General features: G+C 43.9%; 1 protein-coding gene across 1 annotated transcript; it reads left to right on the forward strand.

The window, feature by feature from the left end:
- The first annotated feature begins 11649 nt into the window (after positions 1–11649).
- On the forward strand, positions 11650–19134 carry SOX9 (SRY-box transcription factor 9). The gene is made up of 3 exons (XM_061615665.1): positions 11650–13008; positions 14903–15156; positions 15952–19134. Exons 1-3 carry the CDS (start codon positions 12578–12580, stop codon positions 16758–16760), a joined length of 1494 nt encoding a protein of 497 aa, XP_061471649.1. The 5' UTR covers positions 11650–12577; the 3' UTR covers positions 16761–19134.
- Positions 19135–72089: the final 52955 nt, after the last annotated feature.

Here is a 72089-nt window from a genome sequence, read left to right on the forward strand (position 1 = left end):
AAGATAGCAGGAGAGGCAGATATGAGCAAATACGAGCATGCACTCATTTGCTTTCCATTCACACACACTCATGTGCAAACACATTATGCACCTACTTCTACTAGATATATATATCTCTGTGGATAAGGACATCTGCAACAGTAATTTCAAACACTGCCAGAGTGGGAAGAAGGTTAGAAAATGCCATGATTCAGACTTAAATCATGCTTGGTTGTAGATTAGAATATTTCCAAGGGGTACTTTTCCCAACTTTCTGATCAGTGGCATGTGTTTGTCTTTGTGTCTTCTTGTAAAATATTGAGGGTACAATCTATGATTTTAGGAAGGGTCATATAGAGCATCTGCTTTGCATGCAAAAGGTCCAAGGTTCAATCCCTGGCAGGTAGGGCTGGGAATGTCTCCAGTCTGAAATCCTGAAGAGTCAGTGTAGACAATACTGAGCTAGATAGACAGGTTCTTACGTCCTCGTGTTCTCCTGTGGGCACAGCCTACAACACGGGGGCTCCCCCTTCTCTTATCAGCTTGTGTGGATGGGTGTGTCTACAAGTACCACACCAGTCCGTTATGGGGAATGAGAGACATATGGACACCTCCCATATTGCCACAACAGCTTAGTGCACTTAGTGACTATTTGCATGCACAGGCTGCTGTTATGCCCTTTAGGGATCCCCCTGTACACATGGATGCTGCACACATAGCAGGACTGGACAGAGCCTGGAATTTCACAGAATACACACAAACAAATATATTTCTCACTAGTAAGCAAATATTAGTACTTGTATTTTACAAGCATAGATAGGTTTCTGATTGCCACTGGGAATTCTATGCCCCTAATCCAAGAATTATCAGTGTTGTCCTGTAGTTAGGGTGTCAAACTAAGATCGAGGTGGCCCAAGTTTGAATCATTGCTCAGCCACAAAGCTCAGCATGTGACCCTGGGTCATTCTTAAGCTACTCCACAGGTTTGTTGTTAGAATACAATGAGCAGGGAAGGGAAACCATTCATGCTACCCTGAACTCCTTGGAGAAAGGGTGGGATTAAGATGTAATATATAAATAATTGTTGAAATGTGCAAACAGAAGCCCCGCTCCTATACATTCTATCAGACTGTGAACTGGCTTGATGTCTGCTGGACTGCAGTATGTTGTTATTGATGGTAGTGATGATGGTGGTGGTGATTTTTGCACAAAGACCTCTAAGAATCCCATTTTAGACCCCTCTAATAATCAGTGTCTTAGACCACATGGGTGCTGCTGATTTCACTTGACTGCTATAATTTTGATACCCCAATAAGTCATTCATTCATTCATTCAGCGAAGCCAATCGTCTTCACTTGTGTGTGCAAAAGCACACAAAATATCCTAATATGTATGTAGTGCAGGAGGTAAACCAATAGGAACGTAGACAGTTATTGCATAGAATTAAATGTGTGGAGCACGTGCACCTAAGCACAGATCCTTGTCTGTGTATGTGTGTGTATGCACATATATAGCCTCATACTTGAGAATCCTTGTCTATTATGCAGTAGAGCAAAATTGAGATTTTTAAAATAAATGTCCCCAGTGTAAATAAACTCCCCACCTTGAGCAAACTTCAAGCAATCACCAAGCAGATTTCTATATTTTTCAAATAAATCATTGCTCCAAATGAGCATGGACCTGGCAGTTAGAATTTCCAAATGATTCAATATTTGGGGCAGTGTTGGAAACAACTCAAACAAACAATTTTACAAGTTCCAGAAGTGAATACTTCCCTGCTCCCCCTTCCCCCCCTTTTTTAATTTGAAGAGCTGGAAGGGGAGGGGAAAGGGGGCTGTGCTCTTTGGCCCATAGGAAATCAATGACCCAGGGACATCTGCAAACTATTAGGACACAGACTTCAGGTAGCTCATAGGAACACGTACTGTCCACATTACACCCTGCAAGTATATTTCCACAACTTTACTTCTCCAAATAAACAGTCTGGCTTGTCCTGCATTAGCAAGGAGCTACACAAACAGGTAGAGAGAATGGCTGTTCTATTCTCTCCTCCAATTCTGATGGATTTCTTGTAAGCCGTAGCTGCCCATGTAATTTGAACTATTCCTTGGCAGTAATTTAAAACTAGCCTGGTTCCCAAACAGAATATGGCTAGTTTTCACTTACTGTCATTTATTTATCTGTATGAAACATCATGTATAATTTTCACAGCATGTTAGCTTTGACATACATGTCATAATTTAAAAGCTGCTTGCAAAAATATGGATTTTTTAATTTAAAAAACCACCAGAAGCAGCAGCAATAATAAAAAATGTAATAAATAATAATGATTATGAAGAAGAAGATAAGTAAAATCAAACGGTTTACACAATTCTGACCATTCTGTTTTGTATAAAATTCCTTGCATTGAGAGACCCAAATAACCGTATGTACCTTTTCATGCATTAATTGCCACTGAAAAATACTGCAGTACAATATATTCACAATGGAACAAATGCTAAAAGCCAATAAAAGGGCTTCTCTTAAATTCACTATCAAGTGAGTTGGACTAGTTAAAAAAAGTTAATGCAACAGAAAACTTAAAAATTAGCAAACAGAAATTATAGCTTCACTTTTACCATTACATCCTTGCTGTATGTGACTCATTTACTAATAATACTAATGACTTTTTACTGGCTGAAAGTATTAATGGTTTAGACTGCAATCCTGCATACAGTTAGAATGATTAACTATCCCTGAAGTCAATGAGCCCAAACCACAGAAAGTTAGTGGTACCTACATCACATTGAAATCCGTGGCATTTAAGAAAGTTACAGCTAGCTTGCTCCCACTGACTTCAACAGAACTGAAGGCATGATTAACTTCCTTGGGATGGATCAGGGCCAAAAAGATTTCAATAGCCTAACTGTGCAGCTTTAGACTATACAGAATGAAATAAACATTCGTTTTTGGTGGACTGTGTCTCTGGGAGGAGGCATTCCTATTGATAACTTAGCTGTCAGTAGTCCATATCTTTTGATTCAAAGAGGGACACAGTCCTCTGGGATTTTATCCTATGAGGGCCCATTGAAATGAAAGGGACTGGGAAAAGAACCTAAAAGCAAAAGTGCTCAAGTGCTCCCCATGTTCTCAAACCAGAATGTGTCAGTTCCTCCAGAGAACTCAGAAAGCTCCCATGGAAACAAGATTCATCTTTTGCAGCGGTAGAGAGGGCAGTTCTGTGCTCCTTGTGAATAAGGAAGCCCTTGTACATTTAGGATCCCTGTGTGTGCATATGATCTCCTATGCACACAAAAACCAGTATAACTGACAAATTATCAGATCATTGCTACTAATACTGTAAGTAAATAACAATCACAATTGAGCTACAGCTAAGGACCTTTATATACTACAGACTTCATTAAAATAAATGGAAACAAAACCTATTTACTATTGGTTGGATCATGCCAATTAAGAATAACAATAACATTTTTGTTTAGTCAAGAGAATCTGCTATCTTGTTACCTATCTTCTTGATTGTGATGAATCCATGAACTATCATCAGAATCATTGATATATCAGGCATATTTAGACATGTTGATGGTTACCTTCACGGTTGCATAATTAAAAGAACGTTTATATTTTAAACTGGTATTATTATGTCTTACGTCCCACCCTTCCTCTTGTGACAGTCCAGGACAGCTAACAACAGAAGTACAGCAAAAGAGCAAAGTAAAAGCCCAGTACAACGTATAGCAGACTAGTCAGCATTAAATTATACAAACAAATACAAATGATGTCACTCTTAGAAAGGCAGATTGATGCTCTTTAGTAAGTGATTCCAGCCCATTATTTCCTCTCAAGCAAAACTCTGCTACCGCAAGAGAAACAATGTGAGCAAAAAGTATTAGATCAGTGCCTTTTCAAAATCCCTTTATGGATTCATTGTTCACTGCAGCAAGCAGTGTCAGGATGTTTGGGGGGTGTTTAGGGGGGCTTGGATTTTAAATCTTGAATTACTTGTCAAAATATCCTCTGGGGGTTGCAGGAGGAGAGATGCAACTGTCCACATCAGCAAGATAAGGAACTAGCCAAGAATGGGATTTGAAGGCATGGAGAAGGACAAACAGTTAAGCAGTTTTTGAAGGAGGTGGGAGGGGGAGGACACTTTGGGGGAGAATTTTACATAAGTTCTTATTAGGGGAAACACTCCAGTTTGGCTATGTAAACTTTTATTCAGTAACTCTTAAAATATGAATGTTGTTGGGTGGGGGATGATTAATTATAGGTGACAGGAATCTGTTATGATCAACAATGTAACTTTTATTGGTTCAAGAACAATGGATGCAATAGTCCTGCAAAAACTCAGTAACAACTACATTCCATGGAAATTAGTCTAATTTAACTATACACTTTGGTTTCAATGGTCCAACTTGACTAATTTTTGCTAGTGTCCACCCTATTTATCAAAGACCCAATTGTATCTATTCCATTTAGCCATTTAAGTGTTTTATGACAAAAGTTTAGCTAGCCCACCCTGCGAAAGCAATTGCATTTACTCCCCCTCACAAAAACCCAGTTTTTTTAAAACACACACACACACACACACACAAATTGTAATTGACAGGCTTTTTGTTTGTAAGCATGAAAAAAGCAGGAAACCAGATAAACCAATAGTCAGAGGTATGGACATAAATGCACGAGACACTTCTTAATTAGTCAAAATTATTTGATTCAGTGTGTGTCTCTCTACCACATGTACAAACAAAGAAAGCCCTATGAATAACACATCCTTATCCAAACTTCTGATTATTTTGCTGTTTTAGATATCCCCTAAGCCATTCAGATAACTGAAACCTCTTCTAGAGTTTGATAGTAAAGCATAAGAACTATTCCAAAGCTCTACATTTGGAATTCCTTGTGGAAATAAATGATACAATACAATTAATCTGATGTTATGACTTCGAGTTAACATCTTGGTGTTGTGGGATTTCTGATTTACCTTGAAGCAGTGAATGAAAAATCCCGCACTAGAACAGGTATACCTCTAGATTACCTCTCCAATTACAAAGAAAGAGCATGATTTATAATACAAGCCTATATATGTCTACTCAGACATAAGTCCCAGTTGACTTCAATGCGGCTTGTACCAGGGAGTAAGCCCCATTCCAGCCTTACCTTCTTTTACAATGTGCTGCTTTGAATGCAATAGTTTATCCTTCTTATTATTAACTGTGCGGTTATTTTTATATAAAAATGAGCTTTCTTATATTTTCTTCTTAAAATATATGAACACAATCCTTTTCCAGAAGCAAAAATGAAGCCCATGCAAAAAATTTTATCCAACTGAAACCAGCAAAATGCAAAAAGCCCTTCATTTCAGCTGGATCAGGTCATACATGTCAGGGGCAATTTAGACCAATGGAGTTTTTAAAAAATTCTTTTGAAAAATAGTATTGATTGGAGAATGACTTGATTCAGGAGGACCCTTCTCTTTTCAGGGCCCTAAATTACTTTATTTACTTATTTCATATTTATATCTTGCCTCTTTAGGGAACTTTCAAGGCAACTTTTAGATAGGATTTTAAATTTTTTTTAACAAAAATAAAAACCAAATATAGGATCATATCCTTCCCCACCTCAGCACAAAAATGTAAATTACTCTTGTTCCACCACCTCCCACTGACGTGTATTGTTGATGTGTATTGTTGGGTGGGTGAAGTGATAAGGAGACTTTCAAGCACTTGCAAAACAAATAGCTATACCGGGCAGAAAAAAGAGAGGATCCAAATTCGAGGTGCTCAAAGCTGCAATCCAGAAGCCATCATTTTCAACCAGGGTGTTAAGATTTAGAAGTACTGAGTGGGCTGAGGTTTCTGACATAACTGGTTTGCTCACCTTGCCCAAGGACTATCAGTCTTTCATAAGGAAAAACACTTCTAAAGCAGATATTTTCTGCAGCTGCAAAACAACGTTTAGCTACCAACCTGCCACGCTATAACAACACTTTAATATTATAGTCTCCTTCCACTGGACAGCCATATTGATCTTCTTGACCATATCTACAATTCCTGGTTTCCTAGTTAGATCCATGTCAGCCCTTACAGGTTTAAACGTGACTTCTCAGTTTCAAAGCGGGTTCTGCTTGCCACTGTCCACCTTTAAGAGAAAATGGCCAGATGAACATCTGTCACTTTCTATTTATATTAATTTGTTAAGAGGGGGAGGGGGTAAGTGTATTAGGAAGGTAGAGCATCCTGCAGCTCTGCTATTGATCTGAATTAGCACAATCAAAAGAAACTGTTAGAAATATTACCTCCTCCATGAAAACATTTTTTTAAAAAAGTCTTCATTTGAGCAAACCTAAATCAAGGCCTTTTGGATTTGTATCTAGTTTTTTTTCTAGATGAGGGAGGGGAAAATAAATAAAACATACAGAGATATGAGATGAGTAATATCACCTTAGTTAAAAAGCAACTGAAAACATTTGAGAGAGAGAGAAGGATCCTCATAATATATTTTATTTAAAATTGGACATTTGTGTGACTAGGAAATACAGGGACGGGATAATATGGCACAGAATCTTATCTGTGATCTTTGCTTTTGTGGAATGCATTAGTTAGGAGAGATTTGCATAAAGCAGCATTCAGGGTCCTTTTCCTATTAGTTTCTGGCTCCCTGTGTGCATGTGTTTAAAAACGGCTTGTAGTGTGCCTCTGAAATACATATATGGGGGATGTGTTGGCACACCAACTCGAGCTCTGTTGCATTTTATTCCTCCCAAAAAGGGGGCATTGGGCAGTTAGAAAAGGGGGAAAGGGTTCGTACCCGCTGTAGCGTGGACATCTCCATCATCGCTGTTATCCTTCCTCCCTCCCCCTGCCCCATACTGAACAGCCAGCATCTTCCCCAAATCGGCTTTCTCTCCCCACCCACCCACTTTCTTTTGATTAAAGCTCTCTAAAGCTTCCGTCACCAGCATCTTGAGAATGACATCACACTTTGCAAACTTCAGCTCCGGTGCCTGAAATGTCAGCGGCTTGACTGAATGATCACACAGGCTGAGGGAAGGAAAAGGAGGATACGTTGCCAAGGGGCTCGAGAAATCACTAAACTTTGCAGGGGAGGAAAATGGAAGAGAGGAGGAAAAAAAGAGGAGAGGAGATCTTTGCGTGTATTTAAATGGCTCTATTATACTTTTCATATAGAGATGCCCCAAGCGCAACAGCCTCTGAAAGAGATCCTTCGGAGGAGAACCGTGCAACAGTTGCAGTTGCTTCGCGAGACGGCCATCTCTCTGGGATTCATTTGCCTGCTCAGTGGTTTGCAAAACTGAGAGATCCTCTCTCTCTCTCCATCCCCCCCCCACTACCACACCCCCCCGAATCCCTCACCGACCTAAATTAGCACAACAGGGAAGCCCTCGAAATTAACGCTATAAACGCTGTCAGGGCCCCCTTTTGGATGAAAAAGCACGCTCTTGTGGAAAATGAAACGGCTCTTAAAGCGCCTCTCATTAGGACATCTTTTCAAGGTTTGGTCGGGTGTTCTCGTTTTTCAGGTTTTGGGGTTTTAAAAAGAGGGAACTTCTAACATTCATTGAGGAAGTTGGCGGACACACTCTCTGCGTGTGTTAATGAATAAAAAGGACCTCGTGAAGAATTGGTGATGAGCACGCTGGAGGCTAGACTATTGTTTATGGATCATGGATTATCATTGATTTGTATCATTATTATCATGACGATTATTTTATCCTGTACAGTCTTCTTGAAAGATTTTTCCTTTCTTGTAAAAAAATGTTTGAGGAATGAATTTCGAACAGGTTATATTTTTGAGCGAAACCTTGTTTAAATGGCCAGTCTCTTTCATGGGGTTTTTTTAATCCAACAAAACGATTGTTGTTTGTTTGTGTCTGCCAGTCGCCCACAAAGCACGAGATCGACTTACTCTCTACTCATATATCTACTCAGTTTTCAACAAAGTCGAGCGATTTCTTTTCGGGCAAAGTGGGAGGGGGGGAATAGCAATTTTTTGCTATGGCATGAAAGAACAGTCTGCCTGAGTTTAACACAGAAAACCCGACCAAAGCAACAAAACAAAACATCGCTTTTTCCAAAGTCGTTTGCAGAGAGAGAGAGAGAGAGATTTGCCTTTCCATTTACTGCTCAAAATTTGAATCTAGATTTTTTTAAAAAGACAAAAACTCATGGTGCATATTGTGCAAAGCAAGTCATTTCTTTCTCTCTAAGTGAAACGTACTGTTAGAATTGCAAAGGATAAGATTACATTATCTTCTATAACACGTTAGTTTCCCCCTTCAAGTTATTTTTGTCAAAGGTCAACCCCCCGCAACCCTCTTTTTAAAGACTCACCCATTTATCTTTCAACTCTTCCAGTGCTACCTACTTCTAAAGATTGAGAGGACTCTTTTATTGGGATGACAGCCAAAGGGAAACGGATCTCACAAAGATATATCCTAGACCTCGTCCCTAATTGTATTTTTATTTCTTGCATGTACAATTCCTAATGCAATGTGAAAGTTAGGCATTCCTTTACAAGATAAAGACGCAGATTCTCACAGGCTAGGAGAGTCCTGTGAGAATAGCTTAGCAGCGGCGCGAGGAGTGGGCGAGGTGGCGGGGGAAAGCCAGAGACAAGGGTCTCGACCAGCAGATCGACGATTCCCAATAGTGGGGGTGGCAGCGTGTGGTTTCATCGTCACCATCAAGAAGGCATGGATGGCTGCCTCTGGGATGGAAGGAGCGAGGACTGGCGTCCCTTTCTGGGATTCAGAGGCTGGGGTAACCCAGTGACTGGATTCTCGGAGCATTTTACCCGTCCCTGTCTCTGACACAGGAGACACGTCAAAACGCAGCCGAGGTAACAACATGCGGTTGCGTGTTTTTGTGGGCTTTTATAAAATGATTTCTGCTTCCTTCTCCTCCTATTCCTCCTGAAGATCTGGGACAGACGCTTCCTTCTCTCTGTCTGCGCTGAGCCGACCTGCTGAGGTGTCGTGGCCGGCGAGCGATTTCGGGCCGTCTTCGCCTGTTCAAGGACCAGGCTGCCCATCCAGGAAACCTCCCGTGCAAAGCCCCTTAAACAAGCTCTGCCGAGGTCGGTTGGGAGAATCTTCAGCTCTCTCGCTCTTGCTGAGTGAACCCTAAATGCAAACACATGCTCCTGCCTTGCCTACAGGCAGCAATGCAATAGCCTCGATCAAGTCCTAGAGAGATTCTTGGGGAAATGCACGTATATATATATCCCTTTCACCCCGGACCTCAAAACACATGTGGAGCCCGATCCTATCCATGTATAGTGGGAGGCTGTGGCGGCACCAAGGGGAAAAATACACTGGGGGGGGGACATGTGAAAAATACCCTTCCTTTAAGTAATCACTGGGATCCAATAACAAGGAGGGGCAGCAATGGAGGGGTTGCTCTCCTCTCCCGGCACCACTTATGCTTGGAGGTAAGACCCACTGAGATCAATGGAGTTTACTTCCAAGTAAGGATTGCAGCCTTACTTGAACATTCCATGTGTGTCTGAATGGCAGCAGCGCCCAGCAAATTCTTAGGCATGTTTGTCTAGACTAGGTCCCGTTAAATGCAATGGGGTTTATTGCACTTTGCACAATGGGGTTTACTGTGCGGAGCGTGCGCAACTGGGAGTTGCTGATAGAGTGGCACCTATAAACTCCGTCCCGGTATGACTTCGTTTTGCTAGGGGGGGCACTGGACAGGGAAGGTCTGTTTAGGGATTTTTGATGGCGACATGTCTTTTTAAACGTGTACGTGGGATGAGGAATAAATACAACAGGCAAAGAAAGGGATTGGTACGCAGACGATACGAGAGGGGAATTCTGGAAAGGGAGTGAAGGACAGATGCTTTGAAACAGCTGTATCGCAAGAGGAAGATTTGCCCCTTTCCCCAATTGACATTTTTTTAAAAAATGAACCATCTCTGAACTCTTTGATATCTTCATGAGTTTCATTGACTACAACATTACTTCATCTGGAGGCTGACTACACTTTTACTGTTGGATCGTGTACGGGTGAGAAGGAGGAGCCATATGATATATCAAATCGCCAGGGACTAATCTATGTGTGAGTGTGCCTGTGCTTTAGAAGATGGGGGGGGGAGTGTGTGAGTACGCGTGCGTGCTTATATGTTAACCACCTTGAAACGTCTAAGAGTCTTGAAATCTTCGGGGTTAGTTTCTGAGGCTATGGTGCCCCCTCTGGACGGAAATGAGAATTACATTTTATCTGCGGTAAAGGTGATTTGTTTATATAGCAGTAACTGTAAAAGTTCCAAGAAAAGACGGAGAGTGGAAAAAACGTACGGAAAGCCAAGCCAAGCCATGGAAAGGCGTCTGTCCTAGGCAAGACAACATGACAGCTCATGATTTAAAGCGTTTACAATGCGGGAAGCGCCCACAGCTAACGGGCTCCCTAATTGCTCAGAGAGACGGTGCGTCTGTGCGATGCACATGATGTCTCTATAGATGAAGGGCTGCTTCTCCAAAAGCGAATCAAGCACAAGATCTGCCGTTTGTGTTGCACAGCCAAGTTGTTCAGCTCCACCCTGTTGTGCATCCTTTGCAACTCCCGTTATCTTCGTCGAAAAACTTTTCCTTCCGCTGTCTCACCTACTTTTAGGGAAAGGTTGTGGAAACATTGCCCAGCCAATATATTAAAAAAAGACCTGAAATGAGTAGGTATAACATTTGATATAAAACTAAAATAAATCAAATACATCTTACCCCTCACAACAGCCATCTCTGAAACTAGACCTATATATATATGAAGAAGAAAAATTATTATTCTCTCTCTTGAGATGGTTAGGGAGGGGGTTGGAGTGAAGGGATACATTTCGATGCATCTCCTTGCATCTGGTTTGCGTCTGGCCTTGCAAGAGTATGCAGTGAACCTAACAAGTAAATTCAAGTCTTGTCTTTATGATAAAGGATCAAGCTTAAAGAAAAACCCTTTGCCCCGTGTCGTTTAGAATTATAAGGATTTTGAATATGCTAAAAAAAAAAAGGCCCATACATACACACTCAAGCCATGTAACCGACTATCATTCTTATGGGTACCCTTTTTAAATGACGTACAGCCCCAGCCCTGTGTTGGTTTACTGGGGATTAAGTCCCCACTGGGTTCTGTGGAGCAGAATTTTAGCTTATACCTGCTTACTTTTATTGTGGAAAGTCAGAAGAGAAGCCTGGTCATATTTTGCTCCTATAACAGAACACTCTCAATGTGATATTTTGCTGTCATACGTATCTATCTATCTATCTATCTATCTATCTATCTATCTATCTATCTATCTATCTATCTATCTATCTATCTATCTATCTATAAAACCACTAACCTTATTTTGCACAGTATGGAATCCGAAGGAGAGATTAAACAATAACCAATTTGAAAATGGAGTTGTCCTAAGTATATACCCAAGGCTGGGGGGGGGGATACTTAAAATAAACCGGGGCATTCTCTGGATCCGATTTCCTCCCCCCCCCCTCCGTGAATCGCAATACAGCACTGAAAAGTCGACGTTCCCTTCCTCCTGAAAGTTTTAAGCATGGATAAAGCATTAGGACGAGCAGAATCAAAACAAAACCCTCCCATAGGAGAGGTGAGTCAGAAAAATCACTGACTTCAAAGCTGGGGGTGGAGGAGAGGGAGAGAGACAGAGGAGCACTAAGCTCTTTCCGAGCGAGAGAGGAGAGCGTTTGTCGTGTAGTTTTACCCGAGAGATGACGTATCTACTAGAGAAGATTTCATGCCCTTTCTTCACTCTGAAAGCAGCAACAGAAATCTGCCTAGATCGACAGGTAGAAAAAGAAAGGAGAAATTTACTCGGAGGAATATCTCTCAAGAGTTGTGAAGTACAAAGGCTCAACTCCAGCGCGCGACAAACTTTCTCTTTCCCCCCTCCCTCCTTTTCTCTGAGATCTGCGCTCATTTCTCCCCTCCCTTCAGAGGGGGGGGGAGAGAGGGAAAACTTTTCAGCCAATCAGCTGCGTGCCAGCCCTCCAGGGGCAGGCCTGCCATTGGCTGAAAGTTTCTAAGGTGAAATAGCAGAGGAGAGTATTTATTAAAGAGTCCCAGAGAGAGAGTGAGGAGAGCTGAGCTCGAAATCGACGAGGTGATTTGGGGAGCCTTAATTTTTTTCTCTCTCTGTACCCTCCAGACTCCGAGGAACCTTTTCTCCTTCTTTTGAAAGGGGGAATTTACCCCCATTCAACTGCTTTTTTTTTTGCCGTGCCACCAGTCCCTCTTTGACTATCCACGAACTGATCAGCTGGCCACATGTCCGTTTCTTGAGAGCCAATCTCTGCAGCAGCAGCAGGAGCAGCGACTTTGCGACGCGCCCGCGAGCCGAGTTCTTTCTCTCCTCTTACGTTTCTGCAAACCAGATAAAACAATTTTTAAAAAACATTTACAACTCTTTTTTTGCCGCCTCCCTTGTCTCTTTTCATGCCTTTTGCAGAGCCCCCCGCTCCTTTCGATTTTTAACCCCTCCCCATTCTCCTCCTCCTCCCCACCCCCTTTTCCCACCCCCTCTCCTCTATTCTCATTTGCCTACTATTTTTGCTTTGCCGCTTTCTCGCATGAATCTCCTCGACCCCTTCCTGAAGATGACAGAAGAGCAGAAGAAATGTCTGTCCGGCGCTCCCAGCCCAACCATGTCGGACGACTCCGCAGGCTCTCCTTGCCCTTCGGGTTCCGGATCGGACACCGAGAACACCAGACCCCAAGAGAACACATTCCCCAAAAACGACCAGGACCTGAAGAAAGAAAGCGACGAGGACAAGTTCCCCGTCTGCATCCGAGAAGCCGTCAGCCAGGTCCTGAAGGGTTACGACTGGACTCTGGTGCCCATGCCTGTCCGGGTGAACGGATCCAGTAAAAACAAGCCCCACGTCAAGCGGCCCATGAACGCCTTCATGGTGTGGGCTCAAGCGGCGCGGAGGAAGCTAGCGGACCAGTATCCCCATCTGCACAACGCGGAGCTGAGCAAGACGCTGGGGAAACTCTGGAGGTAAGGGCCGCCGGCGGGAGGGTGGGAGCAAAAAGGCGTGTGAAGTCGATAGCTGGCGGAGATTGGCTCGGAAGTCAGTCTCGCTGCCTTCGGTGGGGCAGAGGATCGCAGGCCTAAAGGGAGCAGAAGGGAGGAGGAGGAGGACCTCGCGGGTTCGCGTGCTTGCTTGCTAGCAAGTTTTGCACAAAGTGGCGTGCATAGCCCACTTTCCAGCGCCCCGGGGGCGTGTGCGGGTCTGCAGGAGTAGGAACAGACAAGAGAAACCGCGCGCACGGGTAGAGGGTGGACAGGGACCGCATTTCCCGTTGGCGGGGGTGGGATGATGGAAGAGAATCTGGCCGGAAGAGTCCAAACTTGAGTTCCTCCTTCTCCCGGCAGGAGCCTGGAAAGAGGCTAGCTAAATCCCGGCTCATGTTAGAGCGCGTGCATTTGGAACTCCGCGTTCAGGCGGCAAACCTGTGCGCCTATGTAGACGGAACTCAGGCTGGAAGAGAAGGTCTGGGTCAAAACGTTGTTTGCACATATGCCCATATTTTCGGTCCTCGTTTAGCCTAGGGGAGGAAGGACTCTGCTGTGGGCCTCCAGCATGACAGCGTTCGATTAGAAGCCAAGACTAGAAAATATGACGGCAATCCTAGGCATACTTACTTCCCAATGAATGCAAAGGGGGGTTCATCAGAGAAGGCCTGCACAGGAATGTGCTGTTAAGACCCAAGAAAAGATGATGCCGCTTCTGAGGAGGCGCAGTGCTAAATCTCTTGTTTTTTAAGTGGTATTGAGATCAAGCCTACTAGGGGAGCCCACGCCATCTGCTTTTTTGTTTTTTAATGGTGTGATTACTCTGAAAGGCACTCTGTACATGCCCAGGGATAATTTCTCTTTACTTCATGCACCCCAGGACTTGGCCCAACCATTAAAAACAAACAAAGAGGCTGAGCTCTGGTAGAAATCAAGCCTTGATCTGGGACAAAACATGAATGGCACACATAGGGTGTGATGATGACTGTTGGCAAAAATTGGCAAGCATGGTCCAATAGGAGGTTGGGTCGGAAGGATGACTTGCAACAGAAGGGGGGAGAGGGAGTGGGTTAAGAAAAAGTGAGTCACCTGACTGAAATATAAGCTTGTGACTGCAACAAGACAGGAGGAAAAAGATAAACCACCTTTGCAGAAGAAGAAGTTTTTTTACTGAGTTTAGCTGTCAAACTATGGACAGTTTGTGTGGGTGCTTGGGGGCATCCAAGGTATTAGCTAGCTAGCTACTCTGCTGCTGAATCTGTATTCCTGTATGTGTGGCCTGGGTGAGTGGGCGGGGTGATAGGATGAGAGTCACCTCTCCAACCAAATTCCGAGCAAGGGGTGAAAGCAGAGTCCCTGTCCTGGCTCAATTTTTGTTATGTCTTTTTGAAAGTAGCCAAAACAATCTGCTACTATCTTGGTGGAGGAGTGGAGGTCCAGAAAGGGGCGCTAAACTGATGTAGAAAAGGGAGGGGAGGAGGGGTATTAGGGGGTATGGATTACCAAGTCCTTCCTCCCCGCCCCCCCCCCGCATACAATGCCTGGAGGTCCTCCTAGAACTTTCTAGTCTGCTTCTAACATCAGATAACAAGATGTCTAAAGACTGAGTTGCCTGCCAACTTTGTTATGCTTCTTTGACATTTTGGCATAATGTTATATATGCACATATGTCTGGATCCTGAGCTTTGTGTGACCAGAAGCTCATTTTGCACAAGTTTGCAGCCTTCAACAGCTGCTTGGGACAGTGGTGCTTGCAGACAGCCTGGCTTTTCTTTTTGAAGGAAAAACTGATCTCATAAGTGCTCTGTTCTGGAAATCTCAGCTTTAAGTATAACACCAGCGTAAGTAACCACAAGGCCCTTTCTTTCTTGCTCAGGTTATTGAACGAGAGTGAGAAACGCCCATTCGTGGAAGAGGCTGAACGGCTGAGGGTGCAGCATAAAAAAGACCATCCAGACTACAAGTACCAGCCACGAAGGAGAAAGTCAGTCAAGAACGGGCAGGCTGAGCAAGAGGAAGGATCTGAGCAAACCCACATCTCTCCTAATGCCATCTTCAAAGCCCTGCAGGCAGATTCTCCCCAGTCTTCATCCAGCATGAGTGAAGTGCATTCCCCCGGAGAACATTCTGGTAAGTGTGCCATACTCCATAGTTCTACTTTGCAGAAGAAAACCAGGATGCTTCCGTGCAGATAAACAGATAAAGAGCTATATAGTAAAGCGCAATTAGTGATCTTTTAGCTGACCCATACTATGCATCTGGAAGTGTCTCTAGTACAGAAAAAGGATAACAAATGAGATAGGTGCAAAGCATGTGCAGATGTGTGTGTCCATATACGACATGTCACCAAAAGGCATTGTCCATCACTGCCATGAAGTATCTCTCGTGGGAATTAGATAGGGTCAGACAATTGCACATAGTATCATTTACACACAGAGCATTCAAAAGGTCTTTCTCTTTATATAAGGCTATTTCCTCTACCAACACTTCAAAATCTGTTTCTCTGCTTTGCAAGCCAATTGTATAAGCAACATTGCTCTTTATCCCCTTTTTCAGTGGAGCACAATCTCCTGTAGGTCACACAGACACACATCACTTTGGCTGTACAAAACAACTGATCTAGGAGACATGCAACTATCTTCAGTGGCAATTCATTTTTATTGGTCAGCCCACCATTTTCTCCTTTCACTCACCTCCAGCCAGAGTTAACCATTAACTGAATTATCACTGTAATACAACACCTCTGGCTTATTAAAAATGGCCGCTGTTAGCTTTCCAGAGCTTTATGGCATTCTGTCTGGGCTCATATCAGTTGGAAGATAGGCCCAGGTGTGGTTTGCCTGCAAGTTTAACATCAAAGGCCAAAAAACAAAAAAAGCAGCACGCTTCCTATAACAGGTGCTCTTTCTTTCGTGTTTCCTGCAGGACAGTCACAGGGGCCACCTACCCCTCCTACGACCCCTAAAACAGATGTGCAGCCTGGTAAGCAGGACCTGAAGCGTGAAGGGCGCCCACTGCAAGAAGGAGGAAGGCAGCCACCCCACATTGACTTCCGAGACGTGGACATTGGCGAGCTCAGCAGTGATGTCATCTCCAACATCGAGACCTTCGATGTCAATGAGTTTGATCAGTATCTTCCACCCAATGGTCACCCCGGCGTTCCAGCCACCCATGGCCAGCCTGGGCAGGTCACCTATACCGGCAGCTATGGGATCAGCAGCACAGCAGCTACTCCAGCTGGCTCTGGGCATGTCTGGATGTCCAAGCAGCAGCCGCAGCAGCCACCATCGCAGCAACCACCCTCCCAAGCACCGCCGCAACCGCCACAGCAACCGCAGCATACACTGACCACCCTGAGTAGTGAACCAGGGCAGCCCCAGCAGAGGACACACATCAAGACCGAGCAGCTCAGTCCCAGCCATTACAGTGAGCAACAACAGCACTCCCCTCAACAAATCAGCTACAGCTCCTTCAACCTCCAGCACTACAGTTCCTCCTACCCAACCATCACTCGTTCCCAGTATGACTACACAGACCACCAGAGCTCCAACTCCTACTACAGCCACGCCGCCAGCCAGAGCTCCAGCCTCTATTCCACCTTCACTTACATGAACCCCACCCAGAGGCCAATGTACACACCCATTGCAGACACTACAGGGGTGCCTTCCATTCCTCAGACCCACAGCCCACAACACTGGGAACAGCCTGTCTACACACAGCTCACCAGGCCGTAAGGTTTTGACTGACATCAAACTTCCTCAGACTGTAATCAAAGTTTTTTCTTACAAAAAAAATAAAAAGCTAAAAGTGAATGAATAAGAGAGAGAAATTCCAGAATGCCTTATGTGCTACAGCATCCTTCTGAAAACAGAGCATTCTGCTGGGTAAACAGACATTCCATGATGGACTTAGAACCTTGTTTTGAAGGCGATTTTTATTTTCTTCTTCAAACAGCCAACTTAGTTTGCCTAGGTATGGATTTTTTAACAATAACTAAAAATGAAAAATGATTACAAAAATTACAAAACTCAAAAAGTATTCCTCTGTGAGGAATATTCTCTATTTTAAGTATTTTTTAGTATGTACTGTGTATGATTCATTACCAATTTGAGGGGATTTTATATGTAATTTTACTTCTTGTTTTTAGAGAAACCTTTTTTTTTAAAAACAGTGCTTCTTATTTTGACAGTTAAACAACACTTAGCAAAATGGTATGCCTTAGCATTTTTCCTTACTGTCAGAGGTATTTTTGTATAATTTGTCTTTCGCTTATAGAAAGCAAAAATGTGGGCATAAAGTCAAAGCAAAAAACCCCACACAAAACCCAAGGGGTGGGGAGAAGCTCTTCACTAATCAGGGGTCAGTTGCTCAACGTGATGATGGGGATTTGGAAAGAGACTTTATTTTTCTAGCTTGGAAGTAAAAGATTTATTTGGGGGGGTTAAAGAAAAAAACACCTTGAGCCTTAAAGTAACACAAATGAAAAGCCTTAATATCAACCATGTGATATCTTCCAAGAGAGCTTGCACAATTCTTTCTTTGCCAATGAGCAATATGAGGCTTAAGTGGAAGTCAACTCAGTTTTTTTTGCTATCTGAAGCTGCTTTATTTTTTTTTATTGCAACCAGCAGCACCAGATTATAAATCCACAATCAACATTCCCTACCATGACTCCCCTTCTTCAGCTTCTGACACCGGACCCCCATGTGTGATACAGGTGCTGACTGCCCAAAAACCACCTCCCCTGCAAATTCCACTAGGAACAGGATTCTATATTCCACGAAGCCAATTTGCAGTGGAAGGGGAGTGGCAGTGGGGAAGGGGATATCAACTTTAACAAGGAACAACTTTTGCATTGGTGTTTTTCTTTTTTAAAAAAAATTATATATATTTATTTTTTGGGGGGGAAAGAGTTTTTTAATCAAGAGATTTCTTCCATTTCCCCCCTTCCGCATTAGAAGTAATGTAAACAAATGCCAGAGTCTTACTCAGAGGGTATATGGTGCCTAATCGTTAAATTATGGTCTAAATCAATAACCCCTTATTTTATTTATCTTTCTCGTTCCTTTTCTTGTGTGTATTTTTTATTATTATTATTCCTTCAGAGTGTGTCTTCGGTTTGTACAAATACATCTACTTCCTCTTGTTTTTCTTTCTCCTCTTATTTTTCCCCTCCTGTTTAAAGATAACCTGGAAAAAACAAAACCTTTTTTCACTGTACAAACAAAAGATTGCAAATGTAGTGTATCACTGTGTGTATTTTCCGCCTCACCTATTCTGGACTCACATACTGGGCCTGGGAGTACACAAGCAGCAGAGTAAGGTAGTATAGTAGACTGTCCCACTTGCGCCTTAAGGCTACAGGCAAGAGTGCCATTTTTAATGCTTCCCTAAGTTTTTTTAAAAATATATTAAAAACCTCCTTTGTTGTTGTTTTTAACTGCAGGGAGTTCTTTTATACAGGGAGGAAGCATTTAAAAAAATGATATCCCTGCTGTGCAAACCAAAGTGGTACGATCCACACTACTATCTCAAGATTCCACCACTTGCTATGGGTGTAGGCCAAGTCTTGGTCTGTTCAAAAGAAGCAAAGCAACAATGGGTGCAGCCACCAATACTTGCTGCTGTGCAAGCCCTCTTCTTTCCCATGGGGTTTGCACGTTTCCATAGGGCTTGTGTTTGTCCCTTGAAAGCTCAATAGAAATGAATGGAAGCTGCAGAGCAGCAGTACTTAATGGATAGCTTCCAACGGTGTGCTGCTAACTTTCCACCTCTTCATTACTATGTGATTTGGGAGGAAGGTTACAGGGAAACTGACATTGGTGAAGCTCTGGGTACACAGTTAAGGTTTGCCTTTTTAAAAAAGATAGCCAACTTTTTTATTTTTAAAAAAAGTTATATTTGTTAACATTTTGTAGGGAATACAGTAGAAGAAAATCTTAAAGCACTCTTATAATATGGTATCTTTTCTACTTCTATATTAAAAAACACAGATCTTTTAAAAGTATTTCTGTAACTTAAAAAAACCTGTCCTTTAAAAAAATCAGTTTTAGGTAAGGTTGTTTTGTTTTGTTTTTTGGTCATTTTGTTTGCAAATCCCTTTTGGTTCTCTGTAAAACTTACCTTTTTGTATATTATTGTTTGCAATAAATACACATTGTATTAAAATTTACATGAAATGGAGCTTGTTTAACTGCCGTATCCATAACTGAAGCCATGTTACCTCAATTTTTTGGTAAAAGGATTATCAATTAATTTTATCTTTGATCCAGACCCAGAACATCTGCTCTCCTCACTTCCCAAATTATATCCAGTTCTGACAAGAGCCTTGTGACCCACTCAGAATGCTCTTAAAGCTGATAGATTAATCCCTGTCGCTCACATGGATAATTATGGCATAGATACAGCCTCTTACAGAAGAGAGGGACCATTTCAGGGTTACTGAACCACCCAGAACATTTTGTGTCTGTATGTTTCCAGAGCTAATCTCCACTGACACTTGGACTGCTCCAGAGAGTACTCTAGTGGAAGAGTTGCCAGATCCTGAAATGGGCACAGGATTTACAAACCATAGGAATAACAGGTCATCTCTTCCTTTTACTCCCTATATCAAACCAACTGATGGCTGAGATAGATAACTACTGGACATCAGAGCACTAGGAGGAAAAAATACTACAGGTTTTGTTTTGTGTGTACAGCATTCCATCCACCCCACTTCTCCCACACACAATCATACCCTCTCGTACCACTTTATAATTTCAGACATAGTTGTACCATTTGTAGATAGCATGTGACAGAGAATGTGCACCCTACAAACGTGCCCTTAGGGAAAAGGCACTTTGGAGAGTGGGCAGCTTGAATTAGGAAAGCGGCAGTCAAGGAAGAAGTTTATGTTATTTTATTTAGGATATTTTCTAGCTAGTCCTTCATCACAACAGACCCCAACACACTGGGATACAAAGAAACAAATGCAATGTATTCCATTCCTTCCCTGCCATGTCTCCTTCCGTCCTTTTGCTCTCTCATATTTCTGTCCTGCCCTTTCTCCCAAAGAAGCACAGCAAACAACAAAGCAGCACAACAAAAACATTAAAATAAAACAAAAAAACATTTTAAAACATTAAGAACATCTAAAAACATTTTTTCCTAAAACTAGGGACATTTTTACACACATTAGCATTTCATTCTGAGGTAGTATGAAAAATGTGACATAATCTTGTGCTACCACAGATTAAAAGTTAGAACCATCAGCTGTTTGCCTTCCAGAAAAGGAAAGGGGGACAACACCCCCAAGGTTATAATCAAAATGCAAGTAATATAATAAAAATATAGAGCCAGACATGACGACATGTACCACAGTGGTCCTATAGAAGGTTTGGGCCACAGGAGTCCTAGATTCCACTTAAAAAACTCTTAGGCACAACACTGTCTGGCAGCACCCATTTGTATCTGTAAAAATGAGACATGCTTCATAAGGCTGATGTGGGGATGAACCAGACCAGGAGTGGAAGAAGCTTTTGGACTGTAACACAGCCTCTACCCATTGATTTCAATGGGCTTATGCACAGTTCCTTTTGTGCTGGGGTTGTGGCCTGAAAAAGAAAATTGGACAAGTCACGTGCAAACATGACCTAGGTGGCTCAAGCTGGATGGAGGAAGGATGCGAGTCAGAATGTTTGCTTTGGCATGAATCACTCCAGGAGTTTTCAAGATCATATTGACTCTCAGGTTCTCTCCAGCAAAACAAACAGATGAAATCATTCCCTGAACCTCTATGTTCTAAACCTCTAGCTTTGCTGCTCTCCCTTGCATATGCTGTCTCAATACTGTTGGTGTTTGCTTCATGGGATTTCTAGGACACAGATCAGTTTCAAATGGATGTAGAATTCAGGAGTATAGAAACTATACAGACAGGAAAAGATAGGGTGCAACCCCACCCCTCAACCACACCAAGGAATGTGACTTCCGTCCCATGCAGAAGTAGACCCAGTGGTCTAGCTATCTGGGGTTATGGGGGAGGTGTCGTAGACCCCTTACTTTTGGAGGGGCTGGGTCCCTATGTATGAGCCAATCAGCATGAAAGGGGAGTGTTCTCATTTAGCTAACAACATGCTTCCTTGTCCTTTCACGCTGACTCGAACTAATCAGAGTGAAAGGAGGTGAGTCAGTCACTGAGAAGTCTCTACTCAGTAGCTAACACAGGCCTCCCCTTGCATGCTGATTGGCTCCTAGGGTAAGTGAGAAGTGATCTTTGTGGCAAAGTACCTTGGTCTCCTAAATCCTAATCCCAAACATGGCTTCAATTCAGAATTCTTAAAATCAAAGCATTTCTGGCAATGTTTAGCCCCCAGACAGAGAAATGGGGGGGGGGGACCTCTGCACATAGCAGTTTTATTCTGTTTCTATAATTCTGTAATTGCAGAAGAGACAGTGTATGCTATGGGTGTGTCTGTGAAGGGGCATGGTGTGACTATCATGAATGGACCCTGCACTTCTGAATTTGCCAGTACGCTACTGAGTGGACCACGGGAATTATTGTTTCCTTCCTGCTCTCTGAGTCTCTGCTGTCCCATCTAATTCTTCTTCCTCTCGTGTCCTTTAGGGCAGGTCCATATGGCCATTAGGAGGCTTACTGCCTGTGGTGACATGTCGTGCATCTGGCCAGTTTTCTGGATCCAGGTTAATATCCTTAGTTCTCTTCCCCTTTAGGTTCAGTTCCGCTTGACAGAGAAGATAGAAGGAATAGATTTTTAATCAAATTTTACTGAAAATCCCAAGAAGTTAGAAGATGCAGTATGTCCAGAATAAAAATTCAGTCGACAATGACAATTGATTTTCCACACTGTTGAAACTATCACACTTTTTCTGACATAGTTGCTGTAGGTGCGGAAAAGGAAGGTCCAGTTCACTTGATCAGCCATTTGAAGCTCAGCATACAGTTCTTATAATATTTGCTATAATGGACACCATTTTATCACCCATTTGTTTTTTAATCGATCTTTTAATTAAATCTAAAATGCTTTCTATTTTTTTAAAAAAAATATAATCTTAGTGAAGTACCACTTAAATGAAAGAGTGTTGAAGCACTCTGATATTAAAATAAAATCATGCTATATGTGTATATGAGGGAGGGAGGAGGAAGAGGCCTTTCTGGTCACTGTCATTTTAGCAAGATGATTAATTTTTTACAGCATTTTGATGTTATAACACTATCAAGTAAGAATGCTTTTTTTTTTTTAGAAGGAGGAGGAGGAGATAAAACAACACATTTCCAGCCACTATCATATTCTTATTATTTATTAAATTTATATCCCTCCCTTCCTCCCAGAAGGAGTCCAGGGTAGCCTAGCAGTGTGATTAATGGAAGAGTCTAGAAAGTGTTCTTTTCCCAACTTTTTTTTAAAAAAAAAATATAACATCATTGCGTTTTAATGTTACGGCACTTTAACACACTTTTAGTTAAGTAGCATTTTGCGTGTAGCTTAATGTTTGAAATAATATAGCTGGAAAAGCATTTTAGCATTAATTAAATGATGAATAAAAATAAATCAATGTGGTGATGAAAGGGTGCCTATCATAAAAATGAATGTGTTGTATATACCTAATTCTACTCAGAGTAGGTCCATTAAAATTAATGGACCTACATTAGTCATGTTGATTAATTTTGTTCCCAGCCCTGTCTGGAGATGCCAAAGACAGACCACTGAGTTCAAGCCCTTCCCTCTATGAAATCACAGAGGGCGCCATTCATAGCACTCTCCACACAGTCCATCACAAAGAGACTGCTTCTGTAGCCATAGAAATACTATCCTCTAATCCAAATAATGTACAGTGGTTTCAGATGTACTTTGGAATAAGTGACCGACTCCCATGTTGATTCTGTTGCAATTCTGGTCATGTGAACAAAGCTTTAGCCCCTAAACCGAAAAGTTTTAACACCTGCTGCTTTCTTTATCCTGGCACTCTGCTGACTATGCTGAGCCAAGAATTTTCAAACTGCCTTTCTCTTGGGGTTTGTGACATTGACAGATGCGATCTTGAGAAATGTACATTCAGAATTGGAGCACATTTCAACACAAAGGTGAAAGCCTTTCACATTATATCCACTCCTTTCGAAATGACATTTTGGACTGATGTTTAATGATTAGCTAAGATATATATGCATATAGGCACAACTTCCCGTTTCAAGCAAGTTTGGAAAAACACATAAGAAGTTCCAGGCTGTGAAGGGACTCACATTCCAAGCCTACTCAAGTTTGAAGCAAACACCTGTTCTGGAGTGTCCTTCAGCTACATATTTGACTGACAATATAGTGACTCCTTTGATGGCTGTCAATCCTGTGAGGGCCAACACTTCCACTGAAGATGCATGGCTAAATTAAAATATCTACCACATACATAGGCTGTAAACGCATTTAGTGGAGATCAGCCAAAATATTTTAATGGATGGGAAACAGGCTCAGAAGAGGAGTCGGTCAACAGCTATAAACCTTCAATGGCATCAATAACGAGCACATGGAAAAGTAGCACATTCACATAACCAAGGTTGAATTCACACCCCAAACAGAGTTTAGCACCCTTGCACTTATTAACCAATTAAAACTGGAATTATATACTAAATGATGATAATCTTAATCCTGTGTGCTCCCATACCCTAATGTACTTCTTGGAAACTTCACAATTATGAAAAAAAAATCAACACAGGTGTTTTACAACTGGTGGCATTTATCTATATGGTAAGACCAGTAGTAAAGATCACTAATCTAGAATGAGGTTTTCAATGGGATTGTGCTGCCCCTAAAGAATCAAGTACCTAGACTGAGGGTTCTCTTACACACGCACAAACCTATCCCACCAGGCCCAAAGATCAGTCTCAGGGGCACTCCTCTCTGCCCTCCCCCTTTAAGGCCCATCTGCACAGTGTGGGCTTCACATTTTGGAAGGCCCTTGGACAAGACACCCTCCATGGGCCCCTGAACCTCAGTGAGTCTACCTCCTTGTTACAGTAGGTCCAGGGGGCTCTTGACAATGGGTCCGCTGCTGAGGTATGGGCACACATCGGATGCCAAACCATACCAACCCTTGACCCCACCAAAGGATTTGCTTGGTGCGTACCAGAGATACAGCCTGTTCAATGGTGGCCCCAGGCTAGTAGAATTCCCTCAGCTGAGTGCTTCATTTGGTGTCCTCTCTTGTAGTCTTCAAATGGAGCCCAAACACCTGTTTATTTCTCCATAATTTGCATTAACCTTACTGCTGACTCCCTATATATTTTAGTCTAATGCCATATTTAAATTATAGTGTTATTTATTGTACTGTAAACCGCCTTGTAAAGGCTTGCAGTAAAAGATGGAATATAAATAACTAAAGCAGCAATCCTCTACCCACTTACCTGTGAGTAAATTGAACTCAGTGAGGCTTACTTTTGCATAGACATGTACAGCAGGAGTTGCCAACCTTTCTGAGAGAGTCAGCATATTTGGAATTTCGAGAAAATGCTGTGAGCGCTACTCAAAAATTGGCTGTAGCGTGAGTGGGTATAACACAAAATGGTTGACACATTTTTTAAAAAAGAGCAGAAAAAGAGACAGAACCACAAAATGATGTAGGCATGCCCCCCTCCCATCAATGAAAAAAATCCACCTATATCAGACACCAACACACTTGATCTCAGAGAGACGTTCTTTGCACCTCTCCTCTGTTCAGAATGGAAAGAAGGGTCAGTGTCAAATCCAGGCACCCACTCAAAAGTGAGCATGTTTAAGGGGGCATGTTCAGTGTAAGAGAAGCTAACAGGAACAGCAAACATTATCTGATGCATTGTGGATTTTTGAGGGGATATTTACTGAGACCTTTCTTGGTGCCATAGGAGGCACTAGCAGGCACACTGATGACTATGGGCACCAGGATGGGATTGCACTGCTAAATAAATAATATAAAGAATAATAAATATGCATCTTCAATTTCATTTTTAAAATGACTAATGGATTATCTCTTGTAATCTTAAAAGCATGTGTGTGTGTGCTATGCACCTTCAAGTCAATTACGACTTATGGTAACCCTGTGAATCAGCGACCTCCAAGAGCATCTGTCATGAACCACCCTGTTCAAATCTTGTGAGTTCAGGTCTGTGGCTTCCTTTATGGAATCAATCCATCTCTTGTTTGGCCTTCCTCTTTTTCTACTCCCTTCTGTTTTCCCAGCATTATTATCTTTTCTAGTGAATCATGTCTTCTCATTATGTGTTCAAAATATGATAACCTCAGTTTCATCATTTTAGCTTCTAATGATAGTTCTGGTTTAATTCGTTCTAACACCCAATTATTTGTCTTTTTTGCAGTCCATGGTATCCGCAAAGCTCTCCTGCAACACCACATTTCAAATTTGATTTTTCTCTTATCCACTTTTTTCACTGTCCAACTTTCACATCCATACATAGAGACTGGGAATAAAGGCATAGTCTTACCTAATATTTACTTTATCACATGACCGTCCTCAGGTCCATTCTCACATATAATATAATGTGTGATCATGCATATGCAAATACAGTGGCAATATACCAGTTACAATTTCTGTGACTGCTTCAACTTTAAAGAGCACAGCTCCAGTTCCAAAATGCACATGTGTATGTTCCAGGACAACTGGGATTGCTCACATGTTTTTGTTTTGCCTAGAGCAGAAAACATTTTGTGACACCTGGCCCTAAGAACTGATGTGTAGAGCTTCAGAACCATCACATGAAACAACAACAATGTTGTGCATGGAACAGTTTAGTCTGCAGGAGGGTTATTGACTGCTTGAATGCTGCCAGTGCCAGACCAAGATATGTTACTGCCTGAAACAGAGCCCAAATGCCCCCCCACCTTACTAGGGCCAACACTCTAAAAAGTCTTGCTGTACCATTCAGACACCAGTTCTGGCCTTCCTGTATTCCTCTTACTCCACAGTGCCAGCTGAAGCAGGTTGCTTCACTTGCTGCACAGCAGGACCCCAGACCAGAATGCTGCCTCAATTGAAAACAACTCCTCTTTGCACATAGTATATCAACATGACAAAGAGAAGAGGAGACATGGCAGCTTTGAGGAAGGAGTTTTTCACAAGGAGGAGCTATCAAACACATGAGCCTTCCATAAGAATATAAGAGCCTACTGGTCAGGCCAATGGCCCATCTAGTCCAGCATCCGGTTCTCACAGTGGCCAACCAGATGCACATGGGAAACCCACAAGCAGGGCTAGAGTGCAAAAAGCACTCTTTCCTCCTGGAGTTTCCAGTAACTGGTATTAGGAAGCATACTGCCTCTGCCTATGGAGGCAGAGCACAGCCATCATGGCTAGTAGCCACTGATAGCCTTTTCTTCCATGAATTTGTCTAATCCTCTTTTAAATCCATCCAAGCTGGGTTAAATCCATCCAAGTTGGAATTGATACAGCCAGGAAGGATTGTGCCACGTGATCCAATCTTCATGCTAGGCTCTTGTCTGCAAAAGCTTATGTCACAATAAATCTGTAGGGCATCACAAGACTTCTTTCTGCTGGTATGCTGGAGCAGGCTAATAGCTTTGCCTCTGGAATGAGGAGTATGGAGATAGGCAGTAGCTGAACTGAAATGAACAAGACTCGAAGAGAAGTGGGGTATCATTAGTATCATGTAGGCCTGTCCTGAGAAGAACAACAGGAGAGAAAGGGGCAGGAGAATGAAATGTAAGGAAGTCTTGTAAGGCAGGTTTGGCCAAGAAGGAAATAAATCTTGGTGCATGGACAACTCAAAAGCAAGGGAGCTCTGACAATGTTGCAGGACAAGTTTGAGAACAGGTCGTACTGCAGCAGAGGGGCTGCACAGAGAAGAGATGGAGGTGTGGGAACAGAGCACCCAACTCCCAGCTTTTGCCAAATGGTATGAGTACTTTTTCCTTGACCGTCCTCCTGTTGTTGAAGATACCCTGGGCCATTTCTTTCAGAAAAGCTCTTTCTCCCTGCGCTAGAAAATGAAAGAAAACTTAAAACAAAAGGAAGTAGCTAGAAGGGAATTCTTACTCTTGAGAGTTCCTCCTTCTTATTTGGGGTTCAGCTACATGTGAATGACACAACCACATGGGCGGAGCCAACTGTGCATGCAGCTGCCATCCATGTGGGATGCTGCAACTGAAGGGCACCTGAATAAACCTGGCATGAAATGACAACACATTACTTCAGATCCCAGACTCTCTCTCTCTGTCCTTCCATCAGAATAATGGAATCACATATTCTCTCCCTGCCTATCCCTGTTTCCATTTCTCCCTTCCACCATGGTTTCACTGTGCCTATTTGAGATTATAAGCACCTTTGGGGGTAGGAACCTATCATTTTTGTCCTTTGCAAAGTGTCATGTACATAGATGCTTCAATATAAATAAATAAATAAGCACAGAACTAGATTTGTGTTCATCTTGGCCACAGTAGAAAGTACTTTGAAACTAATGCTGTGAGTGTTAAATTGGGTTATCTTCCTTTGGTGCAGGGACTAATTATTCCAAGTTTCTTGACCATCAGGCTGCTATCACCAAGTAGAGTCTCACTCTATAAATTTCAGGCTGCTAATAATAAGGCTGGACAGGGAGTTTTAAAGCTTCATTGGGCAGTTTAAAATTAACTTACTCCTGTCAGCTGGAAAATCAAGGAATGCAGTCCCAGTTTTGCTTCTCAAATCATTTTGAGTCCAGTCATCTCTTTGAGATGGAGTAAATTACATGTTAGAAATGTCAAAAAGAGATCAGAACCATAAGATCAATTGCAAAACTTCAAAAGTAAAAGAGCCTTCAATACAGGGAAAGTATTGAGTGAAAGAGCCTAAAATTTTAAAAAAGCTAAACTACATGTTAAGGGAGAATACTGCTTTGATCAAAGAAAAGTTAGCAGAGTTTAATCTTCCCTGTGTTCCATTTTTCCCAATCTAAATTGCTCCTCCAGCTGTTATTTGCTTAATGGGAAAAAATGCAAGTGCTCATATCATGCAACAGCATAGAACAAATAGCGGCTTGGGAGGGAGGGTGAGTAACAGTACAGTTCTATGCCTACTCAGAAGTAAGCCCCCCTCAGTGTGTATAGAACTGAGAAATGTCATAGGGGACAGCTTAAACATCCACAGCCAGGACCAGTCCAAGACATTTGTTGCCTGGGGTAAAGAACAAGATGGCACCCCTCTCCACTCCACGTACCAAAGCCAACTAGATTGACAGCTGAATCTTTCTTCAGCAATGGCAATGGGATAATGTCCTCCATCATACCTCAGGCAGCAGGCTAGTTTGAGGGCATAAAGCAAGCCATGTAGCATACACAGCTCTGTCCTACAACAGAGAGGGATTCAGAAGGAACAGCCAGGGGACTGTTGTTATTGCACCCCAGCTTTGACTAATGATAGAGCTGGCTCTTCTCCATTCCCATGCTGCTTCCTTGATTCAGTTAACAGCAACAACAGCAGCAACAATAACAAAATCACAGTGGCTGTATTTTACAAAATATAAAAACTGGGAGAACAGTCACAGATCTCCCAGTGTAAAGTGTAGTTTGGCTCAGAGATGTTCTGCTGTCAGTCTGAGGACTGTTCTTGGTCGCATCCACACCAGACATTTATTCCACTTTAAACAGTCATGGCTTCCCTCAAAGAATCCTGAGAAGTGTAGTTTGTGAAGGGTGCAGAGAGTGGTTAGGAGACCATTATTCCCCTCACAGAGCTCCAGTTCCCAGAATTCTCTGGGAAGAGGGGCTGACTGTTAAACCGCTATGGCTATTGGAGTTCTGTCAGGGGACTAGGAGTCTCCTCATAACACTTTGCACCCTTCACAAACTACACTTCCCAGGATTCTTTGGGGGAAGCCATGACTGTTTAAAGTGGAATAAATGTCTAGTGTGGATGTGTCTATGCCCCTGCATTTGGGGGGGGTAAGGTTTTGGTGGCCCTGGGCAAGAGAGTCATTTGGGGCCCCTTAAAGCAATGAAAACAAGTCAGGCATAAAAATTCTCTTAATTCTGTACATGAAGCTGCAATGAAAGTATGGATAAATGTATCATTATACATTCATTGTTGTCAATACTGTATGTATTGCAGCTGGAGTGCAGAATATTACTGAATACATTATATCAACACCACCCTTTAAATACATGAAGAAGTCATAATCAAAAAGAAACAAGCCATTGCCTCCCTATATGATGCTCACAGATCAACAGAAACAACAAAACAAACAAAAACCTAAAAAAGTGTATTGTATAATATCACGGGAGGAGGGACATATGGCCAGTTCACTGATAAATCACAGCATAACAATACACTCTGTGGTGGCTGGTGGCTCCATGTCAATAGGGCAGTGGAATATGCTTCAGGTTTTAGTCAAAGTTCAGACGAAAACCCTGAGCGGATTCTGCTGCTCCACTGTCATGGAGTCCACCACCCACCACTGTATACATTATTATGAGGCAGATTCATGTCCCATGTTTCAAGAGAAAGAGGAGGAAATATGCCATTATTATACAGCCAGCATGGATTTTTCGCATTCTGCAATGTTAAATTGAAAATGCACCCCATGTCATTCTGCTGCTTCTCATAAACTCATTTCAAAACAAAACCTCATAAAACTTATAGTCCTCAACTCAGAAACACTTAACAACCTCTAAGTTTTCATGGCGATACACAAAACACTCAGAGGGAATTGACAGTTCAAAGTGTAAAACAAGAGCAAAAAAATCCAGACCTCTGTTGGTCTCATAACAATATGTTGAAATTCATTAAAAATCAGCCATGTTCACAGAGTATCTGTAATCCTATCACTGATCTTGCCCCATACTCTGACCTTCATCTTCTGCAGTTTAAAAGTGAAAAAAAATACATGGCTGATTTTTAATTAATTTAAAAAAATGAACATTGAAGTCTACTATACTGCCAGGCATGCTCAGTAAGAACTGTTAGTGTTCTAAAAGCCAGACTCACTGCTATTTGGCTTGACTAATCAGGTGGCCACACCCGCGTCAGACATTCACTTCACTTTTAGACAGTCCTGGAGTCCCCCAGAGAATCCTGGGAAGTGTAGTTTGTGAAGGGTGCTGAGAGTTGTTAGGTCCTGTTCCCCTGACAGAGTTTCAGTGGCCAGAGTGGTTTAACAGTCCGCCCCTCTTTTGAGGATTGTAGCTGTGAGAGGGGAATAAGGCCTCTCCTAGCAACTCTCAGGACCTCCACAAACTATACTTCCCAGGATTATTTGGGGAAAGCCATGATTGTCTAAAGTGAAATAAAGGTCTGGTGTGGATGTGGCCAGTGACAGCTTTAGTTTAAATTTGTGTGGGAAACTGTATGTGCCTGCTGTAGAATAAAAAGGTGAGGGAAACCCTGAAAAACAATGATACTGTTCAGAGTGTTTTTCTTTTGGACAGGAAAGGGGCTTTCCCTCTGCCCAGTTCCCACACATCCAATCTCCTCCCCTTCCCTTCCCCTTCCTCTCCCCTACCCCTTCCTCCCTACCCCTACCCTTCCCATCTCTCCCTCTTCCCCGTCCTCCCCCTCCCTGCCCCTCCCCCAGGTCAGTTTCACCTATCTGAAGCATAGGTACAGGAGTAAATCCTATTGAACTAAAGAAGTATGCAAATGTTCAAACCTGCTCTCCCCTCCTTCTCCCTCCTATCCCCTCTGTTTTGCCTCTTCCCTCCCCCTTTCTTTGCCCCTCCCTCCCCATATCCATCACCTTCCAATCTCCTCCCCCTCCTTCCCCTCCCTTCCTCCTTCCTCCTCCTCTTCTATGTTCAGTTTTACCTATTCTAAGCATGATTACATGGGAGTAAATCCCACTGAATTCAATAAGCATGCAAATGATCAGAACCTGCCTTTCCACTCCCCCTCTCTTCTCTCCTTCCCCTCCCCTCCTTCCCCTCTCCTCTCCCTTCCTCCTCCTTCTTCCTCCCCTCCCCTCCCCTCCCCTCTTCCTTCTTCCTCTTCCTCCTCTCTGCCCACTCCAGCCCTCCCTCTCCTCCTCCTCCCCATGGTGAGTTTCACCTATCCTAAGCATGAGTGCACAGGAGTAAATCCCACTTAACTCAATAAGCATGCAAATGTTCAAACCTGCCCTCCCCCCCTCTCCCTGCTCCCCTCCCCTTCTTCCCCCCTCCCCTCCCCTCCTCCTCCCCACCCCTCCCCTTCCTCCTCTTCCCCTCCCCCATGGCCAGTTTTACCTATTGTAAGGATGATTGCAGGGCAGTAAATCCCATTGAACTCAATAAGCATGCAAATGATCAAATCTGCCCTCCCCCTCCTTCCTATCCCTTTCCTCCTGCCCCTACCTTCCCCTCCTTAAATGCTCAGAGGCACATGTTACCAAATTCTTGCAAGCTACACAGGAAGTGGATTGGACTGTGAATGACCAACCCAAACTGTGTTTGCATCCCCCTTTTGACAAATTTGTAGGGTAGTATAATATCTCAGAGAGGAGGTCAGGTCTCCTGCTCCCTTGGTGCATTCACGATAGCTGTCCAATCTCCCTGCTCTTTAAAGTTTGATAGAAATATATGTTAGCTATGGGTATGTTCTTAAACCTCAAGGATTTTTTGCATGTTAGTGAATAATAATCATGACATCTTGGAATATTTGTGTACCAAATTTAAGTGCCAGGATGTTATTCAGAAGTAGCTTAACCGTTTGGGGATGCCCTTCAAGGGTTCTTTCTCAAAGGAATGATGTCTCAATATCCTGTTTTCAGGCTTTTTCTAGCCATCAGAAGGGCTTCCACCATGTCCTTTACCAACACATCTTTTTCTTTCCTTCTCCCCACTGCCCACTGAATGGGATTAATATCCAGCCTGAGGGATAGTTTTGCAAAACTTAAAAAAAAAAACCCTCTCTCTCTTTTGCTACTTATAACAAAATCCTAAGAAGCGTCCTATCAAAGGCATCCTGCTGTGCTACTGTTAGGATTACCCATGTACAGATGGGCCTCCATGAATGATGTGGTTGGCGTTATCATCATCATCATCATGTTGTTTGTTTGTTTGTTTGTTTGTTTTGTCAATTTCTAAACCTCTCTTCCTCAGTTAAGATCCCAGGACAGTTTGCCTGGAATACAATGTGCCATATTGAAACCAATTAAAATTATGATTATTTAGAATGCTTATTTGGAATACTTTTATCCTGCTTTATAGCCCTGAAAGGCTCTCAAAGTGGCTTACAAAATATTCTCACCATAAAATCTCATTCAAATCTGGTGTCAGGAACAGAAATAATATTGTGTTCTTATGCTTTATTCAGGATTATTCAGGGTGGCATTTCCTGTTCTCGTCCTTGCTCTTCCCTTGGTCTTGTCATTTGGCCTCTGCCTACTAAGGCACCAGAGCCCACTTAGGACCTCTGAGGCGAGGGAGGAGGGCCAAGCAGCTGGAACTCGTTCATTTGGCCCATGATGAACATAACCCTTCCTTTGTGGGCAGCTGCCAGTTGCCAGGCAACAGCTCCCACTGATATCCCCTGAAGCAAGGGAGTAGGGCCCAGGAATTGGAACTCGGTCAGTCCAGGATGGAGGCAAGGCCTCCATTTCCTTGCTGGCAGATGAGGACCTCTGAGGCAAAGGAGCGGAGCTGAGGAGGTGGAATTCACTCAGCCCATGATGTGGAGGCAAGTCTTCCCTGGCTGGTTGGAACCAGTGTCAACGTTGGAAGTGCTTCTCCCCAGTACCCTGCTCTTTCCAGCTTCTCCTTTTCATATATATCTCAGTAGGGCAAATTGTCTGATAATGTAACACAGGGGGGGGGCTTCTTTGCTTGCTTGCACGTTTCCTTGCTCATTGGAACCTAAAGCATGTTCTGATTTTTCACCTCTATTCGAAGCCACTTGGACCATCCTCACCCCCCTCCAAAAAAAATCCATGTCAAAGAGCACAGTTGCTGAAGTTGCTGCTTACCTTGCAAGAAGACCACAGAAATGGATCAAGGCAGGTTTAGCAAAAGACAAAACTGAGGAACAGAAGAATTGATAGGGGTCTCAGAGGGAAGGGAGCAATGCAGAAGTGGGAAAAACAAAAACCCAGAAGCCCAGCCATTTTCTGTGATGAGAAGGGAAATTTCATTCTTCTGGATACTTGGAACAAAATGTGGTGTTGCCATGGTTTCACGTGCACTGGCTGGAAATGACAATATTAGCAGGAGTGACCTGGCAATTAGAAACTGTGCCCCCAGGTCAGACTACAGGGAAAATAAAGAGTGATTACTGAGGCTAGAGAAGGCAGCATAATGCCATGGGCTCATGGGCTCCCTACCTTTTATAACTGGCCCATTTAAATGCAGATTATGATGACTTTCCACCTGGGGCCTCTAATCTGCCTCACAGCTGAATCAAACAATAAAGCATCTCCTAGCACAGTAGGAGGCAGGGCGCTTTCTAACTTAGTCTGCCATCAGCAGCAGTTGTGTTGTTGTTTTTCTCAGAGAAAAGCCCAAAGTCATGGCATTCAAATATGATGGTTTCTCAAATTCCAGCTCTCTCTCTCTCTCTCTCTCTCTCTCTCTCTCTCTCTCTCTCTCTCTCTCTCTCTCTCTCCCCCCCCCACCCCCAAATTCCTGTTTCACAGTCCCACAGCAGTCTTTGTCCCCGATTCCAGAGGCTGCTCAGCAGAGAAAACTAAACAACACTATGAAAAGATTGTGAAATGTGTGACTACTGGGCTTGCCAAATTTTCATTGGTAGATTAATCAGGTAATGGCTTAGTTGATAAACTGGTTAATCAGTAGGGTTGGAGACAGAGGAACCTTTTGGGAAGCAAAGATGCCACTCAAACTAGCAGCTCCACATCCTTCTCTCTCTGGTAATGTCTAGTAACTATTTTTTTAAAAAAAATGCATGGCATGACATCATTGTACTCTGGTTCCCCCAACCCCATGCACAACTGGTTGTTGCTTGAAGGGAAAACCTAAAACATATTGATGTTATGCCACACATTTTGTATTACTACATGCTATAGGAGAGAGAGGAACAGGAGACTCAAGATTGCTGTTCTTGACAGCAGCCATGTATCCTTCATAATAATCTAGCTCTGGCCTGTCTTCCTTCCTTTCCTTTTGCTGTCTCCTACTCTGTCAAAATGTGTTTTGTAATCTCCTTGAGGCAGAGGCCAGACTTTTGCTTATGTTACTGTGTAGAGCACTGTATACTTTTTGATAGCACCATCTAAATGAATAAATAAATTTTATATGTATATCATGCAATACTCCTTTCTCTTTCCAACCCCTACTATAAAGTGTGGTTTAGTCTCAATGGGTAGATTTTCCCCCCTTTCCCCCTTTCTTTCTTCTTTCTTTCTCCTGGAGAGATACTTTTCCCAGGGTGATACAACATGCCCAGGGCCCATTAGCATCCCTTGTGCATAATTAGAGCTTGGTACATTGTTATGCAAAGCAGCCTCAGATGACAAAACTGCATCCTGGACAACACAGAAATGCCGTGAGACACTTTCTCACACAGTTCTAGCCAATGCAAACTGGCCCTCTGCATAGTTTCGAAATTAATTAATTGGGGACGCTTGGGGACGCTTGCACCCACTCGTGGCATGCTTCCGATCCCAGCGGCATAACAGGGGCCTCTTTACAGATCAATGTGTGTAAGAAAAAAAGAAAGTTATAAAAAAATTAGCCCTTTGATTCCCCCCCTCTTTTCTCTTCTAACTAAAATGGGAGCAGAAACACTGGCTTCCTTCCTTGCCACTGAAAACAAAAAGCGTAAGAAGCAGCCTTGTACCAATTAGACTGGTTGCCTATGCAGCCCAACATTTAGGTATGCATAAACATCCCAAAGTTGCACCTGAAAAGGGTTGTGCTTTTGTGCCTGCCCGAGCCAACCATTCACATCACTCAAGGCTTCTACAAGCATCTTGTTTGAGTGCTGCCCCAAGGCTAAAGGGTGCTTGTGGAGTGCCTGCTTCTGTCCATCCAATTCTGCCACCCTCTGCCCCTTCCCAGGATCTGTGACCCACCTGTGGTGGTGGGGATGGCAGCGGAAGTGGCAGCAGGTGCTCCAGATCCCTGGCAGAACATCCATTCTTGCCAGAGATTGGACTGGGGTTACAATTTGTATCATCACTGCCAGGAAAACAATGCTTTTACATGTTCATGTCCACCACATGGAGAAAGTATTATATTTCACCAATAAATATAATAAGTAGGTGGCAGCTCTTTTTACATAGTTGCAAGCCACTATCTGACAATCCCAGACCTCATTTCAAATGTGGAGATCATAATGCAAGTTATAGCCATGACCCCAGTCTGTAGGATGAGGATACAATGGACTATATACACATTTGGCATAAGCCACACTCTTGACCTCAGGCTCCCCATTCCCCACAATATAGGCATAATATCTCTTCCTAGCACCATTGCTCAGTGGTACTGGACACACTTTGCATGCAGAAGACTGCAGCTTTAATTGCTGGCACCTGCAGGCAAGGCTGGGAGAGATCCTTGCCTAAAACCTTGGAGAGCCTCTACCAGTCAGTGTTGAGAATACTAAGCTAGATGGACCAAGGATCTGACTCAGTATAAGGCAGCTCCCTACCTATCTAAACATGATGACCTCATCTGCAGTATGGGGACAGTAATACTGGACACTTTATTTCTCTCCTGTGAGCACACAAAAGGAAACGTTAGCAGGGCCATTTTTAAATTTCACGAATTCCCTCTACGCAAGACAACTAGAGTCTGGCAGATCATGACTGCTGATTACATCCCAGAAAGTCAAACTGTTAAAAACAGCCAGTTCTTCCAACATCTTTTCCACATTAACAAGAAAAAGAAAACATAGGGTGGTATTCAATGCTAGTCCTACTCAGAGTAGGCCCATTGACATTAATAGACATGATTTAGGTACATTAATTTCAATGGGTTTATTCTGAGTAAGTCAAACACAACCCATAGGAGATTTTTTTAAAAAGAAGGGCTCACAAGTACATTTTCTGCCAAACATATCCTGAGGAAAACACATAATGGAATTGTTGCAATATTGAATATCTATCGGGATTTCCTTGTGCTGGTTGCCAAAACCACAGGGGTAAGAAAGATTTACCTCAAAAACCTATAATTGGCAGCTTCTTACAGATGATGAATCGTGGGAAGAATTCTAGGATTTCCCTCCGTTCCAGTACAGTGCAAATAACTGTGATTCTTACATTGAGCTAAGCTGAGCTGAATGGCATCTGGCTGAAACTCAGTCGCTACCGACCTTCGTGCTAGAAAGAGGTGCTTGGAAGTTACCTTGTCCCCAATCTCAAATTTCAATTTTGTGCTCAGAGGAAGGGCAAACACTTGAGAACATCTAAATGAGACAGCAATTTATTGGCTTCAATCATGCCTTTACTCTCCGAGGCACTCAAATCCATGGTCAAATACACTGGTGGCACTTCAAAAGGCATGGTGATGATGAGAGCACAGCCTCCAGAGACAGCATGCAGTGGTATGGAAGCACGTTAGCCACAGCTTCAGAATAGGAAAACTCCTGGCCCTGATCCAATGCTAGCCACATGCAACAACTAATGGGTGCACATTCCCCTCCACATCAAAAGATGCATCATTGAGCCAGTTCAATAGAGGCTGGATGAGCATTGTGATGTGCATGTTAATGCACAACTAGATCATTCAGGTCCGCCTACGAACTAGCTGAATGCACAGCACTCTGCTCCCACACACAGATCTCCCTGGATGAATAACTTGATTGTTAAAGTTTCATCTCTGTGCTGGCCCATTCACACATGCAAGCAATCACTTATCAAGGGATGAGCACACATGTGTGAACCAGCCTGTGTTTGCACCAAAATTTAATTATCTTCATTATAAGTTAGTAGTTGTGCTTTGGTGATAGTCAAGCTCTATCTGCCACATATGAGATGAAGAAAGTAATCCTCCAGCAGCACTATCCCTTAATATGTTAACTAGTTCTCTTAGGTGTTTTTTCTCCCTTCCCCTTTGTCGCTTGACTTGTCCACTAGAAAAATCCTTTGTCTATTTGCTCTGGCACATTTCCTCCGGGGTCTGATCTCTGGAGAAAGGGTGGGTAGATGGAGGATTCATCTCTGCATTTCTAAGGATAAATGAGATTTGGAGAGTACTTTGTGCAGTAATACGCTATCAAAATTGGTATATATAAATAAAAATCTGGAAGTACTGGTGTTCCTGTTTCTATTGCTGCATCCTGTTCCTGTATACCCAGCCATTAACCCCATCCCCCCATGTCCACAGATCACTGAGGTTATGGACACACTTGCAGTTATACTGGTTTCAGTTCTCCACCCCTGTGTTGGAAATCCAGGGACACACAATTTCAGTCAAACTCCTCCCATTTTTACTCAAAATTTGGGATTTTTGAGATCAGATTATTTTTCCCTTCAAGTCAGCATCACACTGACTTCAAAATGGCTGAGGTGATTAATGCATTGCGACTCCAAGGTGTGTTCAATGGAAATGTTTTGCTGTGGGCAGTCCTCAAACGTCTGACATCAGGCTCGGGGCTGGATATATTCCAACCAAACAATAAAGACGTGTACAGCTAGGTTCAGCAGACTTGTTTCAAACCTTGCCCAGACAAAACGGTCCCACTGCCTTTTAAAGAACTAGTGCGCACGTAGCCTGAGTTTTAGAACCCCAGATAAGTTAGTCCTCATGGAAGCAGGTATGGGAGGCCATCCCTGTTCAGAGCAAGGCAGACTCTGATGAATTCTATTGGGGACTTCTTCACTCTTCATCACTGAGAAGAATGAAAGCCAAGCTTTCTCATTCAGTATGGACCAATGGCCACAGCATCTGGTGGGAAATGTGTGTTTGTGTGCGCATGCATGCACATGCAATTTGACCAGGAAAATTTACTCTGGATTTTGAATAAGGTGAAAAGGTTTTTCTAAGGGAGTATTTGTGGTAGACAGGCACAACTTATTGGCTTTTACGATAGTTACATGGATGAACCTGCTTCCTCAGTCTATCCACAAAGAGCCAGTGTGGTGTGGTGGTTAGAGTGCCAGACTGGGACCTTCAGGTCCCCACTCAGGCACAAAGCTCACTGGGTGACTTTGGGCCAATCACTGCCTCGCAGCTTAACCTACTTCACAGGGTTCTTGTGAAGATAAAATTGGGAGGAGGAGAACCATGTTTGTATGTCACCTTGTATTCCTTGGAGGAAAGGTGGAATATAAACGCAATAAATAAATAAATAAATAAAACTTCCATCAGTCAGCTGACCAGTATAATAATAAGAGTTGCCCACCAGTAGCAAAACAACAGCAACAACAACACAAAACCCTGAGCAATATGGGCCACCAGCTAAATTGTTAACTAGTTGAGCTAAAGATGACTCCAACTTTGAGCTCAGATGACTCCATAAACAGGTGTGTGCATTCGTCTAATGCTGCAAATCAGGAAGAGAGCACAACATGAAGTCTGCTTTCTTCCTCTTTCCAATAATCCATCCTGCTGAACAACAGAAAAGGAGCATCAGTGGCTTGCACAGAAGGAAAGAAGGAGGCTTTGATAGTGACCTTTAAGAAACATCCCTGCCTTTGATTCTTCCCCAGAAGCACATTCTGTATTGCATCACTTGCCAATCAGCTCAGTGTGAGACAACATATTGTTAGAGCCAACAGACTCTGACACTCACACTTAGTCTTCTTGAGACTGCATTATGGATCACAAATACCATTCTGATTACACACCCTACGGTAAGACACTACCGTGCTGAGCAAAGGAACAGGTAATATCTGCTTCTCCTTAGTCTCTGTGTATCAGGTAACAGGTGAAGACACCTTGTTTCCTCTTTGTGCTACTTCAGCAGATACATGACAGGCATCTGTTGTCATAAATGTGTGTGCAAAAATCAAGAAGGAGTGGGAGATCAGCTGATAGCTGTTTTGTATATATGCCCTCACCTAGAAAAACATACAATGGATTGTAGCCAATCCTACTCCGACTCAAAGTAGACCCATTGAAATTAATAGACATGACTAACTTAGATCAATTAATTTCATTGGGTTTATTCTGAGTAGACATGACTTTGGATACAACCCCATATATACAGCATACTGGATGGAGGGGGTTGACTCCATGCATCACCCTTGGACTTATTTGGGAATGGGAGCTCACACAGAGAAGTCTGCTTCAGTATGCTTGCTTAGTCATAGTCAGTTTAGAAACCATATTGTCCATAAATACATGCGTGCTCAAAGTAGTCAGAGAGCCAGTGCAGTGCAGTGCAGTGATTAGAGTGTCGACTAGGAGAGCAGGATTCAAATTCCCATTTGGCCATAAAGCTCACTGGGTGACCTTGGGCCAGTCATTGACTCTCAACCTAACCTACCTCACAGGGTTGTTGTGAGGATAAAAATGGGAAGGGAGAATCAAGTTTGTACTCCTCCTTGGAGGAAAACTGGGACATAAATATGTGTGTGTGTGTGTAATAATGCAATAACCATAATAAAAATTATATTAAAGACTAACAAAGCAGAAGATTCCTTTAGCACTGCCTAAAGGGGAAGGGCCATAGCTCAGTGGCAGAGCACATGTTTTGCATGGAAAATATCATGTTTTGCATGTCACCTTTCCATTAGCATTGTATGTTTACAGATTATTGATGCACATGACCATGACCATATATGTGCATTGATAAACAATAAAATCCAATATATGTTTACTCAGAAGTAAGCCCCCTTTGAATTCAGAGGGACTTACTCCCAGGTACCCTCCGTGGCGCAGAGAGGTAAGCGGCAGTAATGCAGTCGAATCTCCACTCAGCCTTCCATCCATCCGTGGTAGGTAAAATGAGTACCCGGCATATGCTGGGGGGTAAAGAAAGGCCAGGGAAGGAACTGGCAATCTCACTCCATATATATAAAAAAAACGGTCTGCCTAGTAAACGTTGCAAGACGTCACCCTAAGAGTCGGAAATGACTCGCACTGTAAGTGCGGGAACACCTTTACGTTTTTTACTCCCAGGTAAGTCTGTATACCAGGAGTCACAGACATCCACAGATGCCTTTCCTGGTATCCATATGGTCCCTTTCCTGCTGAAATTAAGTTTGAAGGAAGCGTTCTGTTGCAGCCAATAGAAGAGACTGTGGCATGGTTGGTTGCCATGTGTGTGGTGCCGACAACAGTTTCTCCAGGATGCAAATGTGTCCACAGACCCCCAAATGTTGATAACCCCCATGATACACTATCTGAATGCAGCTTTAATCACAAGAGGAAAAGAAAGCTTGATGTAACATCAAGATTTCCTCCCCCCCTTTTTCATTTTTGGCTTTTGTCCTGTGATTTAGTTGGTGTGGAGCATTGAATTGCACAAGTAATAATCAGGCACCAGGTATGCTCAAATTCAGCAGTGGCTTGTATGGCAAGGCTGACAGCAGCAAGAAGTTCCAGTCATGAAGTGGCAACTGAGGGAGATGATATCCCAGATTTTTTTTAAATCGGACCATAGGGCAACTATAAAATTTGATGGTGAAAACACACACCTCCAAGCATCTATGTATGGGGGTTTAAGTATATCCTGTGCAACTTGGGAAGTGTGAGATGCTATCAATGCTAAACTTACTATAAGTACCGCCCACCCTGCTGCACGATGGACTTCCTGGCCGAGGTGCTGGGGGTGGTCTCGGATGTGCGGGTGCAGTCCCCAAACCTTCTGGTATTGGGGAACTTTAACATACATTTGGAGGCCAGTCTCACTGGGGCATCTCGGGACTTCTTGGAAACCATGGCTTCCTGGGAGCTGCACCTTATTTCAATGGGGCCCACCCATGTAGCCGGTCATGCACTCGACCTTGTGTTTGTCTCGGGAGAGGAGGGGAGTGATCTGAAAATTGGGGGTACATCCATCACCCCCGTGTCATGGTCAGACCACTATCTGGTGAGGATGGACCTTTTGCTACCACAAACCCTCCGTGGGGTTGGAGGGTCCATTAAGATGGTCCGTCCCAGGCGTCTGATGGATCCTGATGGTTCCTGAATGCGCTTGGGGATACGCTGGAGCAAGCACACAGCCACTCGGCTGAAGCCCTGGTGGAGGGCTGGAATGCCGCGATCACCGGGGCGTTAGACTGAGTGGCTCCAAAACGCCCTCTCCCCCTGAACAGAACTCAGACGGCACCGTGGTTTACCCCACGGTTGCGAACTCTGAGGTGGGAGGTGAGATGGCTAGAGCACCGGTGGCGGAAATCTTGCTCTGAGGACGATCAAACACATGTTAGAGCTGCTGCAGCAGCCTATCATGTGGCAATAAGGGCAGCAAAAAAAGATTTTTATGCTGCCTCTATTGCATCTGCAGAGTGTTGTCCCAGGAGACTGTTCCAAGTGGTCCGGAGCCTGGTCAGTCCAGTTGCTCCGGCACCGATGGAACATGATAAGGTCTCCTGTGACAAGTTTGCTAAACACTTTGCGGATAAAACCGATCGTATTAAAAGTGATATTCCGTACACTGTGGATACAGGGAGTGAGCCAGAGGTGATCAGTGTTGCTTCGGTGGCGTGGGATCGGTTCCAGCTTCTTCCCTCTGATGAAGTGGACAAGGTCCTTTCAACCCTAAAGCCAACCACCTGCCTACTCGATCCTTGCCCTTCGTGGCTCATTATGAGCTGCAAAGAGAGACTGGGTGAGGGGATCAAGCTGGTGGTAAATACATCGCTTGAAGAGGGAGTAATGCCATCACTGCTCAAGGAGGCGATAATAAAACCAATCTTAAAAAAGCCCTCCTTGGACCCTCAAGATCTGAATAACTTTCGCCCAGTCTCAAATGTGCCATTCTTAGGCAAGGTGATTGAGCGGGTGGTGGCTAAACAGTTGCAAGCACACTTGGAAGAAGCGGATTATCTGGATCCATTTCAGTCAGGCTTCAGACCGGGGCATGGGACTGAAACAGCCTTGGTCGCCTTGGTAGATGATATGAGGAGGGCGTGGGATAGAGGTGAATGCACCATCCTTGTCCTCCTTGATCTCTCAGCGGCTTTTGATACCGTTGACCACGCTATCCTCTTGGACCGCCTGCAGAGGTTAGGCATAGGGGGCACTGTATTGCAGTGGTTCCATTCCTTCCTCTCTGGGAGATACCAAAGAGTAGCACTGGAGGAGGAGGTTTCGGATCCTTGGCCTCTCACTTGTGGGGTGCCACAGGGTTCTATCCTCTCTCCAATGCTCTTTAACATCTATATAAAGCCGCTGGGGGCAATCATCAGGAGATTTGGGCTGCAGTGTCATCAGTATGCGGATGATACGCAGCTCTATCTCTCATTTAAATCTTCACTGAGGTTGGCTGTGGAAACCCTGTCCAAGTGTCTGGAGTCGGTGAGTGGCTGGATGGGAAGGAATAAGCTGAAGCTGAATCCTGACAAAACTGAAGTGCTGTTTGTGGGAGACAAGGGAAGGTTGGGGGATACAGACCTGGTGCTTAACGGGGTACATTTGCCCCTGAAAGACCAGGTCCATAGCCTGGGGGTCGTTCTTGACTCCCAGCTGTCCATGGAGGCTCAAGTTTCAGCGGTGAGCCGGGCAGCTCTGTATCAACTTCATCTGATACAAAGGCTACGCCCCTACCTTCCCAACCATCTGCTCCCACCGGTGGTACATGCCCTGGTCACCACTCGCCTAGACTACTGTAATGCGCTCTACGTGGGGTTACCCTTGAAAACGGTTCGGAAATTACAACTGGTACAGAATGCGGCGGCTCATCTGATTAAAGGCAGCCGCCGGCAAGATCACATCACTCCTGTGTTGAAGGAGTTGCACTGGTTACCGGTTGTTTACCGAGCCCAATTCAAGGTGTTGGTCTTAACCTTTAAAACCCTATACGGTTGTGGCCCAGTTTATCTGAAGGAGCGCCTCCAGCATCGGCAGGGATGCCGCTCAACAAGATTAGCCTCAGAAGACCTTCTCTTGATCCCACTGGTTAAAACAGTTAGACTGGTGAGGACTAGAGAGAGGGCCTTCTCAATAGTGGCCCCCACCCTGTAAATTCTCTCCCAAATGATCTACGCCATGCCCCATCTATGATGAGCTTCCGCTGGACCTTGAAGACCTGGCTTTTCAGGCAGGCTTTTGGGGCGGGTTAGGTTCTTACTGTCTTTTAAATTTTTTAATTGTTTTATGTACTGTTTTTACCTTGTACGTCGCCCAGAGTGGCTGGACAACCAGCCAGATGGGCGACTAATAAATTTAATAATAAATAAATAAATAAATAAATATACTGAGTCTCGCTTGAGTTAAACAATGGGAGACTGTCAAACCTTGTGTCAAGATGTAATGCCAGATCTCATCTTGTACTGAAAGCTGTTTTTGTCCTTATTCTGCAAATGTAGTATGCTCAGTAGATATCCCTTACATTAACATTAAAACTTTCAGTAATAATTTATTGGTAAACTGTAAGATGCTGCAGGCTGTAAGCTTCCTTCATACCATTACCTCTTATTAGAAACAAATGAGGTAATTACTGTCTATGTCAGGGGTCACCAATGTGGCGCCTGTGAGTGCAGTGGCACCCTTGGGGTCTTCCCTGGCATCTACAAAGCCTTTGAGAACCACCTCCACCACCATCCCACTGATCCCTTGGTCATGAGATGGTGAGGGTGGTTCCTTTTTCCTCCCTTGAAAAGTACATAGAATTGAAGGAGGAAATTGGAAGAGTGACCCTCTTTCATACTTCCTCTTTCAACTCTATGTGCTTTTCAATGCTCAGATTCATTCCACTGGATCCAACTTTTACCCAGATCCCTTGGAAAAGTGAAGTTTGCATGCACACACTTTTTCTTTCTGTGTCTGTGTGGGAGGGAGGCTAATCCAGGAAGGAAGGAAGGAGTGACCAGAGGGGTTTGGGCCCATTACACTTAGAGATCCAAATATCCCCATGGGCCTGGTGACCCCTAGTCTGTGTTACAAGTTTTAATTGATAACCTGGCCTTTCTTAATTAGGATTTTTCACAGAAAGAGTTTAAATTAGTGCAGGGATGACAACCTTAGCAATAGTGCAGGGATGGGCCACATTCCCTCAGGAGTAATCAGGGGGCACCCATCCCCTTCTCCCACCCCCTTTATTCTCTTTCTCTTTCTTCCACCACTTTTCCTCTCTGACTTTCCCTTCTTTCTCTCTTTTTGGCTTTCCTTTCTCTTTTTCTGCCATCCCCTTTTTTCTCTCTCCCTCTTTCTGCTGCCACCTTTCCCATTTTTCCCCTTGTTGCCCCATGCATGAAATTGACTGAGGGCCTTATATGGTCCTAGGGGCCACAGATTGCCCATCCCTAGTGTAGTGAATAAGGCTGCTGAGGATTTTTAAAATTATTTTCAAAAGGAATTAAAAGGTAAAATGTGGCAGCTTAGATATTTTCTAAATCTTTCTCATACATTCAAAGTTCCCAACATATGAAGAGCAGCATATGATACATTCCTTAATGAGATCCTACATTTATCTGTAGGATTTAATAAGGGCATTATTTTCTGTTGCCACTATCAAACATAACTGAGCTGCAGAATAAATTCAAATTGGGAAATGATAAGTCACAGTTATCATGATAAAAAAAATTCTAAAGGGTTTTTATGGAAATATCAACTTATCTCAAATGTAACAATATCCATTCGGACTATTGTACAGAAGTGGTAAAATAAATTAGCTAAATGTGGAGCACTATCCAACCACATTTAAGTTTATTTAAGACCCATTAATATCAGTGAAAGAATTAAAGACATGAACTCTCTCCCACTGAAATCAGTAGGAACTGAAACTGCTTAACTTTGGCTGTTTTGTAATGTTTGCAAATGCAAGGATATACTCAAGGAAATATGTATTGTACAATGCAGATTGGTTGAATTTGCAGATCATTGCCAATGATACTGGGTTCAGCCCTAAGGATCTTGGAATATAGTATTGAATAACAACCCTAGATACTTGGCTTCTTGATGTATATCTTTCCTACCACATTTTTTGATCCAGGTAAAAAGTGAAACTTTCACAGAAATGAGGAATGCTGAAAGCTTCATTTGGAGTGCTTGTCCTCAAGCATATTCTATTAAAGTCTCTTACATCACCCAGGAGGTTGCAATCAAGAGCTTGGATGGCCCAGTTATGGGTCACTAGAAGGGTCAGTCCCTGACTCTCTTTCTGTCAGAAGGTCCACGGGGCACGCAAAGCAAACATACTGGGAAACTCCAATCAGAATCAGTTTTTGACCTTCTTTGGCCTTGAGTGTCCATGGTGATCACAACTTCCTGTGTTTTGCCTAGAGAGATGACAGTAAAAAGCTACTGGGGAAAGGCAGTAGGGACATGGGAAGCAATAATTTTCTATACCAACAGAGGTGTGTTTTTTTAAAAAAAAGTTGTGAATTGACAGAGGTTGGGTAGAAAGTCAGTTTACTTCAAAGCAGCCCATCATTTTTCACTGCTGTAGCTTAACAGCTACTTAGAGGCTATTTTTAGTAACCGTAACTAATGCATGATCTGTTTCCTCTGTCAGCCAATAAATCGACCAATCAATCAGCATTAAACACTGAGACCTCTTTAAGGATAATCCATTCAAATGACCACCCTGCTCATAGAGTGTGTCCTCACAATCAGCTTCTAGTTAGGAAACTGAAAGCACTAATTTCCATACCTGCTTCTGACACTGAGTCTCCACTTTGATTTTAGTCAAGACCACACCTCAGTTTACACTTATTCCTCCAAGAAGTTGTAAGAATGAGCAGTCAATGAAGCACAATGTATTAATCCCTTTTAAATTGGTAATGATCTCGTGCTGCTGCTATAGGTTTTGGTTATTTATAATTCATTATCCAACTGATAACTGATGAAGTCACCTGATATTCTAGGGCTAGCACTCTCTACCACTAGATGCTCACTTTCTCTGTTTTCAACCACAAGAGCGCCAGGAAGGAGTGCCTATAGAGTAGTCAGTTCCCTTTATTTTACAGAAAATGTTCCTTAATTTGACTTTTGACTTTCCACTCCAGACTGCCATAAAAGAAGTAGGCCTGAGCTTTACAGAAGGGACCTCTTTCTTTTACAGAAAATGCCCCTTGTCCTTTCTTTGAAAAGGATGGAAGGACACAAATGTATTACTACCTGTTGTTTATCTTTAATATGTATCGCATTTCAAGAACTTTTAAATGACCATCCTTCTGCTCATGGTTTGTAGTTCTACACCCATCATGATATGCATGTCCTGCTCACTCTTTTCTCATTAACCCTCCACTCAATTTTTTTTATTTTTATTTTTGAATTTCAAATAATTCAACATAAACATCTCCACCCCACCCCTACAAATGAGTATAGTGTTTCATTTCTAAAGAAAAACATATCCAATCGCAGCATCCATCAGATAAAATATCTCTACATAGGTTGCCATGGGATGTTGGTGCTCTGTATCCATGTTCCTTTGTAATAGCATATCCAATGAAACTAAACCAAACAGCATAAAATTTGTCTGACTTCTTATTGTTTCTTCGCTCTCATGTTTTATTAGTCAATTTTTCCATGAGGACCAGGTCCCATAATTGCTGAAACCAAATTTCTATTCAATTTGTGTTTAGCAAGTTCCAAAATCTAGTTACAGTCAATCTTGCTGCTGAAGTAAGTGATGAGATCTTTTGGGAGAAGATCTTGAGCTTCAGATTTATTTATTGACAAAAGAGCAATCTTGGAATCCAAAATAATAATTTGATTAGTAATCAGTTCAGCCTCTTGAAACACTTTTAATCAAAATTGCTGGACTTTTGGGCAGGACCACCACATATGAAAGAGGGAACCTTGGTCCCTGCAATTCCTCCAATGGTTTACTACATTAGTTCTGGTAATTCTGCTTATATAATTTTAACGCATTTTAACATATTCTGGCGGAGGATGAGTGAAAGGGAGCTTTATCCCAAATCTGTTTCCAATGAGAGTCGTCTATTACTGTTCCCAAGTCATGTTCCCAATGGACCTTTAAGTCTGGTAGAGGTTATCTTGAAGCTTGGGCTGTATAATAATATAAATCCTTGAAATAATACCTTTGTCCTGAGGGTGTGCAGCTTCAATCAAGTTTTAAAATAATTTATTTTTATTTATTTAAAATATTTCTATCCCGCCCTTGTACCCTACAATAGGGCACTCAGGATGGCTACAATAAAATAGCACACATATATAATAAAATACACAATGAAAACACAAACAATACAATAAATTAAAATGCATAAAATACAATTAAAATACATAAAATGCATTATGCGTGCACATACATGCACATACACACACACATACATACATGTATGTCCATACATATATAATAATGTCATAGGTCAAGTAGTGTCCACAAGCATATTAGGCTGATCAATACATTGCAAGACCTGATGGATAGTAGTCCAGTTATGTGGCACTTCAGTCAATTTTAGTTGTAATTCTAGTTCAGTTCATTCATTTCTACAATCTACAATAAATGACTGTTTCCTCCAAAATGATATTGTCTGTCCACTGATATTAGCCAGGGAAGCTTTTGCTATGGTGTTATGGTATAGCAGTTGTGCACATGTTCTTATCTTCACTTACAAGACCAAACAGCATGTGTTATAGGCATACCCCTTACTAACTCACTTTTTGTCCAATCAATGACGTGTGCAACTGAAGGTTCTGCACATATCTGTGTAATTACATGACCACCTAAGGGTTTAGTAACAGTGAACAACTCAACCTATTGCTGTTGTGTAATTGCACCTTTGTCTGCTCGGCTGCTCCTCAGCCACATTTGGCCTGTTACTAAATGCGGCTACATCAAAACATTCTTTAAGGAAAGGGTAAATCCACAGAGAGAAACTGAAGAATAGAGTTTGGTGATTAATGATTAATCCAGAGCACCTTGCAAAGCTCCCTTAAAAGTTCCCTAGAATTACCTTCCCCATCCTTGTCTGTAAACAAATACTGGTGAACTGTCACACCTGTTGCTGTAGTAAGGCTGGTGGAACACGTTTTCAGATTAATATGTTAAATTAAACCAAAAAATTAATAATGCTATGGGTTTGGATCCTAAGACAAGTATACACTTTTTCCTGGGAAAAAGCTTCAGTGAACTCAGTGGGGCTTACTTGTCAGAGGCATACATACAACCGTACTATTAAAGAAATCCATACAATACTTTTTCTCCCTTCCCCCAGCAGCCCCCTCCCCACCACGCTCTGTCCCATATCATTCAGGAGGGCTGCCTACCACTTTTCAAGGACTGCAGCAGGGAGAAAGGGATGGCAGACTTTTCTTCTATAAACTTGCTTAAGTTATCTTAATCTTAGGATCTTCTAAACTGTCCAGAGAGCTTCGGGTATGGGGCGGTATACAAATGCAATAAATAAATAAATAATAAGCCACAATGTTTTCCCCAAGTCTTTCAGTACTGCTGTAATTTTGCAAAATTAGGGTCATTTATGTAGCTTAGATTTATTAAAATGATACAAACACAGTATTCTTTAAAAACAGGGAAGAGGTACAGAGGCCCCTTTTCTTCATTTCATTCGAGTGATGAAAAATCTGTGCATATAATACACACTTACATGACCCAGTAGTTTGCTGAGAGACTGATGCAAGAACATCACACTATTTACTTATTTATTAGATTTATATCCTGCCCTTCCTCCCAGGCCGGGATTAAACAGTGGAGTGTTTAATTCATTGTCCGTTTAATTCATCTCATAATATCTAAAACATTGCTCATACCTAATTCTCCTCCCTTGTCTTTCTCAGTCTTTAATCCAATAAATTAATTTAGCCAATTCAATCAGTGCCTAACTTTTAATCTCCCACTGTAGGGGCTTCCTCCTCCTTCCAGTTTCGGGCAGTTTTAGCTGCCATCAATAGAAATAATAAATGAACACTTTTTCCATCTGTAATCCCAACCCTTCTAAAATACCTAATAACACTCTAATAGGATTAAGGACTGAAGATTTTAAATACAAAAATATATTAAAAAGAAAAAATGGCATTGATGGGCAAGTCACTATGGCCTGGATAAGCTAGGCCTGTGCAAAAACAACCAAACACTGGTACCTGAATTAGTAGTGAATCAGTATATCAGCCACATGCATAGCTGTGAAAGACCGGATGCTGCTAAAGCAGTCCATAAGAAGCAATGATCCAAGGCAAAAGCAGGCAAGCATTAACAGGCTTAACTTAGGCAGGTAAAAACAACAGAAGTAGCATAAAAATAAATAAGCAATCATAGCAAGGCTGGTTACTTGGTGGGTACTCAGACATGACAAAGCAGATAAGACGATGTATACATTAAAACATCAGAGTGACAGGACTGAATGGCAGCTGCTCAGACAAATGGGTGTTGCATCTGGGAGCCAATAGGAGCATTTCTATGAGTCTCCTGATCCAGCATATTTTAGCAAGAGGTTGGGCACCCACACTGGTGATGGATTAGAGGTTATTGGATATAGTTGCGCATAAACCAATTGGGGAACTTGGCCTAGTGGCCAAGATTTGAAGTCAGCAGTACCTGAGGCAAACCACACCACAGGGAATGGCCACTAAAGAATGAGCAAGTGGAGTCATCATAAGAACATAGAGAATCTGTCTTATACCAGTTCATACCATTGGTCCATCCACTTCAGTACCATCTACAGTTATATACTGATTGTTAATGGCTCTCCAGGGCTTCAGACAGAAATGTTTCCCAGCCCTACCTGGAGATGCCAGGGAATTGAGCCTGCAACCTATTGTATGCAAAACATGTGCCCAGCCACTGAACTATGGTCCCTTCCTCTTTATATCCAAGCAAAATAGATGGTTTACTTTCAATAGCTTTAGTGCAAGAGTATCCTCTATATTTTAACATTATAACAGCGGGGAAGTTTCTAACTTGTTTTAAGCTTTTAGTGATTCTGGAAGCACAAGCACCCTAAATTGCTTTATCCTTATCTACAACTTTTTACAGGCCAGTGATAATCTAAATACAATGCATCCTTGCTGTCTCCCTCTCTCCTTTTTTAAACCTGTTTAATCCTTTTAAGTTCAAGGATTTGCAAAGCAAATATTATAAAAGATGAAAGGTAGATCTGAGGAAATAAGCTTTGATAAGAAGCTTTTTATGGCTTGCAAACTCTGTTCTGGCCCTCTCAGCTTGAAAGGCGGTGCTAATTTAAAAAGCCTTATGCAAGCATCGCATTGAACTGAGATGATAGCTGAATGCAAATGACAAGTAACCTGTTAAGTATAACCTGCAAAGCTCTGAGTAAAATGACATTCAATTTCAGCATTTGGTGACGGAACATTCTATGATGGGGAGGGGGAGGAGAAGAAGAAGATGACGACAATGATAAGGGCAGGGGGAATCTCCAATAAAGCTAAATGTCAAATTCTATGCAAATTACGTTGTAGATTTGCACACACACACCCCTAAATGGAAGGAATTATGGAAATTGTAGTCTATTATAAAATTACAAATGAAGATTGCTGCCTTTATCACTGTCAGAAGAATCCTCCCCATGATTGTGCAGGATTCCTGATCATGGGGATGATTCTAAGTGCATACTGACAATTGCACAAAGAATCACCCTTCAGTCTTTTAGCCTCAATGAAGAATCCCTCTTCAAACCTTTGGCCTTAATGCACAACTTACAATGGTGGAGTTGGTGGAGACAGGGATGTTTAGAGCAGAGTTGAATATATGGTTGCGAGGTCAGAAGCATCCCAAACACTGAGATTTCGGGGGCGGGCCCTAGTGATGTCACAGGGGCATGTCCTGGTGATATCATGGGTGCAGGCCCTAGTGATGTCATTAAGCATGATACATTAAGCATCAACCACAGTTGCTTGGAGCATACCACTCAAATAAAAAAAATCTGATTGGAAATTAAGATAGAAATCTTAGCTAAATGAGGTTGTTTTCAGGTCCAGCTGAAGTGATGGGATCATTCCTTTTCACCTGCTTAGAGATCCTGAGTGGGGAACATTTAATCTAGCCTGCTTGCTTCTGGCAAAAAGGGTTTAAGAGCTCTCAAGCCAGGCTAGTCGCCAGAAGGCCACTGTAGGAAAAAGGGAGTCAGATGGGAGCATTCAGGAGTAAAGATGGATGCTTCTGGAGGCTGCTATTCTAAACATACTTACTAAGCTACTAAGCCCCATAAAACTCAACAGGACTTACTTTTGGAAAGATATGGTTAGGACTGTGCTGTTGGTAAGTCTTGACTAGGGATCCTCTGCAAAGATATCCATATCAAAGCAGGGTTGGCAACCCCCTGCCTGAAATGCTCTGATTGCCTTTTAATGTGGCTGCTCAAAACATCTTTACAGACGTGACCCTTCACTGCAGAGAGAGGTTTGAGTAATGAGAAAGAGTTAAGAAGATTCTCTGCCCTTTTCTGACTACCCTGTGAGCTGCTATAAACTCACTTTGACAGCCAACCCAATTCCAGAGAGTAATAATTGACAGAGAGAAAACACACATGGTTTGGTCTATCTTCACAGGAAGTAGTTTGGGAACAACAACAATTGAAGTTACACTTCCCAGTATGTGAATTCTCTTTTACCACTATTGGGCAAGAAACAAACCATCATGGACACAACAAGGTGCATCCTCAGTGGGTTTAAGGGGGTTGCGCTGAGTACATGGAACCACTGTTGTTGCTTCTATGGATGTAAGGGAGCGAGGTCAGAGGTAAATGAAATGCAAATAGAAAAAGAAGAAGACAGTGATGTGTTTCTAAATGCAATACCATACCAACCACAACAAGATTCCTATGAGCAATGCAAAAAATTCAGCATCCCACAACCAGTCAGAGTTCCTTACCAAACTAAGAAAATCCTGTCAGCCTGTCAGCCAAGATCACAGAAATCTCCATGCAGCGCATCCTCACCCAGGGGCTGAAGTTAGTGCAGAATGCTGTGGCACGATTGCTGACATGAGTCAGCACATAATACCTCTCCCTGAAATCTGTACTGGTTGCCAATTTGCTACCGGGCCAAGTTCAAGGTGTGCTTTCCATGTTACGGGTGCCACACAGTACTTGTTCTGCTCTTGTAAGAAATCGGTCCTTTACTGTGGCAGCACCTACGCTTTGGAACTCCCTGCCTATTGACATCAGGCAGGCACCTTCATTGTACTCTTTTTGGCACCTGCTAAAAACATTTTTGTTTAGGCAACCATGTTTAGGCATGTAGAAGCTATTGTGTCTTTAATCTGTTTATAACTCATTGTTGGTTGCATTATTTTGAATGTTTTTAAATACCTGTCTAACCGTTTTTGCCAATAATGTCATAGTTTTAATTTGTTCTATAAACCACTTTGAGGGTTTTTTGTGTAGTTTTTTTTACAATAAATTGGTATATAGATGTTATAAATACATTTCAGAGTCACTGTGACCCTTGGGTCTCTTTCCTCTTTTAGGCACAAAGGAATCTGCCTTATATCGACACAGGCCATTTACATCTAACTCAGTACTGATGACATGGACTAGCACTGGCTCTCCAGGATTCCAGGCAATATTCTCTTTGAGAGATTGGGTTTTGGACCTTTGCATGCAAAGCATGTGCCCTACCACTGAGCTATAGCGTTTCCCCTGTTTAAAAAAGTATCTTCTAAGATTGTTCTTTTCAATTCACTAATGAATGCACAGCATACCTAGGCCAGATCCACACCATTCATTTAAACTACATTCAACATACATTTGAAGCACATGAATCCCACCACAGAATCATGCGAACTGTAGTTTGTTAAGGATGGTGGGAATTATAACTGTGAAGGGGAAACTACACTTCCCAGGATTCTTTGGGGGAAGTCATGCAACTTAAATGCGAATTGGATGTGCTTTAAATGTATTATGTGGATTTGCATTACTTCATAAATTTTGCCTGCATATACAGTAAATCATTTTAATTGAATTTTAAAATTGAAATAAGCTACAAAGTTTTCTGGGTGACCATGGACTATGCAACATCTCTCAGCCTAATCTGCCCCCCAGGGTGAAAACAACAAAGGAGGATCATGACCCTCCCAGCAAGAAGGGCACACTTAAAATATAGATGTAATAATAATGTATAAATAATAATTTACAACTGTAGTGTGAAATCAGATAAATATCAAGACAGAGTATGAAGAAATATTTATTTAAGAATGTCAAACCATATGCATCAACTGTGGTTGATGCTTAATGTATCATGCTTAATGACATCACTAGGGCCTGCACCCATGATATCACCAGGACATGCTCATGTGACATCACTAGGGCCCGCCCCTGAAATCTCAGTGTTTGGGATGCTTCTGACCTCGCAACCATATATTCAACTCTGCTCTAAACATCCCTGTCTCCACCAACTCCACCATTGTAAGTTGTGCATTAAGGCCAAAGGTTTGAAGAGGGATTCTTCATTGAGGCTAAAAGACTGAAGGGTGATTCTTTGTGCAATTGTCAGTATGCACTTAGAATCATCCCCATGATCAGGAATCCTGCACAGTCATGGGGAGGATTCTTCTGACAGTGATAAAGGCAGCAATCTTCATTTGTAATTTTGTGATAGACTACAATTTCCATAATTCCTTCCATTTAGGGGTGTGTGTGTGCAAATCTACAACGTAATTTGCGTAGAATTTGACATTTAGCTTTATTGGAGATTCCCCCTGCCCTTATCATTGTCGTCATCTTCTTCTTCTCCTCTCCCTCCCCATCATAGAATGTTCCGTCACCAAATGCTGAAATTGAATGTCATTTTACTCAGAGCTTTGCAGGTTATACTTAACAGGTTGCTTGTCATTTGCATTCAGCTATCATCTTAGTTCAATGCGATGCTTGCATAAGGCTTTTTAAATTAGCACCACCTTCCTGTGAAGATAGAACAAACCATGTATGTTTTCTCTCTGTCAATTATTACTCACTGGAATTGGGTTGGCTGTCAAAGTGAGTTTATAGCAGCTCACAGGGTAGTCAGAAAAGGGCAGAGAATCTTCTTTACTCATTTCCCAAACCTCTCTCTGCAGTGAAGGGTCAAGTCTGTAAAGATGTTTGGATCAGCAACGTTAAAAGGCAGGAAGGGCATTCCAGGCAGGGGGTTGCCAACCCTGTTTTAATGTAATGTAATGTAATGTTTTATTTCTAGGCTGCCTTTCAGCCAAATAGGCCCCAAAGGCGGCTTACACACAAATAAAAATACAAATACAAAATACAAATAAAAACAATACAATTTACTACAAAAAAAAATCAATTAATATCGATATCTTTGCAGAGGATCAGTCCTAACCATATCTACTCAGAAGTAAGTCCTGTTGTGTTCTGTAGGGCTTAGTCCCTTAGTAAATGTGTTTAGAATTGCAGCCTTCAGGAGCATCCATCTTTACTACTGAGTGCTTCATCTAACATCTCCACAACACTAGGCTTTCTTCCTGCAGTGGCCTACTGGTGACTTGCCTGGCCTGAAGGCACTTAAACCCTTCTTGCCAGAAGCAAGTAGGCTAGATTAAATGTTCCTTACCAAGACTCCCTAAACAGGTGAGAAGGAATGATCCTGTCACTTCAGCTGGACCTGGAAACACCCTCATTTAGCTAAGATTTCTATCTTAATTTCCAATCGGAGAATTTTTTTTGTTTGGGTGGTATGCTCCAAGCAACTTGGTTGATGCTTAATGTATCATGCACAATGACATCACTAGGGCCCACCCCATGACATCACTAGGGCCCACCCCTATGACATCACTAAGGCCCACCCCTATGATATCACTAGGGCCCACCCCATGGCATCACTAAGGCCCGCCTCTGAAATCTCAGAGTTTGGGATGCTTCTGACATGGGCAACCCTACCCAGCAACCAATAAAAAAATTCCAATTGCTATCCACAGTTAGGTTCCAGTTGCTTAGTTGGCAGGCTATTTGGCAGATCGTATCTCCCTACATGAATCTGCCCGGGATTTGAGATCTTCAGGTGAGGCCCTTCTTGTGCTTCCCACACCTTCGCAAGTATGATGGGGACACGAGGCAGGGCCTTTTCGGTGGCCACCCCTAGGCTATGGAACTCCCTTCCGAGTGAGGTGCGATTAGCTCCCTCCTTGCTGTCTTTCCGGTGACAAGTAAAGACTGTTTTATTCCAATGGGCATTTGGGATAGAGAACAGCCAGGATTAAGTGTCATAGGATGGGTGACTACATTATGATCTTATTATTTTAAATTATCTGCTTAAACGTACGTTTTATAGTTTTTAATTTTTCTCATAGTTTAATTCTATTTTAATTGTATGTTTTAATTTAATATGCTTTAATGGTGTGTTATCTTTTAGCTGTAAGCCGCTCTGAGTCCTATTGGAAAAAGGGCGGGGTAGAAATAAAGTTTATTATTATTATTAGTTAGCACTTTATACAGCAACCAGATAAAAAGTTTCCCTTTGATTGCCAACAGGAAGGAAAATCTAAAGGTCAGGAACAAGACTAGAAGGAAGGACTCTCAAGGAAGAGTTAACAAAGGCATGCTAAATTATTTATTTTCTCTCTGCTCTTCCCTAAACTTGTAGCATGGACAAGTTAATTTTTCAGGTGGAATGTACATGAGATACTTAATGCAGCATCAATACCAAGCTCAGGAACTCACTGTTATTAGCAAAATAGTTTAGTTTATGAAGCATCAGAACGTAGGGACAGACCACTGGTGAAAGAGGACTGTAACTATAGGCAGTCAAGCTTTTGAGCCTGCTATTCTTGGGGTTGCGGCCTATTGCCGAAATAAACACAGACGCCGTTCATTGGGTTAAATCATGGGCCACTTTATTAAAAACAGAGTCAATTATAACCAATGAACCTGCAGAGGGACGATACAGTGCGGGGGAATTCAGCTGATCCAGGCGAAGCCTGCTTGCAGCTATAGGGCAACCAAACCTTGCCAGAGCCTGGGGCTGCCTTGTGCCAGGCCCCACCTCCGGCCACACCCTGAAGATGTGTAGGGGGTCCAACCCACATCACCGCCCCCCGGAGCCGTGAAACTCTGAGCGGATGAGGCACGTTGGCCCCAAAAGCGGCCCGTGTTCTGCTCCCCCGGGCCGTATAGCCCAGAGCTGCAGGCCCCTGGACCGCCAATCACCCCCAAAGGTGCCTAAAGGTGTCACCTAGCTGCCCTTTCCCTTTTAACCTTTCCCCCGCGCTTCCTTGCCACAAAAGGGGGACAAGCCTCTGCTTAGTCTCCCTTTGCCCCACACCCGATAAGAATCAGGTGCACACCCCTCTGCAGGTCCATTAGGAAGATGTCATTGCCCCCGTCAGTCAAGTGCACGCCATCTGGCCTAAACAACTCCAGCCTATCTTGCCTGATCTCTGGGTGGTGTATGACAGAACCCCCCCAGGCCCTTAATGGCCCTCTGAATCTGTCTATTAACCTTTTTCCGAGCCCTGTCCATTCCCCGTGGGTCATCAGCCCACTTCCACGTCCTGCGCGGCAGGATGTCAGACCATACCAAGTGCACCCCAGGCCAGCGCAGCGCAATGGCCTGGAGGTCACTACATGCCTGTTCGATTAGGGCCTTGCCCCTCAACAGACCCAAATCATTACCTCCCAGGTGGATGACCAGCACCTGGGGCACTGCCCAGTCCACAGCCGACCGGAACAAGGTAGGCAGGAGGCCGTCCCAACGCATCCCCCGTCGTCCCAGCCACCGCACTGAGGCCCACTGACTGAGCCCCAGCTGCGTTCCAATGCGGGACCTCGCCGCCCTGCGGCCTGCCCAGAAAATCATGCTGTGGCCGCAGAGGAGGATGCTCACTTGTTCCGATCTTTCCCAGCGGCCTGCCAAAAATGACAACATCGCCGCTAGCTGCTGGCCTCATGCATCTCCGTTAGTGGTCTAACATACGTCTTATATGCATCCGAGGACCACCTGCCCACTGCCTGCAGCTGCCCTTTGGAAAAACCCAGGTGAGCAGCGGTGGAAGCTGCCCCTATTCGGAAGGAGTGTGTCCCGAACTTGCGGGCATCCACACCTAGCCGCTGGAGTGCTGTCTTTGCCACCGACCAAAATTGGTACTTGGTAAGGGGCTGGAGGTCCCTGTGCCTGAACAGGTACCCTGGCTGCAGCCCGCGGGCTGCCAGAAAAATGTGTAGGGCCCTGACCGGGCAGAGCTACTCCTGTTGGCATGGGGATAACACAATCAGGCGACCCTTGTGGTGTTGGTCCATCTTTGACTGCCTGAGTCGCAGGCGGACCCCCCCTGCCTCCCAGCTGAGATCAGAAACCTGGAGGGCCCGGAGGGAGCTATCCGTCTTAGAACCTGCCACCACCTCCCCTATTCGGAAGGCCCCGAAGAACAAGGTGAGGGCCACAGCATGGTATAGCAGTGCCTCAAAATGGGAAGAACATAGCACCCTCCACTGTCCCCACAGACCCAACAGTAGCTCTGGGGAAAAGGGGGAGCGTGCATCAGGTGTGTGCGGGCGCTCACGGGACCACCCTTCCAGCATCCGGCGTACCCTAAAGTCACCGGAGTAGTCCTGAAAGCCCCGTGCTTTCCCTAGGAAGGATAGACCTGAGAGCTTACCTCTGATGGTCCTGACTGAAAGCCCCCTCCGCTTCCCTTCCACGCAGAACTCCATAAGATGCTCCACGGGGATGGGCCACTCCTGGATGTAGCCTCTGGACTCCCTGAAGGTTGCCAGGTCCCTACCTGCCCCCTGGTAGCTGGCCAAAGTGCTGGGTGCCACAGAAAGGCTTATGGCCCGTTCTGATTCGGTCCTCCAATCTCCCACAGCGCTGGGGGTACCATGTCCGGCTGAGCCCTTGCCCACGGTGCCAGCTGGTGAAATCTCTCCATCTGGTTCCGTGATAGAGCATCAGCAATGCTATTATCAATACCCGGGACATGGCGCGCAAGGAACTGTATATTATAGCGAAGACATTGGAGCACAAACACTCGAACCAAACGCATAACATTGGGGTTTCTAGAGGACAGGGTGTTGATGACATGTACCGTGGGGAGGTTGTCGCACCAAAAATAGACTGAGGAATTGCCCAGTTTGTCCGGCCAAAGGTGTACGGCCACGACAATGGGGAAGAACTCCAGAAGGGTCAGGTCTCTGGTTAGGCCAGCCTGCGCCCAATTCTGTGGCCAGCTGCCATGACACCATGAGTCATGGAAAATGACCCCAAAACCGCAGGAACCTGAGGCGTCGGAGCTCACCTGTAGCTCCGCTTCCAACAGGCGATCCTTTCTCCATAAGGAGACCCCATTGAATTCCTGCAGGAAGGTGGACCAAACTGCCAGGTCCTCCCGGAGAGCGGCTGTAACACGTGCGTGATGGTGGGGGCGTGATAGGCCCGCCATGGCATCGTACACGCGGCGCAAGAATGCGCGCCCAGGTGCTACAACCCTGCATGCAAAGTTCATATGGCCCGCCAGCTGTTGAAGTGTGGCCAACGTCACCTTCTTTGCCCCAACCACCTCTGAGATTTTTCCCTTAAGGGCCACCAGCTTATCCAGCGGGAGCCTACAGCATTGGGCCACTGTATCGATCTCTATGCCCAGAAAAGTGAGGGTGGTGGACGGGCCCTCAGTTTTCTCAGCCGCAAGGGGAACACCCAGTTCCCCCGCCATCCCTGCGAACTGCTCCATAAATGCCTGACAGGCACCTGAGTCTGCTGGGCCCGCAAACAGGAAGTCATCCAAATAGTGCACCACTGATTGCCGGCCTGCCCGTCTCCTGACTGCCCACTCCAAGAAAGAACTGAAGCGCTCAAAAACCGAGCATGAGATGGAGCAGCCCATAGGCAATGCCTTATCCACATAGTATTTGCCCACGAAGGCAAAGCCTAACAGCTCAAAATCCCCTGGGTGCACAGGGAGGAGACGGAAGGCTGATTTGATGTCACACTTTCCCATGAGGGCGGCCATCCCGCAGTCCCTAACCATACGAACCGCACAGTCGAATGACGTGTAGCGGACAGAGCAGAGGTCTGATGGGATGAAGTCATTTACTGACCCACCCTGGGGAAAGAACAGGTGGTGTATAAGGCAAAATTCGCCTGGTGCCTTCTTGGGAACAAGGCCCAGCGGGGAAACTCTGAGTGAAGGGATGGGTGGTGCCGCAAAGGGGCCCAGCACGCGGCTTGCCATGACCTCCTTCCTAATTTTTTCCCCCACGACCGATTCCATACCCACCACTGATTTTAGGTCGCGGGACATGAAGGGGTGCCTGGGACCCAAATAGGGAATCCGGAAACCCTCTGTAAAGCCCTGTAGCAAAAAGTGGGCGTCTTGGACTCGGGGGTAACAGCAGAGCAAGCGCTGGAGTTCGGAGAGTTTAACTGGACTGGGGCCCCTTTCCTTGAGCTGCGCTAGCAGCTCCCGGTCTCCTTGCACCAGGTGAGTCCCTGTTCCCACCTCTGAAGGGGCGGCCCCTGGGGCAGGCAGCGCAGGATTGCGGGACCCCGCATATTGCGCACTCATGTCGGAACCTGCAGGGGTTACGACCACAGTGGCCTCGGGAGCTGAACTCCCAGCAGAGCAGGCGGGGTTGAACCCCCTGCCCCGCAGGCCCGTGGGAAGGAGCTGCTGCTGCCTGGCGGGCCAGGAGGTGGCCGCTGTCCGTTCTATCCCCGGCTATGGGCTTGGAGTGTGACATAAACTGTAGCCACAGGTCCGCTTCCTTTTTGTCCCAGGGGAGGGAGGTATCAAAGGCCGCCCTCATACGAAACGATTCGTCATAGGCGAGCCATGCTGCCCCCTGGAACTCGGAGTAGCCCCGATATATAATATCGAGGTATTTAATCAGAATAGGGCCCCTCTGTGGCTGTTTCTGCATCACCACCCCCATGTATGTCAGAAATGCAGGCAACCAATTAGCCCAAGTGCATTCAATGCGCCGCCTCTTGGGCTTGTCAGGTTCTGCCTCTTCGCCCTTATCCTTCTCCCTCCTCACTGGTTCCCTGTACAGAAGTGAGAATAAGTCGACGTACTCCCCCTTCCAAATTTTTTCTTTTGTAGCAGGCAGCAGGTGAAAGCCCAGTGGGGCTGATGTCTCCCCGAAAGGTATAGCCCCTTCCCTCACTGAGCCCAGAGGGTCAGTGTCCTCTGCTGGGGGGGTACCGACCAGGAGGGCTGAGCCCCCACTCCCATCCCTGCTCTGGCAGTGGACTGCCAGACCTGCTCACAGGCCACCCTTAGGGGAGGCAGCTGCTGTGGTGAGCCATGCCCCGCCCCCATGGTGATCCCCGCTTGCCCATACCGTTCGGTTTCCGCTGGTGGGGAAAAGGGCCAGTATGGAAACCCCCACGGGGGCCAGCCCCACTGGGGCTGCCCCTGTTGTTGTGCCACCCAGGGAGACTCACCCCCTATGTTGTCCGCTGAAGGCCCATGCATGGGCTGTGGTCCTGGGGCTGCATGTGAAGACAACGCTGTTCCTGCTTCTGCTCCGGGCGCTCTTGCTGCGGCCCCACTAGGCCCTGCCTCCAGCGCATCCAGTCGCGCTAAGATAGAAGTAATAGCCGCAGCGTTAACCCCGCCAACTGGATGCTGCACTTTCTCCCGGGGGCGTTTGGGGGGTGGATCCTTTGTTCTCCCAGTTGCCGGCTGGGCAGGGCCCCTCTCCAGGGCTTCCAACCTAGCCAGTATAGTGGTCCATGGTATGCCTGCCCCCTGTCCCCCATCCTCCACAGCAGGGGGTGGGCATCTACCCTCTGCCCTGGGGGCCCTTCCCTTCCCTTTTGGCCCACCTTGACCTTTTTTGGGTGGCATCCTGAGCTAGCGTGTAGGGGGACGATGCCTTCTGCAGCAATGAGAGGTGGTCAGCCTGGGGATACCTAAGGGGGGACCCAGCACCCTCACCGTCCCGCTGGACCTGCTAAGCGACCACTGGGTGGTGTGCTCCCTTGCTATGGGTGGGTGAAGGGCTGAGAACCTTCCCACAGGGGTCCCCTGGATAGTAATTTAAGAGAAAAGAACGCGGCCACAAGGCCGCCTTGCCTGAGTTTCGCTGCCGCCACTAGGCCATGCTGCCGCCGCCGTGCTGTTTTGCTGCACTGGAGGGCCTCCCGAGGCCGCTGGATGGCCGCTGCCGCCACACCTCCACCGCTGGATGGCCTAGGGCTCCCTCCACTGCCCCAACCGGGCCTGCCGATGCCTCCTGCAGGCCGCACCTCTGCAGCTGGATGGCCCCTGGATGGCCGCTGCCGCCACACCTCCGCCGCTGGATGGCTTCCCGAGGCCTAGGAGCCAGGGGCTCTTCACCGCGTCCCAGCCGCGCCGCTCAGTGATGGAGCCGCGCTGACCACTCCTTGCCACCGGCCCTGCCGCCCAAGGCCTGGCCTGTAGGCCTGAAGAAGCCGTGTGCGTCGGCGGGCGATCCAGCTCCTGCAGGCCGCTCCACCGCAGCTGGAGGGCCTCCCGAGGCCTAGGAGCCAGGGGCTCTCCGCCGCGCCTCAGCCACGCCGCTCAGCGATCAAGCCGCGCCGACCGCTCCTCCCAAGGCCTGGCCTGTAGGCCTGAAGAAGCCGCATGCGTCGGCGGGCGATCTGAGCCGCGTCGCGCCGCCGATTCAGGAGGGCCTCCCGACTGTTTTAAAAGTGCCGCCAAAATTTTGCAGTGAGGGTGGGTGGCTGGCGGTACGGCCTTAAATGGCCGTCTGCCGCCCCGCCCCCTTGCTGAGTGCTACGTCTGCGCGCCCGCGCGCTGCAAGCACGCATCCCTCACCAAGATGGCGGCTCGGCTGCGGCCGCAAAACTCGTCCCTTCGCCGGTAAGTCCCGGCGCGGAACGGGGGATCTGTCAAAAAAGGGAGAGACAATTCAACACATTAAACTTAATTCATGTAAATTAACACTGTCTGGATGGAGGAGGAGTAAGCGAGAAGATCACTGCCTGTCCCTTCCCCTGGCCTGGCCCTCACATCCTCTCCTTTAGCGTGTATGTATGTGTGTGGGTAATTGGCTGGTGCTATGCACCTCTTCCCCCCCAAAGCCTCACCCAGAAACATGGCTCTTCCACCTAACAAGGAAGGCTAGCTTCAGGGCTGGTACACACATCAAGTGTTATGTCCTCCTATGGTCTATGGTCACACCAGTTTTGTATTCATTATCTATATATCTATGTCCACAGATCTATATCCCATTTTTTCTTTGTCTAAACTCAAAATAGCTTACAATGAAAAAATAAGAACACAATAGTAAAAAAAAAACCAAATGCAACAAGAAACTGTCCAATACAACACACAGTGGCTGGTTTGCATGTGTAATGGTAAAACATAGTTTAAAACAAATTATGGTTTAATGCACATGAGCACTTTGCCTCCCCTGGTTTTGACTCTGCCATGCAGTGGGGGAGGGGGGGGAACAAGCAAGAAACAGCCAGAGTCTGGCTGGTTTTTATGTGCGGATCCAGACTCATGGTTTGTTTCCTCCAAATCACAAGTGGAAAGCTCAGATCAAACTTTAGCTTTTGCTAGTGGTTTGTTTGGTAAGAAATAAACCACAAGCCCAGGTTTGCACATAACTACCTGCCAGACTCTGCTCAGTCTTGGCTTGTTTCCTCTCCTGAGGTGCAAAGTCAGGTGTGGGGAAGAGTAAAGGCCTTGTTAAATCACAGTTTATTTAAAAAGATGGTTTAACATTACGAATCAACTGTCAAGATAACAATGGCAAACCAGTTAGTGATAAACGGGAAATCAGCCTCACAATGAAAAGATAAAAGTAAAAAGTTGCCTGCCCGTCAGCCTCAACTTTCACTAAAGGTTCCCCCAAGACGTTACATTTGAATAAGACAGAAAAAAACCAAACCTGCACATAATTATGTGGCCAGGTGGGCTTCCCTGGGAAGGGCATTCTATAATGTCTGTGCCAGAACTGATGAGATCCACCCCTTCACGATGCACTTTAGTGCACGATGCACTAAAACTAGCTCACAGCTGTTTGTTGAGTAATAAGACTAGAGTAATGAAGCTATATCTTAGGTGTACACTTAAAAATAGTAATATGTGAAGTGGCCCTGATTCCAGTACATCACAGCTTTGGCCAAGTGAAGTGAGGCCTGTGATTTAACTAGCCTATTTAGCATTCTGTTTGTTGTTGATTAGGTTGTTGCTTGCAACACTAGAGAGCCAGTGTGGTGTAGTGGTTAGAGTGTTGGACTGGAAGCTGGGAGAGCAGGGTTCAAATCTCCACTTGGCCATGAAGCTCACTGGGTGACTTTGGGCCAGTCACTGTCTCTTAGCCTAACCTATCTCACAAGGTTGTTGTGGGGATTGCATCATGTTTGTATGCCACCTTGAGCTTTTGGGCGGGAAAGGTGGAATATAAATGTAGTAAATAAATAAATAACTCCACTGATTGTGGGGTAGGGTTGCCAGGTTCAATCCCTGACACTGATCCTGTATCTTTAGGAGAAAAGAAAGTCAGCCAAGTGCAGGTGTTCTTGCACTGTAATGGGAAAAACCACAGGGTGGAATTCTCCCTCCCCCCTGCAAAAGTTTTAAAGATACAAAAGACCTCTTGGAGGCCTTGTGGTTTTTCTCATTACAGTGTTGCAGGAACACCTGCACTTGGCTGACTTTCCCTTCTCCTAAAGATACAGGATCAGTCTCAGGGATTGAACCTGGCAACCCTATTGTGAGGTGCTGCATAGTTCTGAACTGCCCCCATGCTGTTCAGTCTTTCTATGAAACTACTGGGTTATCCAGGGATTTGGGCTTGATTATCCTCCCTGCCCCTGCATTATTCACATGGAACACCCACTTCATAGTAGAGACTCTTGGTGCACTGGAGAGGAGAAGCATGCCCTGCTACTCCACCATAATGTTTCAGCTTTGCGGTCACATCCACACCCTACATTTAAAGCATGTTTAAAGCACATGGCTTTCCTTTCCCCATCGGAATTAGGGATGCGGTGAGGTGTGGACTTGGATAAAGGGCAGAGCTACAAGTGGAGGGACAGGAGCAAAGTCTCCTTACTTGCGCTTACAACAATCACTTTCTAAATAAGATATGTTTCTTCTCCACTTCACACACCCCTGTCTTTGCTGCAGGAGCAGGCACAGAGCACACATCAACTGTTTAACAAGTCCTGTCTGAGGAATCTCGGCCTGAAACCCATGTGCTCTAATCCTATTAAATATGCACCAGCTTCCATAACTCCCACCCCCACTCCTTCATCCGTCTTATTCCGAGGCCTTTTCCAGCTTGAAAAACCATTGCTCATTTTTGGCAGGGGGCCCTGCAGCTCTCTTTTTCTTTTTCTTTTTGCAGGGATTTGGGCAATGAATCAGCTACCTGCAGCTGTTCTCTTAGCCTGCCACCCAAGTGCAGGAATTTCTAATATAAAGTTGCAATGTACCTTTCCCAAGGACTTGTTTAAAACAATGTCAAATCCCTTCTCCACATCAAAACTAATTTCCAGACTCACTTGAGAGCCGGTATCCCTCCCCGCAACCCACACTGTAAAAATTAAGCCATGGTGGAGGCTTTTTAACCCCTCACCACTAGAAACCCTGGGTGACCTCTCTGGGTGGAGCATGTGAAAAGAAAAGAAAAAAGGCAAACTTCAGCTGACTGCTTTTAAACTTAAGGGATGTGTCAAGCTCTGTCATTAACAAGGAAGTTCCTGTGGCTAACATCTATTTCCTACCCTGCCCCTTATTCTCAGGGCTGTTAACAGGTGACACTTGGTTCAAGTTCTTCTCCTGACATTTTCTTCGTGTCACCAACTTCACAGCAGGCTCTGCCAAGAGGATTCCGCATTTGTGTGTGTGTGTATGAGAGGGAGGGAGAGAGAGAGAGATAGAGTGTATAATTCTGAGCCTCATAAACATGCAGACACATAGCCCTGGGAGTCTCAACATCCTTTGGGAAACTAATCTGTTAAATATCACCCTGGTAAACAGGAGATGCACGTGTCTTTACAGGTTGACTATAATGGCACAAATCTTTCCTGACTATACATGCACAGCAGCTGCTTTGCTCTGTGCCTGGGAAATGTCATATGAGAAAGTAGGCATTGCCGGACTCCACCATATCATCAATCCTCCTTCCTTTAGGACTGGGCAATATTTTTTTAAAAAACAAACGGGTTCAAGCCTTCTCCCTCCAGTCTAAAAGTACAAACCATCCTTATGTGGTTCACCAAATGGCACCCTTGTCTTCAGTGTGCACAGTTTTGTATTTGTATCAGGCAGGAATTGTTGCTCTTTTTTATGAAGGGTGATTGGTGTGGGAAGGCAGAGATCTTAACGAAATAAGCACAACATCATAGGTGGAAAATGACCTCTTTGGTGGTGAGCCATCATACCTTTTCAGGGCAGAGGGTTGCATATTTACTTAACAATGTTAATATCCCACCTTTCTTCCTGGTTCCTAGGTAGTTTCTCCTTTGAGCATTGGTCAGACTCAGACATGTTAAACTTCAGCAAGGTTCCTACACCTTGTTACTGGCATTTGCAAACTTTGCCATAGGCAGTCTTCTGTAATTCAAATCTAATTTAGATTGAGGTCATTCACCTGAGGGTCCTGAGGGTCCCATCTTTATGCACTTCCAGGTGGGAGTTTGTTCTGGGAAGGGGCTCCTTATGCATGAAGGTTTTTTGCAGCATCCCCATGACAATTTTGGCATTGAAATGCCAGGCTGTCTTCCCATCCCCAGTTTCTAGGACCCAGCAATTGAATGCATCATTTTGCTTGTTGTGCTTTGAGAGTTTAGCTTTGATGTGAAGGGAGGGACTGATCTATACCAGAAGAGAAAGAGTTTAGTGGGGAGACAAAGTTGAGATTGAGAGGGAAGAGGCCAAGCTCTGAAGCTTCTAGTTCTACCAATCTATAACCATGAAATGTGTCTTTTCAGTACAGCTGGGATGCCATTTGAATTTCATTTTTATTTTATTATTGTACTTCCATGCCCTCCACCTTTAAGAACACTTCCTGGATTCCTGAAATAAAGGGTTGCAGGGAAAGTGATACCAGTAGACCAAATGGTGGCCCAAGAGCTTGGTCCCTCTTACCCTAGGTAAACTTTCGTCAGTCCACATCTCTTTATCTACACCCCACTTCCCACCCCACCAGATATATAGGAAGTGCCACATTTCACTTCTGTCAGTCAGGGTGTTCCCTTCCAACTAAAAAAAATACACTTGAAAGCCATTTGTTGCACCTCAGCAATGTGGTGAAGAGTTGCAAGTCTGCTACGTACAACAGGTTGGTAAAACCACAATAAATTATGAGGAAAACAGACATGGACTTTGTTAGGGAATAATATGTAGTAATAGCTGCTCAGATGAAGTAGATTAAATCTGAAGTCTTCTCTGGGGCACAAGTTGAGCTTAATTCATGCAATGTAAAAAAAAAAAAGCACATTAACATTTTTGTGGTGTATTTTCTATCCTAATCAGATTTCCAGTGTGTGGCAGGGTGATACTTTGACCCCAGAAAACACTTATTCAGAGGAGGTAGAATTTTCCTGTGCAATAAACATTTGCCATTCCCCCTTGCATATTGCGAAAACAACACATTATTCTATGTCCTGCACTCTGGGACGATCGAGAAGAGGTCCTGGCCCTCCTGTGTGACAACTTTTCATGGACTTGAAGAGTGCTAGCATATCTCCCCTCAGTTTTCTCTTCTCCAGGCTAAACATGCCCAGTTCTTTCAATTTCTCCTCATAGGGCTTTGTTTCTAGTCCCTTGATCATCCTCATTGCCTTTCTCTGAACCTGTTCCAGTTTGTCTGCATCCTTCTTAAACTATGGAGACCAGAACTGGACGCAAGATGAGACCTAACCAGTGCTGTAGAGGGGAACTAATACTTCACACGATTTGAAAATTGTTTACGACTTAGGGCGACCCTATGAATCAGTGACCTCCAAGAGCATTTGTTATAAACCACTCTGTTCAGATCTTGTAAGTTCAAGTCTGTGGCTTCCTTCATGAAGTCAATCCATCTCTTGCTTGGCCTTCCTCTTTTTCTACTCCCTTCTGTTTTTCCCAACATTATTGTCTTTTCTAGGGAATCATGTCTTCTCATTATGTGTCCAAAGTATGATAACCTCCATTTCTTCATTTTACCTTCTAATGATAGTTCTGGTTTAATTTGTTCTAACACCCAATTATTTTTTCACTGTCCAATTAATAATTTAAGATATGCAGACGATACCATACTACTAGCAGAAACCAGTAATGATTTGAAATGAATGCTAATGAATGTTAAAGAGGAAAGCACAAAAGCAGGACTACAGCTGAATGTCAAAAAGACTAAAGTAATGACAACAGAAGATTTATGTGACTTTAAAGTTGACAATGAGGACACTGAACTTGTCAAGGACTATCAATACCTTGGCACAGTCATTAACCAAAATGGAGACAATAGTCAAGAAATCAGAAGAAGGCTAGGACTGGGGAGGGCAGCTATGAGAGAACTGGAAAAGGTCCTCAAATGCAAAGATGTGTCACTGAACACTAAAGTCAGGATCATTCAGACCATGATATTCCCAATCTCTATGTATGGATGTGAAAGTTGGACAGTGAAAAAAGTGGATAAGAGAAAAATCAACTCATTTGAAATGTGGTGTTGGAGGAGTGCTTTGCGGATATCATGGACTCGTTCATCAGCATTCATTTCTCCCTCCAATTTTCATACCTCCTTCATCTTGGTCCAACCCCGCTTTCTGTATGATATGTTCTGCATATAGATTAAACAAATAGGGTGATAAAATATACCCCTGTCTCACACCCTTTCCGATTGGGAACCAATCGCTTTCTCCATATTCTATCCTTACAGTAGCCTCTTGTCCAGAGTATAGGTTGTGCATCAGGACAATCAGATGCTGTGGGACTCCCATTTCTTTTAAAGCATAACTGGCTGAAATTTGGAGATGTTGTACAGGTGACAATTTGTTACAAGGTCCTAGAAAGGCTACCCAGTAGGTCTACTTATGTGTAAATTGCACAATGAAAAGTGCACCAGGGTATGTTTTTGTCCCACAACCTTGGATGAAAGTGGCATAGATGGCATAAGTGCAGAATCAGTTAAAAGACACTGCAGTGCCATTAATGTGCCATCATGAGAGATGTGAAAGATCAGGGAGCCTATTATACCTTCATAGCTATCCTAGCTATTAGACTAAAATGGTGATCATAATAATAATTAGCCAATACATCCCTAGAAACTAAAGAGGTAACATTTACATGCATGGAAAATCTTCATAGAATCTTATATATCTTCCATCAGGCAAGGAAGACAGGTGACCAACTAGCAATTCTAGACTTTGATGCAGAAATAGTTTTGACAAGTGAGGCATGTAACAAAATGTTCTCCAGTTCAGGTTTTCCGGCCACTCATCATTCCAGATTTTTCATCTTTCTCCCATTCAACAGTCAGTCAGCGTTCCATGCCTCCTGGGCAGTCTCACTCCTCACTGGGCTATTTTGCAGATCCTCCCCCCCCCCAAAAAAAAGGTTTTTGTACTTCATCTAAAGTTTTTTATACTTGTGTTAACCTTGGGGGTTCCCCCAAGGCTGCTGATACTGCCCTCTTGTGCATGGGTGGTGCAATAGGAGAAATGAGTTCACTATCAGTATGGCTCCGGAGGTAAAAAAAGCTATCGTTTAGCTTTTAATGTATATCAGGTCGTTCAATTGTTTAATATGTATGCTTTTACTGTTTTTATGATTCTATTGTATTTTATCCCACGTTGTGCACTGCCCTGAAAGCCTTCGGGCTGTGGGCGGTATAGAAATCGAATAAAATAAATAAATAAAATAAATAAAAGTGAAGTAAGAACAGGCATCACAGAGCAGGATGAGCAGGGCTATTGATGCCTCAGTCCTGCTCTCAAACATTCAAGTCAGGGACTGGGCACTTGCTGGTCATATTTTAGATTTTTCCATCTAAAAATGAAACAGGCTCATGGGAGATTTAATGCAACATCATTGTGTACAACAGTAAAAAAAAACCATACAAGACACCATGCAGATATGATCCTGCACCATCACAAGTAGAACATATCTTCAAAAAGGGAAAGGGCTGATTCTCTTCAATTGCATTCAAGAGGCAGTTGGACAGCCACCTGTCAGGTATGCTTTAAGTTGGATTCCTGCAATGGCCTTACAGGCCCCTTCCAACTCTACTATTATATGATGTTAAACTTTTAAAGATACAGAAGACCTCTTGGAGGCCAGGCCCAGCCTCCAAGACAGCCTTTCCCAACCAGTGTGCCTCCAGATGTTGTTGGACCACAATTCCCATCTTTCCTGACCATTGGCAATGCTGGCTGAGGCTGATGGGAGTTGTGGTCCAACAGCATCTGGAGGCACACTGGTTGGGAAAGGCTGTCTTGGAGGCTGGGCCTGGCCTCCAAGAGGTCTTCTGTATCTTTAAAAATGGTGCAGGAGGAAGGGAGAATTCCACCTTGTGGTTTTTCCCATTACAGAGTTGCAAGAACACCTGCACTTGGTTGACTTTCTCTTCTCCTAAAGATACAGGATCAGTCTCAGGCCATGAACCTGGCAACCCTATAAATCCCCTCTGTTGTTTTCATCCTGAGGGGCAGATTAAGCTGAGAGGCGGTGAGTAGCCCATGGTCACCCAGTAAACTTTATAGCTCATTTCCATTTAAAAAATAATAATTAAAACAATTTACATGCAAGCAAAGTTGATTAAGTACATCCACACAATATGTTTAAAGCACATCCAACTTGCATTTAAAGCACATGACTGCCCCTAAAGAATTCTGGGAAGTGCAGTTTTCCCTTCACAGTTATAGTTCCCACCACCCTTAACAATCTACAGTTCCCATGATTCTGTGGTGTGATCCATAGGCTGCAAATATGTGTTGATTGTGCTTTAAATGAATGGTGTGGATCTGCACTAGGTATAATGTGCATTTACTAGTGAGCTGAAAAGAACAATTGTAAAAGATTTTTTAAAAAAACAGGGGAAGGGTTGTAGCTCAGTGGTAGGGCATATACTTTGCATGCAAAGATTCACAATTCAATTTCTGGAAAAGACTATTGCCTGGAATCCTGGAGATCCAGTGCTAGTCCACGTCATCAGTAGTTAGCTAGATGGCACCAAATGGCCTCAGCGGTATAAGGCAGATTCCTTTGTTCTTAGAAATGGAAAGAGACCCAATGCCCACATTGAAGCTAAAATGTATTAATGTATTTTAATTACAACATTTATATATCACTTTATTCTAAAAAATAATCTTAAAGTAGTTTATAGAAAGAACTAAAACAAAAATATTTTTCACAAAAACAGTTAAAGACAGGTATTTAAAAATATTCAAAATAATAAAACCAACGAGTTAAAAATAGATAAAAAATAATAGCTTCTACATGCCTGGGTAGGCTTGCTTAAACAAAAATATTTTTAGAAGGTGCCAAAAAGAGTACAATGAAGGCACCTGCTAAAGTCAATAGGGAGGGAGTTCCAAAGTGTAGGTGCTGCCACACTAAAGGATCAGTTTCTTACAAGAGCAGAACAAGTACTATGTGGCACCCGTAACATGGAAAGCACACCTTGAACTTGGCCTGGTAGCAAATCAGCAACCAGTACAGATTTCAGAGCAGAGATGTTATGTGCTGACAAGGTCTCACTCATGTCAGCAATTGTGCCACAGCATTCTGCACTAACTGCAGCCCCCTGGGTCAGGTTGTGCTGCATGGCGATTTCTGTGACCTTGGCTGACTGGCTGCCAGGATCTTTTTAGTTTTGGTTTTTGGTTAGGAATCCTGACTGGTTGTGGGATGCTGAGTTTTCTGTCTTACTCATAGGAATCTTGTTGTGATTGGTATGTAATTCCATTTAAGAAATCATCACTGTCTTTTGTTTTTGTTTTTCTCTTTGCATTTCATTTACTTTTATCCTCACTCCATTTCATCCATAGAAGCAACAACAGTGGTTTCATGCGTTCTGCTCAACCTTCTTAAACCCACTGATGATGCACCTTGTTGTCTGTTTCTTGCCCAGTAGTGGTAAGACAGAATTCACATACTGGGGAGCATGGCTGCAATTGTTGTTGTTCCCAAGCTGCTGCCTATAAAGGTAGACCAAATCATGTGTGCTTTCTCTCTGTCAATTATATTCACTGGAATTGGGTTGGCTGATGAAGTGCATTTATAGCAGCCCACGGGGAGACAGAAAAGGGTAGAGAATCTTCTTACTCATTTCTCAGACCTCTTTCTAAAGTGAAGGGTCAAATCTGTAAAGAAATTTGGATGTTAAAAGGTAGGGGCAGGGCATTTCAGGCAGGGGGTTGCCAATTCTACTTGGATATGGATATTTTTGAAGAGGATTCCTAGTCAAGCTTTACCAACAACACAATCCAAACCATATCCAATGAGAAGTAAGTCCTGTTGAGTTCTATGGGGCTTAGTCCCTTAGTAAGTATGTTTAGAATTGCAGCCCTTCGGGGGCATCCATCTTTACTCCTGAGTGCTCCCATCTAACATCTCCACAACACTAGGCTGCTTTCTTTCTACAGTGGCCTTCTGGTGACTGGCCTGGTCTGAGGGCACTTAAACCCTAACAACAGTTTAATTTATTTAGCTTTATTTTATCTCGGCAGAGCTAAGAATGTACTTATTTGCTTTCCGGGGAGGGTTAATTGATATAATTGTAATGCCTCCTACCCAGTTTTAATATTGTTGTTGCAAATCTATTGTTTTTATTGTATTACTGTATTTTATTAATTGTATTTTAATAATTTTGTAAGTCGCCTAGAGTGGCCATTGGCCAGATAGGCGACGAAGAAATTAAATTTATTATTATTATTTATTATTTGTACTTAATGTATTTCATCTAGATTATTTCTTTTGTAATACTGAATTTATTTTATGTTTTTACATTGTTGGTTTTTGTCCTGCTTGAATTTATTATGTTTCATAAACTGACTTCTCTTTGTTGTAAGCCACTTTGGGCACAACTTTCTGTGGAAAGGTGGCATATAAATAAACTCACTCACTCACTCAATCGGTTTATGTTTTTATGTTATTTTGCTGTTTCAATAGGAGGATAAAAGGGATACTGAGAGATTTCTGTTGGCTTCATAAAAACAAGTGGCTGATGTAGTGCAGTAGTAGTCAGAGTGTGAACTGTAAACCATGAAATTTTACGTCAGCTAAGGTAGCCTAAAGCAAGCTACTGCCTTAGCCTG

Source organism: Rhineura floridana, chromosome 3, assembly GCF_030035675.1.
Source record: "Rhineura floridana isolate rRhiFlo1 chromosome 3, rRhiFlo1.hap2, whole genome shotgun sequence".
Classification (NCBI taxonomy): Eukaryota; Metazoa; Chordata; class Lepidosauria; order Squamata; family Rhineuridae; genus Rhineura; species Rhineura floridana.

Excerpts from the sequence above, each read along its gene's own strand:
- SOX9 (XM_061615665.1), top strand. The coding sequence starts at position 12,578 with ATGAATCTCCTCGACCCCTTCCTGAAGATGACAGAAGAGCAGAAGAAA. Across the intron at positions 13,009-14,902 it reads ACGCTGGGGAAACTCTGGAG|GTTATTGAACGAGAGTGAGA; the intron begins GTAAGGGCCGCC and ends TTTCTTGCTCAG. Across the intron at positions 15,157-15,951 it reads TTCCCCCGGAGAACATTCTG|GACAGTCACAGGGGCCACCT; the intron begins GTAAGTGTGCCA and ends TGTTTCCTGCAG.